A 68211-nucleotide genomic window follows, 5' to 3' on the forward strand; every position below is an offset into this window, starting at 1 on the left:
GGTAAAGAAAGTGTCATGGAGGGAGAAGCACAAAGCCAACACAGCAGGAAGTGCATCACTTTAAGAGACGCATGCTGAAAGTTCCGATATGGTTTTTCTTGTACTGATAAAAATTAGCTTCCTATTGAACACCTCATATCAGAAGACCCTTGAGTTCCTTTTATTCTTTCTCAGGTTACATTCCATTTGAAAAAAAAAAAAGTTAGCCTACAATCAACATTGTGATTCAAAGCATTGGCTGCCTTTCTTCCCATTTGAAACATTTCTTTTTCAACTCCTTTGTCCGCTTTACTTCACTTTCAATTTGAGTGCTTTGGAAGGCGCACCGACTCATGGGCTGCTGTCACCTCCGGTCAAGTAGTCTACTCATTTCAAAGAGGGCCGAGGTCAAAGGTTAAGTTGTCTCCAGTGTGTTGCCGCTTGACTGACACGCCGCCCTAAAGCTTCACTCGTGCACTTTTTTAGTCATTGTGTATTAAAAGTTGAGTACTTCTTAAGAGAGAAAAAAAATAGAACTGCGCTCAATGGAGCGCAATCGTAATTCGAATCAGCTATTATTTTCAAAACTCCATGAATAGCAAACTCTTGCGTATGTGCTGAGAAATGAAAGAATCACGGTTCATGCACGAGCCAATTTTTAAAGTTTGGTCGATATCGGTTTGGCAGCCAAAATACCAAAACAAATAAAAGATGGATGGATGGATGGATGGATGGATGGATGGATGGATGGGAAAATGAAAGGATATTCTGAAAACTCTGACAATAGTTAAAAATTAGATCAAACATAAAATCAACTGACAAATGAAATTTGTAATGTATATTTAAAAAAAAATAATGAAAAATAATTAAAAAAAATTATGACATCATTAAAAACAAGACTGTACAGCATATATGTTTGTGCATGTATTTCATAGAACGTTATACCGTACAGTTATTTACAAATGCTGATTGAAAATATACTATACTATACTATACTATACTGAAAGGAAATACAGTGGTCCCTCCTCGCTACTTCACTGCTCACTTATCGCAGATTCACTCGATCATGTATTTGTATTTTCGTCCAAAATTCATACATTACGGGGTTTATCTTTTCTTTTTCTTTTTTTTTTTTTTTACCTTGCTATTTCATGGGCTTTTCATAGATTATTTATAATTTTATTAAATAAATTACCACATATTTTTAAATGTATTTTCAATTTTCCCCATTGTTGAACTAATAAATTTTTATATTGTCTTGAAAAATAAATACAATATATAAAAAAAATAAAAATAAAAAAAAAAAAGCTAACACAACATAAAATCATAAAATAACATTCCCACACTAGCAGACTGAATCATTTGACACATGAATGACGCTAACAGCTGCACACCTGATCCCTCAATCCTCCACATGAGAAGAAAAAAATAGTGGGAGTGATAAAAACTCAGCAGTGATATTTGCAGCCTTTTGTGGAGGTGGCTAACGGTGTTTCTTCGTTCCTTTTTTTGGGGGGGTGTGGGGCAGTGGGGGTATAAATGCCTCTGAACCCCGCGCAGTCATGTCAGTGACTGATGTCCAACTTCCAAGTGTGTCTGTGGGCCGCAGGGCGTCCGGGTGATTTACAGCAGCTCTGCTTTAGTCATCACGGGGTGCGAAGGAGCCCCTCGAGAGCGGGAATTTGTCCAAAAGGAGTGGTTATGAAATGGGATATATTTATGATTTAGTGCTCCAGGAGGGGGCACCAGTTGTTCAGTTCACATTGTGATGGCTTCAGGAAAAATACTGAAGAAGATAAATCGTTAGACTAACAGCACAATAGCTTTAGTCATTTTTAAAAAATCTCAAGCATGAATGTTTTTTTTTTTAATTTGTTATTACTGCCTGTTTTTACATTTATTATTATTATTATTATATTTGTTCTAATTATACTATAACACATCATATATATATATATATATTTTATGTCAATGCCCAATCGATGAACTGCGATTAAAGGATAACAATGTACATATAAAATATCCACCCATAAAGTCACAACTTCTTTGACATTGTTTATTATAAATAGTAAATAGTGCTGTATTGTACACAAAAAGTCTTCAAACAAAATCATCTATAAGCCAAAGGAGAATGATACAAAATCATTTGAGGAAAAAACAAACAAAACAAAAAAACACATGAATAATGAACTTTTTTTTTTTCAAGACTTAAGCACTTGTGATTATGTGATGATAGAAGACACCGAACACGTGAGCAAAACTAAATAAATAAGAAGTGGAACAAAAATCCTGACGAAAATTAATTCAATACATGAAAAAAAAAACTGTCAAATGTGTTCACCTGTAGAGAATTATTTTCTTCCATTTTTGGCTTTGTGACTATTTCTGTCAATTTTAACAAGTTCCCCTGATTGGTCATGCATACAACCCAAAATGAATAACGCTTAAAAAAAAAAAAATCAAGGAGTATTTCTTGTCGGACACCGTCGTGAACATGTGGTCTGCGCCCGTTTATGAGGTATGAAGGTATTGCACTTTCTTTGGGTTGTCTACTCGTCTCGTTTCACACGTGACATGTTTAAATTGTCTTCAACGAGAAACCACATTGGGGTAGATTTATGTCTTTTCCATCGTTGTCAGCCTTCACAAGAACATCTGGCCTGTTTTTGACGCGGAGAAAAAAAAATCCATTCATCCTTGGTCAACTTGGTCCAAGAGTGCAAAAAAAAGAAGAAAAAAAAAGACTTCCATTTTAAAAACAAAACAAAACAAAACAGTTGTTTAGATGGGTTGTTGATTCTGTTGTGTCAGGCGCCGCCCTCTGTGCACCAAGTGTTATTTTACAAACTTTTAACAATGCACTGCTCGGAGGAAATGGGACTAAAGTCCGCCTCACGTTGCAAAAATCAAGTACAGAATCTTGAATGTATTAAGGAACCACCACCGGCCCCCCACTTCCCAATCCTGCTTTTCCTTATCCTCTCCAAGCATGAACGAGCGGGCTCGGTCCTCGGAGGTAACTGGAGAGGCTGCATGCAGCTTTGGTCCTAATTATTCCCGTCCAGACCGCCATCAAGTCCACGATGAAACCCCTCCACCAGCATCTCGTTCACACTGTGGAAGTCCTCTGGTCAGCCTTGGGGTGGTTGGCAAAAGCAGCGGTTGGGGGTCTGGTGGGGGGGTGATGATGGGGGTCAGGAAAGCCTTCATGTCGAGGAGAAGGTGGATTTAGATAATAAAAGGCACCTGAGGTTGAGAAGGGAAGAAAAAAATGAGGGTTAAATGATGAATGATGTTTTGGGGTGGGAGGTAATAAGAGTACAACAGTGGTGCATTATGGTGTCCTGCTGGACATGTAAATTTCCCGGAGGGAGCCATCCCAAAGGGATCAATAAAGTCAAGTCAAGTCAAGTCAAGTCAAGTCAAGTCACTTGGCCTCCAAATAGTCATGCAGGCAAACGGATAACTTTTACTTTTCAAGTGGACACGCAAATTTCGTGAAACAATTTCGTGTTTCGATCGGCTCAGTTTATGTGGACAACGCCGTATAAAAGATGTCTGAACTTACTTCTGTTTATTTTGTCAGAATAGGGTTGCTATTTTTATTTATTTTTTATCTACATTGCTTAATGACAAAATGTAATAAATAGTTAACTGCAGTTGAGATCTTGATTGAGATTTTTTAGGACCAGTAGCGCTAGCAGCAGCTAACTTATGCTATCATCACAGCGTTAGCAAAGCTACAGGAATATGTTTTCATAACATCAGTCAGGCTAGCTCAAAAAGAGAAATATAGTAAATGTAGCAGTTTTTTTTTCTTTTTCTTTCCATTCTATGAACTTTATGTCCGGTAATAAAAGGGGAGGGGAGTGTGGAGAAGTTATCCGGACTGAACAAAAATGTTTAGCTAATTTCGTTTTTTTTATTTTTTTTATTATTATTATCAGCTAACATTGTTAGCCTACTGCAATATCTTTTGATAACATCAAAGTTGGGCGAGCTCTTCAGCAGCATTATGTTACATCATGTAACATATGGTACATGTAGCTCACACGTAACTTTTTTTTTAATTTTTTTTTTTTATTCTACGTCTACGAACATTATGTAATAATACACGGGGGGGCGGTAGCCATTTGAGCAAAAATTATTAGCTAACATAATTTTTTGGTTATCAGTTAACATTGTTACCCAAACTACCGGAATGTTATTTTGATATCAGTCGGGCAAGCTCTTCAACAGCATAACGTTAAATGTAATATACCTTTTTTTTTTTTTTCCCCATTCTGTTAACATGATGTAATAATAAAAGGGTGGAAATTTGCGTGTTGAGAAGCTGGCCATATTAGCAAAAAAGATTAGCTAAGCTAACTAGATGGCATTTTTTTTTTTTTTTTTTTTTTTTAAATCAGATAACGTTGCCAGCAAAGCTGCAGGAACACGATTTAATAACAGCCGGGCAAGCTCTTAAACAGTAATATGTTACATATAATTGTTTGTATTATCTGAACATCACGTAAGCTAATAAAAAGGAAACATTTTGTGTCAAAAAAAAAAAAAAAAAGGGGTATTGGTCATGAAATGTCGGCAACCACTTCTAAGTACAGAGCATGAGTGCTTTTGCCACCTCTGTTCTGAGAGGTGTGAAGCTGAGCAAAAAAAAGCATTTAAGAGCAGGTGAGAATGGAAAGTGGGGTCGTGGGTTGAACAATAAACCTCCAAAAACAGGTGAAGAGCTTTGGGGATCTCTTGAGACCTCCTTTGAACCCAACATGGTTGGTAGAGGCAGCAAAGCCTCCGCCTGGATCTCTCTAGTTCTGCTCCGTTGATCAATAACTAAATCTGACCTCCTGTTGGACACATGGTTTCAATACGGGCCTGCCAAGGGTCATAATCGCCCCCTGTTAAAGAGCCCCTTCCTTAACTCATGTACGCGCACACACACATACATGCCTCTCCTGCCCCAAAAGCTACATGCGGTTCTCTCCCAGGACGGGCTAAATTAATGAGATCAAGATGTTGCCACTGATGGGCCAGTCAACATGTGCTCGCGTACCCCACGAGGAGCCACCCGCTCTCCTCCCTCCTGTCAAACACACTTTTGGCTAAGTGGCTCCTTGCTTTGAGTCAGGCCAACACGGGGGTCATTACATGGATAGGTGAGCCGCGCTCGAGTCCGATGGGCCGGCTCATCATCACGGGAGGTCATGAAAGGACAGCGAGGGAAAACCGAAATGCCTCGGCGTCAAGCTACGTGGCTGGTTTGATGAGCGTAATGTAAACGGAGGTAAGCAGGCCAACAATGTACGTCGTACATGTAATTGCAGCGCAGGGCCAGCCCATTTGAGACGGTCACTCATCAGAAGGGTCGGCGCAATTAACATGGTTTATGTTAGTCAGAAATCCAAAACCAAATGGCTCAATCGAGCCGGAGATAAACGAATAGACAAGTTTACGTATAGTATAATATGAGGATACATATTTGTAGAAATAGAATGCCGCTTGTTTTAACAGCGGATCCTTTCCTAAAGTATAAAATGTGTTTGAATTTGTTTGACTCTTCATCTACAAATGAGATACTTTTATAGTGGGTGCGAGAACTTGTACATTTTCTCAGGGAGTAGGCATTAAAAAAAAAAAAAAAAAAAAAAAAAAAAAAACAGTCAACGAAATACAGCAATGCCTTGAAATACAAGCGAGCGCTGTATGTGGACAGGTGACTCAACTCACCTCACAACAAGGAGCACATATATACGGTATAATAATATAGTCAACATCTCATTAGCTAGTAGTTAGCTAACTCGTTAGCTAGCTGGCTAGCTATTGAGTTAGCTATCTAACTGTGGGACTAGGTCGCTTAGGTAGCTAGTTAGCTAGCTTTTGAGTTAGCTATTATCTAGTTAGCTACTGGACTAGCTAGCTAGCTATGGCTCTACCTATCTATTGATACATATGGTTTTTTTTTTATGTTTATATTTTCTCAACATTTTATGAAACACAAGTGCTTGCTTCATTTTTATTTCTCATGTTTCATTTTGTTTATTTATCTAGCTTGCTCATTAGCTATAGTGAAATAGCTAGTTAGCTAACTCGTTAGCTAGCTAGCTAGCTATGGCTTTACTTACCTGTCAATTTTTGTACATAGGCCTATATTTTATTTGTAATACTGGATATGTTTATATTTTATATTTATATAGCTAGTTAGTATGGGTGTGAATTGCCTAGCGCCTGGTGATTCGATTCGTATAACGAGTCATAGTTCACGATTCGATACTGATTAATCCCGATACGAATTTGTAAATCGATTGTTGTGATTTTTTTTACTCAAATGTAGAAAATACTATTCAGTAAACTTGTGAATGCACACTGTAAGATTTGTATGAAAAGGTATTATTAATTTATCTGAAACTTCACTCTTATAACTGTGAGCCACTGTATTTAACAGGTTGTAATCTGTTTCATGATTGAACAGCATTGAAATAAAATATTTAGACTTCATGCTCCATTAATATAACATTCTTCCATGCTTAAGGTGTGAATCCTAACCCTAAGTAAGATGTTTTGTTGATTATTTTTCCATCAAAAATGGATGTTTAAAAATCGATTCGGCTGCCTATTGAATCGATTCGAGAATTGCGAGCTGTAATATCGCGATATATTGCCGAATCGATTTTTTTTAACACCCCTACTAGTTAGTGAGCTCTATCTATCTATCTATCTATCTATCTATCTATCTATCTATCTGTCTGTCTGTCTGTCTGACCGTCCGTCCGTCTGTCCGTCCGTCCATCCGTCCATCCATCCAATCATAAGTGTGTGTCAAATTGACTCATAATCCTGTAGTTCTAAGAAATGTAAAAAGTTCATTTATCCACTTCTTTAGTCAATTTATTTTTTTAATTAATTTCCGTATGTAGAATTATTTGCCATAAAACCTCTTTTTTTTGGTTAATATTTTTCTGTAACAGATTAATTTGACTTACATGATTTCCTATGGGAAATATTGCTTTGGTATTCACACAAATGTGTTTTACTCACGAAAACTGAGGTTCTCTTTCTATAATGTTAGATGGATTGCAAGCCTACCTTGCTCTGACTGTATTGTCCATATTGGTACGATGGATGGTGGTCGACGGCGTACGCTGGCGAGGTGTAAGAGGGCGGGCAGTACGACTGAGTGCTTGGCAGGGCGGGCATGCCGGTCAGACCCGGTAAAGCCTCCAGCCTTTGGGAGCCGTGACAGCTGGCGGCCATGCCGGCGTTCGGCTCCAAGGCTCCGGTCAGAGGGGAGAGAGCGAAGTCGCTCTGGGGCTGATGAGGCACCCCGCCTGGGTTCAAAAGGCCCATCACCTGTGGGGAGAGACAGAAGGAAGCTAAGGGGATTAGAATGGAGAAGGAAAGACATTCAATCAAGTCTTCTCAGGTGGGCTCGGAGAAGTGGAGGCGCCATCATTGTTCATTGTCAGACCACACTGGCGGACCTCATACATGTGGTTTCTTTTTATTCTGCTTCACTGACATACAAGAAGGATTTTATTGAGTTTCATTGTCAGACTTTTGGACAGAGCAAATATCATTTCTTTGTCGCTGCTCACAATTATACAAGATTTGATTAGATTCAACTTTATCCACATATCACAAAGAAAACGCCAACAGAATGTGGTTTGCTTCAAACAGTAATTAAATACTGTATATCAGTATGTAAAGCATGAGATGTTATATGAACACTGTACACAGAATGTCAACATGAGTGCCTGTTTCCACAATTTCAAAGATATTGTTGGTTTAGGGATGACGACTTGCTCCAGGGCAGAAATGGCAAGCAAGCAGATTCGAATCACTCCAACATCTATTTTTTTATTTATTTTTCCCCCTGGAAGCACAAGTCTTGCAGACTGAGCTAGGCGTCTTTTTATTAAGTTTACTTCAAAATAAATTAGAATTTAGGTCAAACAAGTGTAAAAATACATTCCCAAATGTTAATAATAATATGTAGAAAACAAACATTTTTTTAAACCCTTGTTTCTTCACTTTCCCGTTCATTTTAAATGACTAGTACAATTAAAGATTGTTTTGTTTGTTTTGGTTTTGGACCAATATATCAACGACAACAAGAATAGCTCATAAGAGTTGAATTTAAGAGCTAATTGAGATATTTTCTTGATTATAACCAAAATCACTTCACTTAAGTTCTTATATAAATAGCTAAAAATGGTGCTTTTAAGGCATTTCACGTGCCACTTCTTTAGTCACTTGAAACACTTTTAGTGGCACCAGACATGAAAAATAAACAAGAAAAACATGGCACTCTCTTCCTTTTTTTCCATGGCTATATACATATAATTAAAAAAAAAAAAAAAAACTTTAAACTTAACTTTAAAGACTAATTGTGATGGTGGAATGTGGAGTTCAGTTAGTAGTTCAGTTAAAATACTGGTAGGCCTATATAAGATATATAATTTAAAGGTATAAATATAGAGAGCGAAATAGAAATAGGGAGGAAGATGGAGATAGAGTATAGAATGAAAGCGAAAGAGAGAGAGAGAGAGAGAGAGAGAGAGAGAGAGAGAGAGAGAGAGAGAGAGAATTAGAGACAAAGATCAATAGAGAAAGATATGCAAAGTGAGATAGAGAAAGATGGCAAGTAAAATCTAGCGAGATCGGGAATGACAGAGCAAAAATAGAGATAGAGAGACTGAAGGAGAGTGACAGAGCGAAAGAAAGGTAGAGTGAGCGACAGGGACGTAGTGTGAAACAGAGAGAAAGAAAAAGCTAGAGAGAGTGAGACACAAAGACAAGAAAGAGATATGGAGCAAAATTGAGAAACAGAATGAAACGACAGAAACAGGACAGAGAGTTAAAGAGAGTAAAAGAGAGTGATAGAAAGATAAAGATGGAAAGAAAGAAGAGAGAGTGCTAGAGAGAGAGAGCGAGCGAGAGCAATAAAGAGAGAGAACATAGATAAAGCACGAGAGAGAGGGAAAGCTAGAGAGATTGAAAGAGTTAGAATGAAGTAGAGAGATAGTTTGAGTGAGAGAAAGCAATAGAGCTCAAAAACGAGAGCGATAACGACATAGCAAGAGAGAGCTAGCAAAATAGAGAGATTAAAAAAAAAAGCAAAATACTTTACTCATCCTCAAGTGAAATTCCCTAATTTTTAAAACTATTTAAAAAACAAAAAGCCACAGAATAAGGCAGAACATTAACTATAAACCTTGTTTTGTGTGGGAAACATTCAGTTATTAAGCAGTTCCCGTATAATCTCGTCAAATATATTCGTCAAACCATTTGAAAATACGCCACTTCTGCAACTTTGAAGTGTCCGAAATTTATGTTTATGTCTGCGCTCAGACTGGTGCGTCTGTTCAAAGACACGCCCTCTTTCACAATCTCTTGATGCCCGAAAATCACCGTGTCCTCGTGAGGCCGAGAGGCCAAAAGGGTACGTGGGAACGAGGGCCAGGGGTTTGTGCGTGCGTGCGTGCGTGCGTGCGCGTGCGTGTATGAGAGTGTGAGACGTCGCCAATGTGTAGAAACCGTAGCGCAACTGAAATGCGTATTTTCTTTGCAGTTTTTGCTCTGATGTCAGCCGGTGGTGATACATCACCAACAGCTGCGCGCAGGTTTGCGCGAGAAACAGTCATGAAATTGTCTTTAAAAAAAATAAATAAATAAAAAAATAAAAAAATAAAGGCGAGGGGGGCGGGGTGTTGTTGCTTACTAGGGAAAGAGTTACACTCTGTGTAATGAAAAGAAGAGGTGAGAGGCAACAGCAAGATTTCAGGCTGTAAGATGTTGAAATCATAAGGCTTCCCAAACTGGCGGCCAGCTGGCACGTGTGCTCTCATCATGCAAATATACGTTATCTGTCGATAATCAGCCCTCACATATTGTTGTCACCTCACGTTAACCCCTATTTAACGAATAAAGATCAGTGTGAGAAAAAGGGTAACATTACCAGCTCACGATAAATTATTATCACAATATTTCACCAACGCCAACACAGTCATCAATCATACTGAAACTGCTTTGTCCAATTTAAAGTTATTTACAATTCCAAATATTACATCGAAAAGCAATTTCACTGATTTTTATTATTGGTATTTTTTTTACTTGTAATATATATATATTTTTTGCTGGCATCGCATTTCATGTGAACAGTATAAAAGAAATAATAAATATGTCGTGTAACAAGTTTGGACTGTACACATCATATCAGCTGGTCCACATTCTAAAAGTATTTGGTATTATTATTTATTAAATGTATGTGTATAGATACGATTGATGTCGAGATAAATGTCTAGATAGATGTCTAGATAGATATATGTCTAGATAGATAGATAGATAGATAGATAGATAGATAGATAGATAGATAGATAGATAGATAGATAGATAGATAGATAACTCAAAAGCTAGCTAACTAGCTACCTAGTTAGCCAGAGAGATATGTCTACATAGAGCGAGAGAGAGATAACGCAAAAGCTAGCTAACTAGCTACCTAGTTAGCTATAGAGAGATATGTCTACATAGAGAGAGAGAGAGAGAGAGAGAGAGAGAGAGAGAGAGATTGAGATTTCTCTTGGCTTGTGAATTGCCACATTGACATATTTTATTACACATCCCTATTACTCTAATTTCAGCAACAAAATAAAAGTAAATGCCTATTAGACTCGACATTAGAAGTATAAACCTGATTCATTCCATTTAAATAAAAATGAAAATATATAATTTCACCATTAAAATAATTTTTTAAAAAACCTGTTGTTTAAATATGAAATAGTAATTTCAATTAATTACAAATCGCACTTCCTTTCCTCAAGTGGCCGTGTAGAGCAAATACCAACGCGTCCGACATTTCTCCGCCGGCAGTTGGTGATGGCGTGTCTGTTTTGAGGTTGTTCCGGGGATTAGGTCTCAGCGGGGTGCAAATCCCAGCCGCCCGCTTCCTCGGTGAGAACGGATCGCTTCGGTATGCGCCAGATCAGCACAGGGATGCCAGAGACCTCGCGCCCCAAGACGAGGCCGCGACCGCTCCGATCGCGGCGCTCTAATTTCTCCGACAACAATCTCCCTCATCTAAAGTCAACCTTATCCATATCAGTCACTTGGGTCCTGATATGACCATATCTGGAGTTAACTGAACATATGAATCTCTTCACGGATGGAGAGCAACGACAAGTCCGGCTCACTCGCAAAATTGGAGTTCAGATAAGCAAATAAGGGAGTTTGCCACTGAAAAAAAAAAAACATTTTGAATCATGTTTTGTCATATTTATAAAATGAGCTATGAAAAAAAAATACATTTATGACACTACATTTATGATATACTGCTGTCAAATCATGATGACCATTTGAACAATATGAATTTTTGTTTGTTGGCGTGAAAATTGCAAACAACTCCTTTCACAGAAAACGAGCCAAACTGTGAAGTTCTTCAAGTCTTCATTAACTCTCAATGTCATTGACCGTAATCTCTCCTGCTCTCTTATTTAGCCCAAATCGGAAAATTAATTATTTCCTAATCGGAAATGAAGCGAACTGCGTTGCGGTATGCATTCAAACAGCTGCAATGAATACACAAATTAAAAGATATTAGCCAACAAAGTGACTCATTTGCATAAATTACACAGCGCGTTACAAGAGGATAGATTACTTCATTCCCTTCAATTAAGACGCCGGGCAAATACGTGATTGCAATTCCAGACTGACATTCCTGCCGCGTCGTATCCACGCAAGAGCTCGTGTGCGGGGTTAATGCTGAAACCAGCCAGTAGGCCGCATGACCTTTGGCCTTTTTTTTACGGGCACGCCGGTCGCTAGGTGACACTGCGAGTGGATGAGTTCATCCTAAAGGACAGTTTCAAGTTTGAAGGTGTAATGCACTAAAACGTCTCACGCAGACCAACAAATTTGCAGCATAAAGGTTTATCAAACCTCCTCATCTTTCATCTTGCTATCACAAATGAATTAAGCAAAAACTCATTTTGCAGTCCCACCTGCTTCCTTCATGTTTCAATACATCCAAACTCTTAGTAGCGACAAACCAGCTTGAGGCACTTGTTTTTTTTTATCTGCGTCTGACAGGACGCTGAGATTCCCTCTCATGGGAATTAGTACCCAGCATGCATTGCATCTGGGCCGGACCACCCTTTGTGGAGGCTAAAAGCTCGTTTTCCGCCTGTTAGGCCATCTTCGGGCCTGGTAGGGAGCCGCTGATGGAGCCTGATGACTGTGTAATCGCTCATAATTGTCTTTTCACTTTTGATTTGTGTCATCACGCCGCCGCCGCCGTGCTCCTACCGCACTCTTACCCGCCGCCTTCTTGGAAAGACTGACATTTGCCGCATTGCAAATTCATCAAGCCGTCCGTATGAACACAAATGAGACGCTACCTTTCCGTCAATACCAACGAAGTTCTCATCAATGTCGAGACAACATGTAGGACCAACCTGAGGTGAGAGGCTGTTGCCGATGGCGGCGGGGTTGACGGCGTTGGCGTGTCCGGTCGGCGCCACGAAGCTGTCCGAGTATCCTGAGAAGCCGTGACGGCCGGAGGACAGGCAGTACGCCGAGCCCCCGTCCTGAGCGCTGGACGATGAGCTGAGGCCGCTCTGGTGCACGGATGTGGGCGGCAGAGGCTGCGGTCGGTGGACCGTGCTGGCTTGCTCGGAGGCTGTTCACAGTAAAAGAAATTACTCACAACCATATTCAAGTGGAGCTCAACATTTATTCTTTTTAACAAAACAGGCTTACTCAATTCAAATGTAACCTAATTTCATTCATTATTATGTAAAAATCCAGCTGGACGACACCCTGGAATGCTCTACCTAAAAAAAATATATATCCACTTTCAATCTTGAGGCAGCATAATTCCACGCAGCTCCCGCAGATAGATGGAAGAGGCGGAGTCATACAACATATTAGATTCACAAGAGTTAATATATTCATTCTTGAGTTATTTTTAACACTTTAAATTGGTTAATAATATGTAAAAATAATGGATGATGTGGGGACAGACAAATAGTAACAATATATCAAAAATATTTTACACGCACACATCATAATATTTAGTATACTTTTAATATTGTGTCATTTAACAATATGTTGATGTTGTGACTGTAGTTTGCAGCATGACATCATACTGAGAGGTGTCTTTGCTGAGTTTATTTTGCTCTGCAAGGGAACCAAAATATAATAATAATACAAATAATAATAATAATAATAATAAATAATTTACTTATGGAATATGAATTAAGCAGCAAAATCCACCCACTTTTTTATCCACCTCAGGGGGCGCAGCCATTTTGTCACATGTCGACTGACAACGACATCACACTTGCTCAGGGTTCAGGTAATGACCAATCACAGCTCAGCTTGCGAACATCAACAATGCCAAACTCAGAAAACAGGCGAGCCGTGATTGGTCATTACTTGAGCACTGAGCGACCGTGATGTCATTTTCAGTCGCCAGTAAGTGGCAAAATGGCCGCCCCGAGATGGCGAAAAGAGGGTTTATTTTTGCTCAGCTTGATTCTCAGCATGTTTTCGAAAATCTTGTTTTTGTTCTGTAAGCTGTGTATGAATGAACTTGTGCTTGTCATATTTGCAAAGAACTGTTTTTTAACTGATCGCATACTGAAACTGATGTGCAGGTTTACCGAATAAAATGATATTCTCAACAGGCGCTCACCTTGAGCTATAGAAGTTGCGGGATAGGGACTCTCAGGCAGCTGATACGGCTGCAGGCCCGACATGGCTGATGGCGGAAAGCCGCCTGGGATGAGGTGGTTGAATGCCATCAGCTGATTGGCTCCCGCTTGCTTCCTCCACCGGGCTCTTCTGTTGCTGAACCACACCTGAGAAGGAGGAAACACAATGTAATGAGTGGCCATGCCACAGTAGAGAGACTAATCAACTATTCCACTTAAATTTACTGCCAGACATTTTCAAGACGCACAGGATATTGTTTAAAAGGTTGAAATTTGAAGTGGAAATTTACTGCCAGACATTTTCAAGACGCACAGGATATTGTTTAAAAGGTTGAAATTTAAAGTGGAGCGTAATCAGACACTCCCCCACCCATCCTCGTTGAAAAAACGCAAATGACGAGTTTACTCGTCAATGGCAGTGAATGTATTAATTTGTATTTATCAACTCTTTGTTCAACTATTTACAGGAAGAACAACCTAAATGCTCTCCCATTAGAAGATAGAACTTGTGTATGAATGAATGAGCGGATCTTTATTGCCAATGCACATGTACACGTCCAAAACAACGAAACTGACTTGAAAGGAGCAACTAGTCGAAGAATCATGAAAAACAGTGACCGACAGAGAAAGACAGGACGGAAAGGCCTTTTCTGCACTCGCTTTTCAGCGCCCCGAGATCTTACATAAGGAAGACCGTGGGGATGGGAGAGGGAAAAAAGGGGAGTATAGTGTGAGCCTGGAAAAAAAAAAACTTGCCCATTTACAACAGATCTCAAGAGGGCGAGGATGGATTGGCGGGGGGTGACATACCAACCGGTTGCCATTCATATAACAAAATAAATCATGGCTTCCTGCGAGTGTATCCACTTTTTGATGAATTAAGCAGGCCCAGATTTCACACTAATTTGTGATTAAATTGCGACGACATCATCATTATTTCAATCATAATCTTTGTGACATTTTTCTTTGGTCGTGTGCCATGAGGTTTTTCTAAATGGGCGCCTTGTCTCAATAAAGGTTGAAAAAGACTGATTTATCTGATGACCTCACTAAAGAAAAGTTGATTTTTTTTTTTCAGCACTTCATAAAAAAAAGCCTCTGTGTCATTACAGGCAGCTGAACTGATAGAGATCTTAACATGTGGAGCGTGCAGTGAAACCACAGACATCCTTGTGTACTGCGGCCAGTCACCGGGTTCGAATAAAGCCGGAGGGCTGTTCCAGCTGTTAAAGCCTCTATCAGCACACCATCTGAACTAGCCGTGATGTATTTTAGGGATCTTTACATCGCCGCTGACAAAAATAGGAAGCTGTCCTTCACGTATAGTGGGTGCAGTGTGTCTGAGGTTTTTTTTTTGGGGGGGGGGGCTTGAGGATTTAACACATGTCTAGCGGCTGTATGGAATGCGTGGCAACATCCCAAGGCCGTTTAACACCCGCATGATCCATAACAGAGCCAGTCATCGCCTGACAGTAGTGGTGCAACGGATCATCATTGATATGTGGCGCATTCACTGTTGACACCATTCAGACATGTCAAGGAAGCCGAAACATACTCGACGCAACACGACGTAACGCTAATGCTAACTGCAAAATAAAATATACCAAATGACACATTCATGGCAATGCAATTAGCCTTGGTAGACTTTCACTTTACGTCGTAGCGTTATGGCTATAGCTTGACTTCCCTTTTAGACATTTAAGATTTCCTTGTCGCATTTGATTGACATTATAGTTGCCACTAACATCAACACAACGCTATCGCCAAATCATATTCAGTCGCTAATTAATTGCGCCGTTGTTGTATGATGCGGCAGAAGTCTTCGACGTAAGCGGCTAGCAGCTAGCTGTTAGCATTACCAACGCGTGCCTGGCTGGTAAATGAGTTTGACACACTGACCTGTATATATGACTGGATAGCCGATAGCCCACACACACCAGTGCAAGCCGATGAAGTCACAGGGCGGCCATCTTGTTACTCCTACCTCGCGAGCATACTACTGTATACAGCTCGTAGGCAGTGGGGGGTTGTGCCGGGGTGGTCAGTATTTTTTAACAAGTAAAAATAAATAAATAAATACATACATACATACATACAAGTTTCCTTCTGTACTAAACAGCATTAAGCATATAATTTATACATGTATTTAAGGCAAGTTGTAAAATGTCTGAAGTCCTCTTGTTTGTGTTAAATAAATTTAAAACACCATAAATCATGCTATTTCTACTAAGTGCTGTCTCAAATATTATCCAATTTCGATACTGTAAATGTATAGGATCGTATACTGAGAAACGTTTCTTAGGAGGAGCAATATGGCGGCCTCGTGACCTCAAAAGTCTTCGCCTATCGGCTATCCAGTCACATATATAGATCAGCGGTTTGACAGCCGGTACCTGGCTTACGTTAATTCTTTTTAAATATTCTCAACTAAGGCTACTTTGTAATTCACTCTCCGTGTTAGGGAATGTGACTTAATTGCACTTTGCGGGCTTTTCATTATTTAAAAAAAAGAAGAAGAAAAAAAAGAAAAGCTAAATATAACTTTGTTTTCATTTATTTATAAAACACTTTGCCCATTAAAAAAAAAAAAAAACATTAAACCAAAATGTCAAACAGTCATTTAGATTTTAGCAACACAACTTTAATGCATATAATAAAAATGTTTCTGCCTCATATTGCACTTAAAGTTGTGTTACTACATCCAAAACATAAACACAAATATTAGACATTTTTATTTTTTTTTAAAAATTTTTTATTTACTAAATAAATGAGATACTATTTATCTTTTTTTTTTTTTTTTTATGATCCAATTCGTGACTCAAATCCATTATTTGGTTTATATATTTTATTTTAAAAATAGTAAATTTGTATTGTAATAATAATGAAATAAGTTTAAATATATTTAGTAAAAGGGGTAGGAGTAGATAAGTTTCTAACTTCTTCCTACTCCCTTTTGAACATGTAAGTTATGATTGATTGATTGATTGATTGATTGATTGATTATTTTCTTGGGATTTTTTTTCTTTTTTTTTTTCGTTTTTTGTTTTTTATAAATCTCTGCTGTTTGCCTGTTTATATGTTCAATAAATCAAATCAAATCAAAATCAAATCAAAGCCGATCCGCACCGTGACTTTTTGTATTCAGTTTCACCACTACAGTCGAGATTGGATTTCCGGGGGGAGACGGACGGGCGAGCGCCAACCTGCACACGAGCCTCGGTGAGTTTGGCCCTCTGGGCCAGTTCCTCCCGCGTGTAGATGTCGGGATAGTGCGTGCGCTCGAAGGCCCGCTCCAGCTCCTCCAGCTGCTCGGCCGTGAAGGTGGTCCGACTCCGCCGCTGCTTCCTCTTGAGGGGCAGGCCCGGCTCGGAGTCCACGTCGGAGCCCTCGTCCGAGTGACTGGCTGGAAAACAAATAAAGTGTTACTTGAGGAGTCCCGCAGGGGTGCGCTAAGCCGTGATACAAAAGCCAGATCGGAGACAAAAAGGTTTGAGTGAATGCAGCGCATGGTACGGAGCCACTTTAAATTGTCTTGGCCTGCTCCTTTTAAACTCCTCGGTGGTTCCTGAAGGGATCAAAAGCCGGAGATTGCTTGAACACGGATTAAAGAGGGCTCGATCTCACCGGGGCTCCCTTTCCCCGGGACACTGTGTCTCTCCCGGTCTTAGCCATGCTGTGCGCGATCCCGACAGGGTCCCGGAGTCGAGGGTGCTCGGCCCTTTGCAGGTGCTTCTTAATCTGTTTGTTCAGTTGAAGGCGAGTGGGCGACGGAGGGACGGCTTTTGGGCTCTAATTCAGCAGAAGACGTGAATCAATGAAGGCCTTCAAGTAAAGGACGGGGACTATTACATTGTTTGCGGGAGGAGGTTACCCGTCTATTAAATAATGATTAGGCTTCGCAAACTAGCGTGACAGCCCGCCATTGTCCCCAATTACACGTATGCAGTCTCTTTCTCAGTCGCTAAAACATGCATCTGCTACGTCTCAGCCTTTCGCAGGCTTTCGCTCAAAGACTGTCTGGCACAATGTGTCCGACACAGATGGACTCCAGAGAGAAAGAATCCACTCCCAAATCCACTCCGGAGGGACCGCTTCGAGTTCATTGCACCTTTTTTTTTTGGACAATGCAAAACAAGAAATGAGAAGGTTAGCTGAACACCAAGACAGAGGCTTGTCTGTTTTCACTCCTCGCTTTCATCCCGCTCTCCAGATTTGCACTTTCGTTAAAAAGTGCAAAGTCAGACGTAGACCAAGGATAGGGGGCTCACAGGGATCTCCCCTTGCCGCTGGAGCCAAGCAGGAAATGTTTGCGCCGGTTGCTAGTGTGCGTCTGACCAGGCAGTCATTACACACGGATTTGGGCCCTGGGAAGTCGGCGGTGATGCGAACTGCCGGCGCAGAAAATCCTGATGTTGGGAAGAGGTCTTTGTTACCAGGGCTGTGATTCTGTTTTTAATTTTTAATTAGTTTTCAGAATTTTTTTTTTTTTAATTTTTATTAGTTTTAGGTTTTTAAAAAAAAAAAACTTTGTTTAGGTTATATTAGTTTTAGTATTAGTTTTATTTCTTTATTTTTATTTTGTGTCTTTCTGGTGTGCAAGGTTTTTAAAATACAAATTGTGAGGTAAAAATTCAAACAAAAAAAAGTATTTTAAAAACAACCATCCACAATTAAACACAGCAACTGTTAACAGTCGACAGACTATGAGGACTACAGATGGAAATTAGCATATTGCTAAATCTGGTGCAGCCATCTTTTTAATGTTACTGTACACTGTCCTTTTAATAAACCAAACTCAACTCAACTAAGAAGTACAATTAGTGCTTCTAAAATTAGATACATTTTCCATCCCTTAGTTGGCCAAGTTTGCAACATCTAAAGTGGATTTGTGTCTTGAATTCCTGTTGAGAAGGATTAAATCCAGTCATGCAGTGTACTATATATATGTGTGTGTATATATATATATATATATATATATATATATATATATATATATATATATATATATATATATATATATATGTGTGTATATATATATATATATATATATATATATATATATATATATATATATATATATATATATATATATATATATATATATATATATATATATATATATATATATATATATATATATATATATTTATTTATTTATAAATATTTGATAAATATGTTTCTACATATAAATAAAAAAAGGAGAACATTTGTTACCTCGCGTCACCTTAACTGACAAATTATGATTTAATAATTGTGCTGAAGCGCCAGAGTGCAGCCATCTTGCGCTGCTACTGTTCTTGACTAGTTTTTGTTTGTTTTACATTGAAAATATCGTGCATGTTTTACGCCAGGATCTCTGTATGGAGTCATGAGAACCTCTCAAAGAAATAATAATAATAATAATAATAATAATAATAATAATAACAATAATAATAACAATAATAATAATAATAATGCATCGGAATCGACCATTGTTGATGCGTCTGACAACATGATGCAGACGAATTTTTGAGTAGCACACCGAGATGCACTTTATAAGACATGTAACCCAATTTTGTCGCAGGCTACTTTTTAGTTACGGCTCATTTGGGCCATTATGATCGTCAAACCAAATAAATGTTTGATCGCCTCATCGTATTATTCCATACAGTATGCACAACAAATTGATGACTTAATAGTTTTCATATCAGAAGGCAAATATATCGAATTGTTGTCTAAGTGACTTTAAAAATGGTAACAAAATTAATTATTGCAAAATCTTAACGTTATTATTTACTACGCACGACGATTTAAAATTTTGGTACAGCTTTTATAAACGGTCATGGCAGTTGACAAATGATTTGCTTTTGCGGGCCTCAGAAAATAATGTGGTGGGCTGGATCTGGCCCCCGGACAGCTGTGTTATCAGAGAACATTTGTAAATAGATTCTTACTGATAAAATGTGCATTTAGTCCTTCTCCCAGACTCATTGATAAAACTGTACACCATACACAATGTAGCATTTTCACTGTGAAAGAAATCAGTGTATTTGATTTAGGCGCACGTAACGAGTGGCAACGCAAGATGGCCGCCGGTGGCTTTACATCCCGCTACAGCGAGTAGAGTCCATCTTTTCCATCCATTTAATAAACATTTAAGGTCGTCGTCTAGCAGTGCCGAAAACGAAGAACATTTTTGCACTAGTTCATTTAAAAAAAGTTTCATTAATTTTGTAAACGTAAAATTTTTCACTTATTATTTTTTAAGGATTTTTATTTTATTATGTTTTTTTTCTTTTTTTTTTCTTTTTTTTTTTCGAGAGAGAGCTCAGAATTGTTCATTCGGTAGTCTTAGCGATTCAACGTCTTATCATCATTGCTCTTTTTTTTTTTTTTTTTTTTACGTGTATGCGTGCGTGCGTGTGCGTGCGCGTATGTGCGTGTGTGCGCGTATGCGTGTGCGTGCACGTGCGTGCTTATACATGTAAATTTATACTCATTAATTCACCTAAAACCTAATAAAAATCCCATTACCCTTCACCTTAAACAGTTACTTCAGAGTCTCGCCAGAGTCGTGAGGTTCAAATGGTCAGGAGACCAGAGAAAAGGTCAGAAAAGATAAAAAGAAAAGAAAGATAAATCAAAGTGAAATCCAGCACCGACCAAACGCTTCCTGCCTTCCCCATGGTTACAAAATCAAAGTCTTACGCCAACCCCAGAAGCCTCTAAATTCCAACAAATTAAAGAGATCTCAAGAGACCAGAGGAAAAACTAAAGAGAGGAAGGAGGGAAGGATAGATGAGGCAGAGTGAGATCCACAGAAACCATTTTATATTTTATTATGTTAACGTTAATGTGTTTAAAATGTTAGTTTTATTTTATGTATTTTTTTTCTGTTAGGGTTTATTACATAAAAAATAGCACCACGCTAGCTAGCATGAGGGTTAGCACAGGCGATTGAGGCTGAATGCTGAAATACTCCCCGACTACGAAGTTGTGGTTTGTTGATGCGGCCTGCAGGAAAACATCACTCGATACTCTCCAAACATTAGCCTTGCTTTGGTGGGGATTTGCAACATTCCTTAATTAGCACCAAACAAAAAAGTCCCAAAAGTAAGGACGGCGCAGAATGGATTCCTGGAGGAGGGAATGGGGAGCTCATAAAGCGCTCCCCATTGGCACAGTAAGTCATGTTAACTGCAGGGTGGGGGTGGATCCTGCCTCCTTTGCCCCCCCTTTCATTTTTCTTTCCCCTCTTGTTCCTTGTTTTTATTATTAGAAACTAGAGAAAACACTCCATCACAGACGGAATCCTAATGGCGGATGACAGTGTTGCTTTTGTCATCCTCTGCTTTGCGCTCTCTTTTGCACTCTTCCTCTCACTCTTTTTTTTTTTTTTTTTTTTTTTGTGGAAGTGATGTGGCCAAGCCTTTGTATCTTCTCAGGGAAAAGCCCATGGCAGGCCTCCATTGGACCGATTACCACGCTCCATCTGTAGGAGCCATCAGGGACGCCCGGGCCCGCATTCAGGGGCCTGTCACCTGCCCAGCAGGGGAGTGAGTGGGAGGAGGTGGGGGGGGGGGGGGGGTCCTGCAGTGGGGGAATGAAGGGTGGAAGGGAGGGCTGGGCCACAAAGGGGTCCATGAAGGGCCACTGGGGGATGCAGAGGGGCACAGCAGGGGAGCAGCTCTTCATCCCCTCCCTCCACTGCCTGAGGGGCATTGGCTTTTTTTTCTTTTTTTTTTGTGGGGGGTGAACTCGGAGAGGAGGCTGGTGGCACCTGAAGATCTCACCGCTGCGTCGCCACCTTCCCAACGAGGACACTTTGGATTGCGCGCAGTGGCAAATTTGTTCCCACACATTCCCCCATAACAAGCGGCAGAAGAGGATCCTAAACACACAAAGGGAGGCCTCGCCCTCCTTACTTAAACACCCAAATCAAATTTTACGCTGCAGCTAAAGCTCTGGGGAGCTGGAAAATACTTCATGGCCGCTCACAGTTTGGCCGACAAGAATCTTAATAGAAAGATAGATTATTACTGCGGGGGCGGAAATTGGGGCTACTGCAGAATTAGCCGTAAAACAGACATTTATAAGATGCGGGTTAATCGGCTCATAACAAGCATGCAACAACTGGATTGATAGCGGAGACTTTGGCTCATGTTTCGCATTTGTGAATTCAACAGGTTAGCAAGTTGTTGGGGCCCGATATTATGCCTGAAAAATGGACGGATTATGTTACTGAGCTGCCACTGAAGCTTCGACGCTGATCAGACCGGGGGAGATTATCTCCTGAGGGTTCATTAGGATAATTAGAGGAACATCCACTTCCTTTAACTGCACCTGTAGCATTGATGCACCCCACAGAGAATAAACAACGGGAAATAAAGACATGCACGGAAATAAAATCTTGAATGCGACCGAGTATAGCTTTGAAGTATCACAAAATGTACAGATGTCTATTACATCCTCTGGCCCCGGCAAAAGTGAAATGAAAAAAACAAACAAACATTTTGCATCCACACCAAAACTCTGTACTTGTGTGTCAGGTCCTAAATGTTTTGTTTTTGTTACTTGTAATAATAAGGTGGCTGATACTACCGGAGACAAATTCCTTGTGTGTTTTGACATACTTAGCCAATAAAGATGATTCTGACTCTACAGACAAGGAGCGAGTTCAAATACAGCCCAGCGAGGTGGCTGTAAGAAATGTCCACCTATTTCTGCACACATCTGGCTCATATATATATATATATATATATATATATATATATATATATATATATATATATATATATATATATATATATATATATATATATATATATATATATATATATATATATATATATATATATTTATTTATTTATTTATTTATTTCCCCAGATTTGTTTTTTTGAAGTTTCTGTTTTCAGTGTTCTTTTTTTTTTCAGAATCTTTTTTTTTTTTCAGATTTTCTAAATTTCATATATCGTTTTCCTGTTACTGTGATTGGCTGGCAACCAGTTCAGCAGTGTGTACCCTGCCTACTGCATTAAGCCAGCTGTGATGGGCTCCAGCACCCCCGCGCCCCTGGTGAGGTGTAAGTGGTAAAGAAGATGGATGGATGGATGGATGGATGGATGGATGGATGGATGGATGGATGTTTTCCTGTGAAATGAAATAATTTTTAAAATGTTTTTCTGATTTTCTCACTTAATGGAACATATATATTCTATTTTGGCGTCATTTAAAAAAAAGTTTTTTTTGAAATAATATTCTTTATATATATATATATATATATATATATATATATATATATATATATTCTCTTTGTGTATATATATATATATATACAAGCCGCCAAAAACTTGGGAAAAACTGAAGTTTCATTTATTTTTTATTTTTATTTTTGTGAATGCAACACACGTCAATACAGCAGAGTATTATTATTATTATTATTATTATTATTATTATTATTATTATTATCCCCCATAAAGGGTTATAATGAGGATAAAAAAAAGTGAAATATTGATATTTAAATATTCCTGACTCAACTACTTGTACATGTAACATTATTCCATTGTGCCTTAGTGTTATTCACAACACAATATAGTCTCATTAGTACACGTTTTATATTCCTATTTCCATCTTCTGTTTTTACAAACATGGAGTTTTGCCCCAATTCCTTTTGACACTGCACCTGATACAATAACAATAGACGCTTTCTATTCGATCATATGCTCAGACTACTATGAAAGCAAGCATCCAAGTGAGACGGTGAACAGTGAGAGCGAAAATGAAAAGTGATAGTGACGGAAAGGAAAAGAGAAGTGCGGCATATGGGCCACTTTACAGCCTTTGCCTTGGTAGGGGCCGGCTTGCCCTTCCTCCAAGGGTTGTTAATAGAGAAGGTAATTGAGCCTGTGACATGTGTTGGCAATGCAAAACAAAGGGCAGAAGAGACAAATGAACTAGTTATTTGCCCAGGGAAGTAGATCGGGCCCTTTTCAGAGCGCGCCTCATAGTGCGAGTCGGCGCCCTGAATAAAATATTGGCAGGCCCACATAGAGGCCGAGCGAGCAGATGCATGGGAGGAAAAGAATAGTTAACTGACAGCTTATAGGCTCAGCTGGGGTTAACAGTTAAGGGGGGGGGGGGTAAAAATGGGAGTGAGCGGGCTGCTCACTTGACTTGCTAAAGAGCCCCCATGCAGGAACCTGCAGCTGCCTGCATGGGAAAGCGGTAGGGGGATGTTGCTGATGAGGATGATGGACGTAAAAAGATGGAGTGAAAAAGCTCAAAGGCGCTTGACAAAGAGCTAGCGGGTGACGCGACATTGAAAGATGCATCTCCGTCTAATACCGCTGACAAAACAAGTCCGCCAACGTCACCGCGTGGGCATTGTACGCGCCCGGTGTGCTGCGCTTATTATTTAGTTCCACTTGTGGTGCGGTTTGGTGACACTTTCACGGTGGCACGTCCACCCTCGGGGCAGGGACAAAAGCGAGCAGCGGAGGGCCCGCGCGGGATGCAGCAACAGGCGGCATGTTCCAGTCAAATGGCCGCTAACTAGCCTGCTTGTGTTAGCGTGAGACGGACGACTAGAAATAATCACAGCACAGCCTCCAAAGTCGTTACATAATGAAGTTTTGAGGGGATGTTTACATGACGAACGAGTTGGACTCTTTTGGAATAATTTTGGGAACAATTTTGTCAAAACAACAAAGCTGTATGCTAATTTAGCAAGCTAGCTGTATACGTCGCATTAGTTGCCACTTCTTCTTTTTCTTTCTTTTGGTGGTTGGCAAATACTTCTGGTGCATTACCACCACTTTCACCCTCAGGTAAGCCATTTTAATTTTAATTCAACCAGAAAGAAAACTTTTCCGTAGTTAGAAGCGGATCCAGTCAGAACTCATGGGAAAGGGGATTTTGCATGCCAGTCTCAGCTAAAATTTTCATATATATTCGGGATGTTCGATACCACTTTATTTTCAGACCGATACCGATACTCAGACCCTCACTACTCACCGATACCAAGTGCCGATACCAGTAGTACATTTTGATAAATAATTATTATTTTTTTTAAATCACGAAAAGAGATTTTTAAACAAAAATAATCCATCTTCTGCAGAGTTTGTTGTAAAGTTGGCTGTCAAGTATTTCGAAACCGGTGAAGTTTTGGTGAAAAACGCAGGCATGCTCCGATGCTCGTGGGTTCATTGTTGTCAAAACAGGTAGTGGTCCTCATGATTTGCCATGGTGTTAAACTGCTGGAGGCAAGGAGGACTCACTCAACGTGTCGTGTCAGCATCAGTTGCTTGTACTCGTCGGGGTCACGAGTACTCGACTACTTGAAAAAAGGCTGGTATCGGCCCGATACCGGGTACTCGCCCATCCCTAATATACATACACAAGTCGAATTTGAGGATAATTTCATCTAACAAAAGCCCATTAACTTAAAGCTAACATATCTTACGATACGCTATGGTGGGGCAATTAGCATTAAAACTAGTGTTGTTCCGATACCGATACTGGTATCGGCAGAGGTGCATTAAAACAGTGGTATCGGTATCGGTGACTACTCACAAGTAACATGCCGATACCATTAATTCCAACGCTAATATAGGATTTTAGATGCAGCATCTTGTGTCTTGCTGGTGCACGACATTCACTGGTATGTGATATGTTCACTGCATGCCGATCTAAGATATCCTATTGGCCCTTGAATGCTCTGAACCAATAGCAGGACAGCTTTTTCAACAAAAAAAAAACGTAAGTATCGGTATGGTATCGGTATCGGCCGATACTGTAAAGCTGGGTATCGGTATCGGTATCGGGGGCCAAAAAACGGTATCGGAACAACTCTAATTAAAACCCCATTAAAAAAACAACAACAATCACCATACACACACTCCTATATATTTGTCCATGTGTTTCTCTAATATAATACGCTAAGAAGCAACGTTTAGCCTTTCACAAATTCTGTCAATCATACTCAAGATTGTTGTAATGTAACTATGCTAATGCTAATTCAAACACAGGAAGTAGCAAAGCTCGTGAAAAGTAGCATTTGAGTCACTGTCAATATTTTTAGCTCACGTCTGTAGACTGCATTTGTGTATGTACTGTAGTCAGTGTAGCCATTTTCGTTTGTTTAGAGTCCCTAAAGCAAAAAAAAAAAAAGAAGTGAAGAAACAACCAAAGCGACAGTCATTGTACCTGGTTTGACTTGTACATGCCCGATGTAAACGGGCTCCGTCAAAGAGACATGCGTCCCGGCCAACAGTTCTTTCCTTTCCCTAAACATTATTTTAACCTCCTCCAATGGGGCCTGATAGTTTTAACAGTCAAGTGACCCTCGCTTAGCCCCTGACCTTTTCACAGCTCTTGCGCACTTTTGCCGCAAAGACAACCTCGCTGCTGACCCTCCAAGTCCACTTCACAAGAGGCAGAAGCAACCTTCACATTCCCGCACTTTCGCCTCTCGGTCTCTTTTATCTGCAGTTATAAAAGGTTCATACGTGTTTCATTGAACAATGACAGATTTTATGGATTTTACAGTACAGGACAGGAACTGAATGCATTTTCTTTTTATTTTGCCTTCAGGTGTTTATAAGACTTTTGTCAGTTTACATATTTGTAATTATAACCACATTTTTAGATATTAGTTAAGCTCTTTTTTGAGACAATGTAGTACTATTTTGAGTTTCTTTCTTTCTTTTTTTTTTTTTTTTTAACTGTGTACCACTTTATTTTTAAGTATGACTGAGGGGTTGTGTTCAGCATTACAAAATCCAACTACACGCTTAAGATGATGATCATTCTAAAACACAAGTGTAAATATTCATACTAGAGCTGTCAAACGATTACATTTTTTAATCAGATTGATCACATCGTAGAATTTTGATTAATCACGATTAATCACTGTCTTAAAAAAAGCTTCTTTTTTTTTCAAACATTTTTGCCCGCTGCACACGCTCATCCTACTTTTTCTAATCAATTAATTATTTGCATCATTTAAAATGGGAAAAATTGACCTACGGCATATGTAAACATTTATTAAATGCTTTACTTTAATGCATGTAGTTATGTTTATTGCTCAAACTCCAACAGCTACCTTTAATGTAACCATCCACTGTCGGCTAAAAAGGATCATCTGCGGTCAAAATTAATAGTGTGATTAATCTGTGGTAATACAATGATTAATGCGATTATCTTTTGTGATTAATTAATTAGTTAACGCTTTAACTTTGACAGCACTAATTTATACAAAAAAAAAAAAAAGGTAAAAACCATCCATAGTTAATAAAAAAAAAAAAAATGACAGGGTGGACAGCAATCTCAGGGACACATGCAAATTGTTCATTCAATAACATGATTAAAATGAAGTTATCAAAAAACTTACTTGGGTCAATTAAACCTCATAAAGCCTCTTGTAATTAGCAAAGCAGTGTATGGAACATGCCAAAAATCATATAAATTCAATTATTATTTGAAGATTTCAAGCTCATTTTGAGACTCATATCAATTGTATGATTGTATGTGTTGACTTTTGATAAAACAGCATTTTTGTGATGACTGAGTGAGTCTGCTTAGGACAGCAAAGGCACTTTAAAGGTGAACTAAAATGATGGTAATTGGTTATAGTTCCACTTATAGCAATAGAGGGACTATGCATGAAATCATTATAATCCCAATTTGGTAAATGCCATATTTTTGTCAAGCCTCTTAAATTCAAGCTGAAATTAATTTGTAAGCTTCAATTTCATATTGGTTTTATTTCAACTCCATTGTGGTGGTTTATAAAGGTAAATCACAATCTTAAAACTGGTGGGTCGAAACAGTAAAAAATTGGGTAAAAAATGGGCCGACCCGCTACTTTGTCATTCGTTTTTATTTTTTGTGCTAAAAAAAGAGGAAAGTTGCTGTCATATTAGCACAATTTGCTTTTCTTTGTCTTTTTGAACTAACAGTTTAAATACCAAAAATAACCCAATTTAGGTCAAAAAGTGACCGACCCACTTTTGTACAAAACAACCAATTTTTAAAACAACCTAGAAAGTTGAAGTGTGGCGGTGTGCAGCCAAAACCGATTCCATCTTTCTTTTACAAAAACGTGCTATTTGTGTCGTTTGCGGCTGTGGTTACAGAGAATATATATAGCACAAAGAATTGTAATGTTGAAAACATTTTGACCGCTTGCTGTCATTTACTTTGTGTTGATTATTTTTTGTTGTTGTTGTTGATTAGGGGCAGATGTTTTACTTCTTTCTCTCCCCTTTCATTTCTCTTTTTTTTTAAGAAATGAAATAAATTGAATTGAAAAAAGTTGAGTCTAAACGATATTGTCTTTTTTTGTTTTTGTTTTGTTTGACCCAACAGTTTTAAGTCCAAAAACAATTGGGTCAAAAATAACACAATTTGGGTCACAAAGGGACTGACCCACTACTTGAGTCTATTTGACCCAACTTTCTGTTTTTTTTGTTTTTGTTTTTTTTTTGGGGGGGGGGGGTTGTGCAAAACGCCCCAATTTATGGGGTTATTACCCATTTTGAGAGGGTTGTTTTGTACCAAAAAATTGGGTTGTTTTGTACAAAAACCCAATAGTTGTTTTTTTGTTTTTTGTTTTTTTTTCTCTTCTTTTTGACACAGCAGTTTTAAAACTAAACCAATCAGGTAAAAAAAATAAAATAAATAACCCGATTTGCGTCATAAGTGGATTGACCTGCTACTTGGGCCAATTTCTTCCAACTACCTGGGTCATTTTTGGGGTTTATTATGACCCATTTCTGGGGGGTTGATTTGTGCAAACCCAATTGTGGGTTGGTCAATTTTTTCCTTTATTTATTTATTTATTTATGTATTTAACTAGCAATTTTAATCCTAAAAAACAAATGGTGGTTGAGTGGTTAGCACGTCCGCCTCCCAGTTCTGAGGACTCGTGTTCGAGTCCAGGCTCCGGCCTTCCTGTGTGGAGTTTGCATGTTCTCCCCGTGCCCGCGTGGGTCTTCTCCGGGTACTCCGGTCTCCTCCCACATTCCAAAGACATGCATGGCAGCTTAATTGGGCGCTCCGAATTGTCCCTCGGTGTGCTTGTGAGTGTGGATTGTTGTTTGTCTCTGTTCGCCCTGCGATTGGCTGGCAACCAGTCTGGGGTGTCCCCCGCCTACTGCCCATAGCCAGCTGGGGTAGGCTCCAGCACCCCCCACAACCCTTGTGAGGAGCAAGCGGTTCAGAAAATGGATGGATGAAAAACAAATGGTGCAAAAACACCCTATTTGGGTCAACTTGAGCCAACTTCTTGGGTTGCTTTTTTTTTTTTTTTTTTTTTTTTTACCCCAAATTGGGTTATTTTGTAAAAACATGGCCCCTGTCCAAATACTTCTCATTGTACTAGACCGCAAACCTCCACCATATATTTATTTATACTCAAGTATTTTTGAAACGTTAAGGACTGAATCAAAAAGGCATAACTCAAAACATGGGACCAGCGGTGCTGGCATGTCCATAATGTGCAATGTGCCTGCTAATAAAAAGGGCAAAAAGGGATCGAAAAAAAAGAAGGGAGGCTAAACAAAGTTAAGTGATTGACAACGCTGTCTGGCTTTAGTCAATTAACTATCCCATTGTGCTCCTCTTTGCAGAGTCTCCTCGCCCCCGACCCCCTTTTTTTTCTCTCCCCACTCCTTTATCTCCCCATCACAGAGTTTTGCTTGGCTAATACTTGCAAGGAAATAGAGAGCTCCTTTTCTACTGGGCCTCCTCTCCTTGACCTTCCATTGCTCATGGCTTCTCTTTCAGCCACTTCACGGTGTCTCTGGGGTTAGCGGGGAGAATGCGGAGGAGAGTACATCAGTGCTTAGGGGGCCGGCACAGGGCAAGACCCCGGCCCATTACTTCAAAGTTGGCCTGAATTCATTAATTGTCCTTTGAATTAATATTGGGAGGATCACAATGCTGGTGCCAACAGAGAAAGAGGCTTTAATGAAGCATAGAGTCGCATTCAGTTGCAGATCAGCTCGAGTGGATTTGCGTTTCTTTTTCTTTTTTTTCTCTCTTTTTTTGGGGAGGGAGATTCTTGAGAATCATTCCAATGAAAGTGTTAAGTGTGTTTAGATAGGAGGAGAGGGAAAGTGGGACGGCATTCCATCACTCTGTTTACATACAGTGATGTGCAAAAGTCAGAGTTGTTGTTTTTGCAATGGTGTACAGTAATTAATTATTTCCTTTTATGTACCGTATTTTCCGCACTATAAGGCGCACCTAAAAGCCTTCAATTTTTTCAAAAGCTGACCATGCGCCTTATAATCCAGTGCGCCTTATATATGGATCGATATTGAGCCGCAACAGGTCTCGCTGTCAAGACGCTATCGGTGACCCTGCACGATCGGTGACGCGCATGCGCAGAAGATCCCGCCATCTTGGATCGCTAGCTAATACTAATACTTTACCTGAGAGAAAATAATAAAACAGCTGTTTATTCATTTTGGAGTTGTCAGAAAGCTGGTTTGTAAACTATTAATAAAGTTTGACTGACCTATCTGACTGTTTTGTTGACATTCCCTTTAGCGCAGCACCATCTAATGGATGCGTAACGTAACCCCAGCCTCTACTGTAGCGCTTTATATATGGAAAAAGTTTTAAAATGTGTCATACATTGAAGGTGCGCCTTATAATTCGGTGCGCCTTATAGTGCGGAAAATACGGTTATATAATAAGCATTCAATGTTGAGCACAAAAGCATTTACCGGTATACCCTGGCCAAATTTTGAGTTTGTTTGTTTTTACCAAAACAAGCTAGCAAGTGTTAGCAATATTGCAAAAAATATGTATTTGATTTATTATTATTATTATTATTATTTATTTTATTTTATTATTTTTTTTACATTTTTAAAATTACTCATCTCATCAATTGAACTCTACCCCAAAGGTCATGCCAATCTCTGGTAAAATTGAGTGAAGAGTTTCTCAAACTTTTTTTTTTTTTTTTTTTACATCAAGTACAATATCACATACAAAAAAATAAAACTTAGAATTCAGTGTTCATCATAAATGAAACTCAGGTTTTATTCGTAAAAAAGTATTTTACATTGTAAGCCACTGTAACATTACGTACAGTTTGAAGCTGAACATCTACAGTGTGATTAAATATAGGCACACATTTACAAACGTACTCAAATAGCGATTCAATTTAAACGCACTGTGCATGAGATAAATAAAAATTGTAAATAAAGAAATGTTTAACACAAACTGTTATTAAAAATTACATGCAAATATATTGAACATAAAAGTTAAATACAACAGTTAAATACAATGGAACTGTACACTACTGAGGTAGTGGAATATTGTATATTTCTGCATTGAGAGATATATTGGGTTTAATTTTTTTTTTTTTTTGGTTAAAATCATTTTCTAAATTAATAGAAAAAATGGAATTGGCTTGTGCTATATCCAGCCAGAAAATTCCCAGCCACCAAATAAAATGTGTTTTTAATCCCGATTTGGCCAGGATGTGACTAATTAGGGCCTAACTATAGAATATTTGCATAACATAGGGTATAAGAACCTCTCCTCAAACTGCATATAACGATAACTAAACATCAAATTGCTGGAATTTGCCTCTCCCGTTTTACTAGGTCAACATGAAAGCTGCTGTGAAAAATGACACACAAAAAAACAACAACAACAAAGCTAATAGCGGCCTAACTTTTGCACAATCTAGTTTCAACTCAGCTTCTTTTTTCCCATCAGCCCACTGCCATCATAAGCCCCAAAAAACGCAGAGAGTGAGGCCCACATATAAATTAGTCCATGATCCTTGCCCTGAGCGGAAAAACGGAAACTGCAGCCGTCGTGCAGACATTCCATCGGCTACATTGAGGCCGACTGTCTCGCTAAACATCCCATATTAAAACACTTTCGCCGTGGAAACGCCATCACCCCTGGACAAGGTTGCGGCCCTGCTAGAAAAACGCTGCTGTTTATATTCTCGGATGTTAAGAAAGCTTTCGAATTGGATTACGGTTTCGCCTCGCTTGCTCCAAGTTTACCCCACTCACGCCGAGGCGGCGGCGAGCCGGCGTGTTTACACAAACAAAAGTCCCGCTCGGCTCCTCAAGCGACAAAAAAGCGTTGCGATCTTTCATGTTTTTGTCAACGCTTGATTCCTCCTGGCCCTCGGGGCTGCTGGCCTGGCCCGCCGCACAATTGAGGCAGCAGAATGGCGGCAGATTGCTGGAATGCGCCTCAATGAGAGCAATTATTACATGTTGACTGCGTTCACCATGGCACGTTTGAAAGGAGCGGGCCCTCATTCAGCGCGGCGCGGCAGGACGCCCTTGAAAAGAAAAAGTTATCCCTTTTGACTGTTTGCATTTCGGAGCTTTTCTTTTTTGCTCCCCGCTCTCCCCCGCTGCCATAAATGGATATTTGCAAGAGTGGCGACTCCTTTTGCTCGGCTTGCCTGAATTGGTTCAATGAGGCTTAAATGCAAACAGAAGTAAACAGAAGCTCGGATGATATCACTTAAAGCGTCTATCACGTGAAAGTAAATGTCTTCTATTTTGGGGTGTCAGAGGATTAAAATGTTTAATCGCAATTAATCGCATGGTTTCAATAGTTAACTCATGATTAATCGCAAATTTTATATCTGTTCTAAATGTACAATAAAATATACAATTTTTTTTCTGAGTTTTCATACTCGTTAACATAAAAGTGGGGAAAAAATGTTAAACTAATAGAAATATCGCTGCATCTTTTAGTCATTGAAATGGAAATTTCACAATAATTGATAAAATTGAGTTAAAATTAAGAAGATGAGTTACTGTTCTGAAAAAAAAAAAAAAAAAAAAAAAACTAGTCTGATATTGTTTGGTGTTGAGGCCATTTTTCTGCCACTAGATGGCATAATTGCATTTGTAAGACGGTGTCCAATCTTTAACATAAAGTAGCTTGAGAACTTCTGCACATTTTTAAAATTGTAGAATACAATTTGACCCCAGACTCCACATATATATGCATTATTATTAAATTTATTACTGATCAATTTTGATGTGGACAACTGCAACATTGCGACTGGAATTCCCCCAGTACAAGCTTTCCAAGTAAGAGGTGGTCATTAATGGTACGTTAAAAAAACGAGTGGCATTAAAGGAAATTTATATTAACTCAAATTACTTCTAAATTTGACACACAACAGAGAAAAGTGTTAACAACACTTGTTCAAAAAAATGGTAAGTATGAATGTTACATCATCTAGCATGCTAGCACAACGTCGTAGACGCTAGCTAGCATGTAAGCTAACGTCATCATAACTAAAACTCAAAATTGTGCTGGATAACCACAAATGGTGCTCAAATTCTTACAAAGACGAGGACAGCCAAGTGAAGCCCAGAAAAATCAGGAACACTGAAATGGTGAAAAACATTTTAACACGATATCGCGATAATTTAGCGAAACGCAGTCTCAGTCTTTACACAGTTCCCGCAATTATCAAAAAAAAGTATTTAGAAACTAATTTCTAAATTCACCTTACAGGGTCTTTTGGACCGCCTCAATGTGAACTGAAAGGCTTTGCACCCACATGCGATAAACAGGCCCAAACAACTCACTCCAGCGCTGCTGTTGAAATTCTCCACACGCTTAACGTCCAAAAACACAAACAACAGCTTCCACAGCCCCGCTCGCTAATGCCATGCAGACCCCAGGGCAAATCGGACCGGCAGTTTGGATGCATCTCCCAAACCTTTTTGCCGTCCCTTTCCCAGACAAATAAATCTAAATGAGTCAGCTTTGATGTGAGCACTTAAGGAAAGGCAACAATGGCGCTGGAGGAGAAAAGGGGCAGAGAGCAACAGGCCTCTCTGCGCCGCAACAATGGCCTCTGCAAACACCTACTTAATCAATATTTGGCCAGAAGACACTCTCCTCGAGTCCCCCCCCTCCCTGACCGAAAGCTGCCTTTTCACATTCTAATGAGGAGCCATAAAAGGGAAAAACAACAACTACTTCCACAAAGAGACACAAGAAAGATATACTGCTGTTCTGTATATGAATGGGAGGAAAGCTTGTGAGCTGTTTGTAGGATGTCATCTATTTGATGTAAATACTTCATATGAGGAGTTCATCATCATTACATTACAGGCTCTAAAAAGTTTGAGGTTTTATCAGGATAGATTAACTTGATTGATGTATTTTTTTAAACCATTCACCTTTGAGTTGTTTTTTTTTAAGTTATTGTTTTTGTTTTGATTTTAGTCATTGCACATTATTTAGTATGTTTGTGTGTGTGTTTGGGCCTGTGAATTTATTTATGTATCTAGCTGGCTTCTTAGCTAGTTAGCTTGCTAGTTAGCTACTTGTTAGCTAACTATAATCATCTAGATAGCGACTGAATTAGCTAGCTAGCTATGGCTCTACCTATCTATTGATACATATATTTTACGTTTTTTTAAATGTTTATATTTCCTCAACATTTTTATTAAACACAAGTGCTTGCTTCATTTTTATTTGTCATGTTTCATTTTGCTTATAGCTTGCTCCTTAGCTAGTGAAATAGCTAGTTAGCTAAATTGTTAGATAACTATAATTATCTTGTTAGCTACTGAATAAGCTAGCTAGCTATGGCTCTACCTATCTCTATCTATTGATACATATATTTTATGTTTTTTTATGTTTATATTTTCTCAACATTTTTTAAAACACAAGTGCTTGCTTCATTCTTATTTGTCATTTTTCATTTTGTTTATATAGCTCGCTTGATCCTTAGCTAGTGAAATAGCTAGTTAGCTAACTCGTTAACTAACTATAATTATCTAGTTAGCTACTGAATTAGCTAGCTAGCTATGGCTCTACCTATCTCTATCTATTGATATATATATTTTAGGTTTTTTTTTTACTGTTTAGCTGTATAGCTCGCTTGATCCTTAGCTAGTGAAATCGCTAGTTAGCTAATTCGTTAGCTAGCTAGCTATGGCTTTACCTATCTATGAATTTTTGTACATATATTTTAGTTTTAATACTGGATATGTTTATATTTTATCTGTCTATCTATCTATCTATCTATCTATCTATCTATCTTTCTATTTCATGTAATTTAATGAGAATATTCTCATAATTGTGTTTTTATTTTTCTCATCATTTTATGAAACACAAATGCTGGCTTATCATTTTTCATTTTATTTTGCATATTTAAGATTTTACGCTTTAACATACACTTTTGTTTTTATCTAAAAAAAAAAAAAAAAAAAAAAAAAAAAATCTACTAAATAAGAACTAATGAGAAAAAATAGTCCGAGTCTTAAATTAATGTTAATATGAAACAAACATGACAATTTATTTAACAACATTTTTACTTATGAATTGTGCTTTAAAAATTAATTTGCAACGTTGTTATTTGGGATAAATAGGGTGCGTGCACGTATGTTATTTCAACTGTTTATTTGCAATGTTAGTCGAACTCATTTCTGAATAGGAGCTGTTAAGTGAAGTTGAGGGATGCGGCGTGCCCCCTGATAATGTGTGATTGTGGGCGCCCGAGGCAGGCAGGAAAAAGGGGTTGGGGGGGGGGGGGGCGATTGTGGGAAATGAAAGTGAAGAAAAGAAAAGGTAGGGATTTGAATCTAGTGGCGAGAAGCGCGCTCACAACCGTGACAAAAGCGCTAAATGCGCAATTTGAATGCGCAAAAGTTGAACGCAAATAATGGAAATTTCCGTCAACATTTCAAACGTTGAAAAGTGAAATTAAGTGAACGTCGACGAGTTTATGCAAAGGGAAATCCGCGCGTGATTTTACATGCAAGCGCAGGCAGTTATAGCCGTCATCAATCATTAACTCCATTCAGTCTGCATTTCCTCGAGCCAAAAGACAATCCAACAGGTCTTAAATCAACAGGTGCCAACTGGCTCCGCTCCATCTCCGCCAATCCAACCGCGCGTTTTGCATCTAAAACAAAATCATTCATCACTTCCATTTCAACCAACGTCAATTATTTTTATTTTTATTTTGATTTTTTTTTGCCCACCCTTATGCCGTGTTTATAATGATTTTTATTTTGTCGGCCTCAAACAGATCATGCTCATGATTTTAATTTTAGGAAAAAAGTGAATAAAAAAAAAATAAAAAAAACATAACGAAAGAGGCTTTAAAAATTGTGCAACATGATCCAAAACAAAAAAAAATATGAAATCGACTTACATCTATCACCCAGGATGCCATCGATGCTGTGTTTAGTCCTCGGTTCGTTGTCCTCCATCTCCCTCTTCACCACCTCATCACCGTCATCATCATCGTCACCTAAACCGCCGAATTTGGACCTCATGACGCGGCTGATGGCGCTCACTTGAATTTGGAATTTGGAGGAAGGGAAAAAAAAAAAAAAAAGAAATCATCGAAGGAAAAATGAAAGAAACTTTTTCAGTGACCAAAACAGTCACATTATTATTATTATTATTATTATTATTATTATTATTATTATTATTATTATTATTATTATTATTATTATTATTATTATTATTGCAGGCCATACCTGAAGGAACGCTGTTTCTGTCACAAATGCCATCTTTCAATAACTTGTCCCTGATTTCCCAGCTGAACATTCCCGGGTTTTCCCTCTTGTATTCTTCAATCTTCTTGTCCAATTCCGGAGACGCGCTTTGCTTTATGAGGAAAGAATGCAGGTAAAAACAAAACATGATCACTTTTTGATAACAATTCTGCTTGTGCGCACATTTCTGCAAAAAAAAAAATGTACAGATATATATATTTTTTGTTTTTTTAAGCTTATCGAAAGTATGAGCACTTCAGAAAAACATAATCACTTTTTCCTTTTTCTATGCAGCATTTGTTTTAAGTTGGAGCTCACATTTCTGAAAAAAAAATCGTATTTATGCAACTTTGATACTGCAAAGTAAATAATAAACTATAATGAAAAAAATAATGATCACTTTAACACAGCATTTTTAGCTCATATTTCTGGGGGGTGGAAGCTTATTTTTAACGAATAAATAAAAACAGAGGAAAGACAATAAAAACGATCTTTTTTTTTAGATTCTTTCATGTTTAAAAAAAATGCTGTTTGTGCTCATATTTCAAGGGGGAAAGTGCAGTTATGCATGCTCCAAATGAATAATAAAAATTGTAACTTTTTTTCGTTTTTTTTAATCCAACTTTTTTTTTTTAAATGCTGCAAAATGCCCCCAAAATACAATCATATAATTTTTGAGCATGCATGAAATAATGCTTCAAATTAATATTAAAAATTGTAACTTGTTTTCGTTTTTTTTAATCCAATTTTTTTTTTAAATGCTGCAAAATGCCCCCAAAATACAATCATATAATTTTTGAGCATGCATGCAATAATGCTTCAAATTAATATTAAAAATTGTAACTTTTTTTCGTTTTTTTTAATCCAATTTTTTTTTAAATGCTGCAAAATGCCCCAAAAATACAATCATATAATTTTTGAGCATGCATGCAATAATGCTTCAAATTAATATTAAAAATTGTAACTTTTTTTCGTTTTTTTTAATCCAAATTTTTTTTTAAATGCTGCAAAATGCCCCAAAAATACAATCATATAATTTTTTAGCATGCATGCAATAATGCTTCAAATTAATATTAAAAATTGTAACTTTTTTTCGTTTTTTTTAATCCAATTTTTTTTTTTTAAATGCTGCAAAATGCCCCAAAAATACAATCATATAATTTTTGAGCATGCATGCAATAATGTTTCAAAGGGAAGGAATAAAAAAATGACATGCAACATTTTTTAAGGTCACATTTCTGCAGAAAAATACACTTTTCCATATGCACTTAAAAATAATACATTTTATTATCGAGCATATTGCTCACATTTTTAGTAAACAACCATTTAAATCTAAAGTTTCTCAATTTTTACAGGATGCAAAAACGTCTGGTTGGAAAAGCAACTCCATTTCCTTGCTTACTTTCGGCTTGCTCCCCCCGATGGCTCCGGGCCGAATGGATCCGGTCTCCTGGTAGCGGCACAAGATCTTGGACACGCAGCCGTGGGAGACCCTGAGCTGGCGGGAGATGACGCAGGGCCGGACCCCGTGGTGGGCCATCTCCACGATCTTGTGGCGGATGTGGTTGGGCAGAGGCCGGCCGTTGATGAACACGCCGCCCAGCTGGTTGACGCGACCCTGGCCCAGGGGAGTGGACACTGGGGGGGGGGGGACACAGATGGCTCAAGAGTGGGCTAGAGTTGTTTTTGTTATGTTGTTATTATTTTTTTCCAAATGGTCTTACCTTCGAGAGAGTATCCTCCCCGTGCGTAATTCTGGTGTGGACCGGGTCTCATCATTCTCGTTAAACCTCCTGCCAGTGCTGTCATGCCTGTCGAGAATGTGTCAGGCAAAAAAAAAAAAAAAAAAAAAAAAAAAGTTCGCCCCAAACTGTTTGTCCTCTCGTTTTTAATCCCACCAAAAAACAACAGCGCTCAACAGGTTGCTCGCAAAGTTCTGTTCGGGGTTCGAGTCCAACTTCGCAAGCCGTCCTGTGAGGATTTGAGAGGATGTTTTGGGGAGGATGGAGGATAGTCAAACATTTTTATCAGTGGTGGCTGTCCCCTCCGAGGTGGCAGGCGAGCTCGCTGATTGGCTCCGGCTCCGGACGTCCACATGGCTGCGAGGGCGTTCTGATTGGACGCCGGAGTTTGCTCCTCTGGAAGGGTGCATTGACCTCACGGGGGTCATCTGGCTGCGATGTCACAAGCGTGCAACTTTTTCACAGGTTTAAAAAAAAAAAAAAAAAAAAAAAAAAAAAAAAAACGATTGACCGGATGATTTTACCTGATTGTTGGCTTGTAGGCTCAGAAAATGACGACTCATTGTTTTGTCATTATCGTAATTCCCCTCCAGGGATTCATGGTCTCTCAATCGATAATGGATGATGTAAATTAGTGCTTAATGAGCATTTCTACACCAAAAGTACCATCTCCAAGTAGCACCATCATGACTAGCATTGAATACAGTAAGTAGTGTAGTAGGTCTAAGTGTTCTTTCAAAAACAAGGAGTGAAAAAACATTATCGGCAGTTTGAACATTGAACATATTGCGGGTTAAAAAAAATTGAATAACTGTGAAATTATTACACATCAAGTGCATCTAACTAAATTAAAACATCCTAAATTAAATACAAATGTATTACAGACTACTAAGAAGGTTGTGTGCCACTAGAGGGAGCCTGGAACAATTAGAATGTAATTAAAAAAAAATAAAATAAAAATAAAAATAACAGTTGCAAACATGTTTTCTGTAAGCACACTAAAATACAAACTCAATCTTTTTATTATTATTATTATTTTTATTAGTGACGTTCGATAGTGACGTTTTTTCAGACCGATACCGATACTCAGACCCTCAGTACTCACCGATACCGATACCAACTGCCGATGCCAGTAGTACATTTTGACAAATAAAAAAAAAAAAATCATATCTAAAAGATATTTTTAAACAAATATATTTCCTTTAATTTAGACAAAAAAACAAACAGCACAGTCACTCTTCAATAGTCTTAACGCTCAAAATAAAACACAAAAATGCTCTTTTAGTTTAAGATTCACAATTTTGAAGTATTTCCAAACCGGTGAAGTTTTGGTGAAAAACTGCTGCACGCTAGCGCCACTTACAGGCAAGGAGGACTCACTTAACGTCTTCCCCCTCTGCCATCGCTCGCTTGTACTCGTCTGCGTCACGAGTACTCGAGTACTTGAAAAAAGGCTGGTATCGGCCCCATACCGATACCTGGTATCGGTACTCGCCCATCCCTAATTATTATTATTTAAAACTACTATTGTTCAAACATTTTGGGTCATGCTGACTAATTTATGACTAAAAGTGTGGGGTCACGTAGTGGCCTTATTTATTTATATTTTTAAAGAGTTTTTTTTTTTTTTTTGGGGGGGGGGGGGGGTGCATGTTCTATCAATGTTGAGACAGCATATTTAATTTCATGCTTTTCTTTATTAATGCAAATTAAAAACGGTGAAAAAACATGAATTAGGCCAATAGGTAATAACTCTATTCATTATATTTAAAAAAAAAAAATGTTTAACATTATGTCACTGTTCCAATAGATCATTATGTGATTTACGTATTTTACTTCATCCTTTTTCCTTTTTTTTTTTTTTTTTTTACTTCATTCAACATAAAAGCAAAGCTCCCTTCATATGAGTACAGACCATATGAAAATGAAAAAAAATGTAGCAATTTTACACAAAAGAAAATAAATTGACAAATGTTGTACTTTTACAGTCAGCATAAATGTACAAAATCGTAAATATATTCCCAAAACGTTAAATATGAACTAAACAACAAATCATACAAAAAGTATGTTATAGAGAGTTATTGGTCTAACCAATAAAAACACATTTTATAGAGACAAGTTAATAACTCACATTTCTGTTGACCGAGAGAAGCGGCCTTGAAATCAACACGTCTGCATTAGGCCACACCTCCTCCAATTACAAGCAACATTGGATTATGAATGGAATGTTTTGATCAGAGAATAAAAACAAGTACTTGCACTCCAGCCGTGTGTGACGGATGAATGTATGAAGTTAAAAAAAAAGAAAGAAAAAGAAATAATGGTGGTTGCATAAGTGTGCACACCCTCGTGTAAATCATGAATGAATGATGAATGAACCAATCCCATTCAATCTCAACTCACCTGCTGCCATTTTAAGTTCCTTTCAGATGTTCTAGTAGGCTTTTCCTGACTTTTTTTGTTTTGTTTTTAGCAGAAGGCTGAAGGTTTTTGCGCTAAAACTGACTTTTTTTTTTTTTTTTTTTTTTTAAAGAACTGTTGTGATGTGGCTGTGTCCAGATTCAGAATAAACCAGTCACATTCAAACACATGTTAAATGGAAGTCAGGAGTACAGCTGCCACCATTTAACCTGCCTCTTATGAACCCTAAATACATTTCAGATGTTCTAGGAGGCTTTTTCTGATGTTTTCTTTTTTTGTTTTATTTTGTTTTGTTTTCTAGCAGGAGCCCTTAAGGCTGTGCTTGACTGCCATTTCAAATTGTCCATAATTCCCTCCACCTTGTCTTAGGCCCCCTGTTCCAGCAGAAGAAAAACAATATTGTGCAATGATTCATATTAATTATTCTTATTATTATTATTATTATTATTATTATTATTATGTATCACCATAAAAAAAATGTCATTTGAATAGGGGTGTGTAGACTTTTTTATTTATTTTTATTTTTAATGTTGTTTTGATGACATGATGAGCTCTGTGGAAACATCATGTTTTCCTTTTTTTCTAAGCTGAGAAGAACTACAAGGGCTAAAAAAAAAAAAAAAAAAAAAAAAAAAAAAATCACCACTTTATCAGAGCCATTACGGTACTACCTTTTTTTGTAAAAGCATAATTGTTCAAATCATTTTTGAACGTTTTCCATAAACAAGAAAAATCGTAGTCAGCCTAGCTCCTTTAGTTTAACCATACAGATTAACCTGAACCTGGGTGGGGAAAAAACAAAAAACCAAAACACACACACACAAAATTTTTAGCAAGCATATTGTACGATAACATTATCAATGAAAACAATTCCACTCAACATATATGTTCTTATTGTTTGTGGTAACTATGCTATAAAACAATTTAGTGCTCCTGGGTGGATGAACGTGACACGGTCTGCAAATATCAATCATATCCTCTTAATCATATCTCTGCAACATGATCTGAAAAAACAAAAACACTCTACAGGCTAAAGTCGGGATCAAAACAACCAGCCTCTCAAAGCCATTTTTCCTTCTAAAGACCATAACATTATTATCTTAAACTCCTAAAAATCAAGGATCTATTTACCCACGCAGAGATATTAGATGGCATATTTTGTTCCATTTTTTATTTTTTATTTTATTTTTTTATTTTAGCAGATTAGTTAGTTCAGGGGTGTCCAAACTTTTTCATTTGAGGGCCACATACAGAAAATCAGAAGGATGCAAGGGCCACATAATGTTATGAAGAGAAATTGTGTTTAGTCCTAAAAATTGTACAAATAATTTATTTGTGCTTTTGCATATTTAGAAAAATGCTACAGTATATAAACCAATTTGTTTGTAATATGGCAGTAGGGTTATTGTAGTTTTGAAAATTTTCATTTGAGTTTTTATTTATTTTTTTATTTTTTTATTTAGTTAGTTTTAATTAGTTTTCAGGGTGGTTCTGTTAGTTTTTTTTTAATTAGTTTTAGTTCTTTAATAAATGCTTAGTTTTATCTTATTTAGTTTCAGTATTAGTTTTATTTTTTTGTTTTGTTTTTAACATGTATTACTTGTGCGCAGTATTTTATTTTATTTTTGTTTGTTTTATTTTAGTTAGTTTTGTAAACAGAAAATGTAGTTTCAGTTAGTTTTCTTTTTTTAAAAGCATCTTTATTTTTTTTTATTTTAGTTTTTTCGTTAGTTTTAGTTAACTAATAAACTTTAATAGCACCTGTGTTTTTCGACACCCTCCCTTCTTACTTTGACCATCTCCAAACATTTTTGTTTTTATTTTATTTGAGCTTGAGTCAAATGCTATTTTTAGCATATGTCGCGGGCCACTAAAAAATGGACGGTGGGCCGCAAATGGCCCCCGGGCTGTAGATTGGACACCCCTGAGTTAGGTGCTTTTCTCCTTAATTCCGAATGAATATGTTGCAGGCTGCGTGTTACGACAAGGTAATAAACACCTCACAAAAATGCTTCCATGTTGTTCACATTAAATGCCCCAAAAGAGACACATACAACAACTGCATTAAAATCTGGTGAGCGTCTTTTTTTTTTTTTTTCTTCTAAACCACAACCCTCCTCCACCCCATCCTCTGAATAAAATAAAATAAATAGTTTGAGCAACAATGGGAGCTGCGTGGCCATGTGGTGGAGACACACGGCAGTGTAACACAGCCGTGCAAATGCTCGATTAGGGACACATAGAAGCACATGAGGGATCATTTGACTTACTGAAGACTTGTCAAGTCAAGTGATAATTATCATAATTAGGCGTGTTTAACAGACCGATACATTTTTTAGCCCCTTCTCCCCCAGGAATAAGACAATAGGCCCACATCCCGAACGTAGAACTGGTCATGACCACTGCAGGACAAAACACAGCATTGTTATAACTAGGGATGTTCGATACCACTTTTTTTTCAGACCGATACCGATACTCGGACCCTCACGACTCACCGATACCGATACCAACTGTTGATACCAGTAGTACATTTTGACAAATAAAAAAAAATCACTAAAATATATTTTTAAACAAATATATTTCCTTTAATTTTGACAAAAAAAAAAAACCCAGCACAGTCACTCTTCAATAGTCTTAACGCTCAAAATAAAACACAAAAATGCTCTTTTAGTGTAAGATTCACAATTTTGAAGTATTTCCAAACCGGTGAAGTTTTGGTGAAAAACTGCTGCGAGCTAGCTAGCGCCAGTTACAGGCAAGGAGGACTCACTTAACGTCTTCCCCCTCTGCCATCGCTCGCTTGTACTCGTCTGCGTCACGAGTACTCGAGTACTTGAAAAAAGGCTGGCATCGGCCCGATACCGATACCTGGTATCAGTACTCGCCCAGCCCTATGTAATAACTAACATTCTCGATTGTAACTAGTAATAGAGATTAGTGTTGTTCCGACACCGTTTTTTGTCCCGATACCGATACCGATACCGATACTCAGGTTTGCAGTATCGGCCGATACCGATACCATACCGATACATAGGTTGTTTTTTTTCCTCAACATGAAAAAGCTGTCCCGCCATTGGTTCAGAGCATTCAAGAGCCAATAGGATATCTTAGATCGGCATGCAGTGAACATGTCACATACCAGTGAATGTCGTGCACAAGCAAGACAAAAGATGCTGCATCCAAAGTCCTATATTAGAGTTGGAATTAATGGTATCGGCATGTTACTTGTGAGTAGTCACCGATACCGATTCCACTGTTTTAATGCAGTATCGGCACCTCTGCCGATACCAGTATCGGTATCGGAACAACACTAATAGAGATCAAATCACTTTGAAGGGAATAGATGCATAACCTTTTTTTTTTTCATTCTTTTTTTCCATGTTACATTCAATATTAATATTGCATTTTGCTTTGGGCAGGCCAAAAAAGAAAAAGAAGAAAAAAAAAACACTGTGTGGACAGAGAACATGTGGAAACATTATATGTCCATAAAAGTCATAGTAAAGTTTGACTATCATGAAAAGGACATTGGATCCAGCGTGTCAAATCAATTAGCAGAGCAAGCTGAGTCAGAAATGTACTGTGGCGACGGACAAAACGCATTAAAAATCAAGTACAAAATGTCCCTGAAAAGAAACAGTGTGTTGCCTTCACGAAACACAAAAAGAAGAAGAAGAAGAAGCTTCAAAGCGCACACTTTACAAGAAGTAGTCATTTAAAGTTAAAGTTAGTTGATGGCTCTCGGACAGATGCTGTGGATTTTGGCGTGGAACGTGATAAGCACGACGAGGCTCGCTTCCACCGCGAGGATAAATCCCTCATTTATTCGATCGCTCGGCATGGACAAATTTAGATTGTCATTGCGGTCGTCTGCCTCACACCAAAGGAATTCACATCAAAAACTAAAATGGACGTTGCGCACATGAGGGAAAGCTAAAAAGTTATTATTTTCAAATATAGATAAACAACCCCCTCATCAAAACAATGTGAACATTTTTCGTTTCTTACTAAGCCCCCTGTATAATACCCCCCCCTCTCGATTTGGGATTACCGGTATGAAAACAAAACAAAACAAAACAAAACAAAACAAAACAAAACAAACAAACAAAAACTCCTCACCACACACTAATACATTATTTTTTATACATTCATTTTTTCATTTTTATACATTCATTTTTTTATTTTTTTATTTTTTTCAGACAGGCATTAACATTTTCTCACTTTTGGCACTTGTTTAAACATTCTTAATGTTCAAACCTTCATAGATTTATTAAAAAATAAAAAAATAAAATAAAAAAATTAAAAAAAATAAAATAAAAGCTAAATCACCACCACTGAAAAAAACTGCAACTAAAAAAAAAAAAGACTTTTACCACTAAAAAAAATATCTGCGAAACAGTGCGTGAACCGCGTTATAAACACTGTTTATATATATTGTTACTTTAACATTCTTCATAAGTGAAGAGAAGTAGTAGTTAGAATTCATTGCTCGGTGTTAATTGGTGTTTTTACGATTCACATAACCGATAAACATCTTGATTCTTTTGAATAATATTACTGCTTCGAGGAAATTGGAAAGAGCAACTAAATAATTACAAATATTTAGTAAGCAGCCAAACAGCGCAGTTATTATTGGCATGTAAGTAATCACAAAATGTTAGGCTAATTGCATTTTTGAATTTTTTTATTTTTTTTATTTTTTTTAAAAAGAGCACAAAACAGTCAACAAATGAGTCTAGTTACCTCGATTCAACCTTTATGTGTTACTATGACCTGGATGACTGACAATCTACACAGACATAATGCAAAAAAATAACATTTAGCAAGCATATCATCACCCTCTTGAAATAATTGCCTCTCTTTTTTTTTTTTTTTTTTTTTTTTTTTTTTTGCAAATAAATATTTTTTTTTTACCTATTGATAAAAATGTGATAATGCTATTAGGCTAACGTACAGAAGCGTAGAGCTGCCAATGTGGAGTAAACATTTTTGGCTGGAGAGTATTTACGAACATACTCGAAAATATGTTCAAACATACTTGCAAATATGTTCGAATGTATTGAAATATGTTCGAACATACTCGCAGATATGTTCAAACATACTCTCAAATACGTTCGAACATACTCGTGAATATGTTCGAACATACTCTCAAATACGTTCGAACATACTTACAAATATGTTTGAACATACTCGCAAATATGTTCGAACATACTCGCAAATACGTTCGAACATACTCGCAAATACGATCGAACATACTCTCAAATATGTTCGAACATACTTGCAAATATGTTCGAACATACTCGCTAATATGCTTGAACATACTCGCAAATATGTTCGAACATACTCGCAAATACGATCGAACATACTCGCGAATATGCTTGAACATACTCGCAAATATGTTCGAACATACTTGCAAATATGCTTGAACATACTCGCAAATATGTTCGAACATACTCGCAAATATGTTCGAACATACTCGCTAATATGCTTGAACATACTCGCAAATATGTTCGAACATACTCGCAAATACGTTCGAACATACTCGCAAATACGATCGAACATACTCGCGAATATGTTCGAACATACTCTCAAATATGTTCGAACATACTCGCTAATATGCTTGAACATACTCGCAAATATGTTCGAACATACTTGCAAATATGCTTGAACATACTCGCAAATATGTTCGAACATACTTGCAAATATGCTTGAACATACTCGCAAATATGTTCGAACATACTCGCAAATACGATCGAACATACTCGCGAATATGCTTGAACATACTCGCAAATATGTTCGAACATACTTGCAAATATGCTTGAACATACTCGCAAATATGTTCGAACATACTCGCTAATATGCTTGAACATACTCGCAAATATGTTCGAACATACTCGCAAATACGTTCGAACATACTCGCAAATACGATCGAACATACTCGCGAATATGTTCGAACATACTCTCAAATATGTTCGAACATACTCGCTAATATGCTTGAACATACTCGCAAATATGTTCGAACATACTTGCAAATATGCTTGAACATACTCGCAAATATGTTCGAACATACTTGCAAATATGCTTGAACATACTCGCAAATATGTTCGAACATACTCGCAAATATGTTCGAATATACTCGCTAATATGCTTGAACATACTCGCAAATATGTTCGAACATACTCGCTAATATGCTTGAACATACTCGCAAATATGTTCGAACATACTTGCAAATATGCTTGAACATACTCGCAAATATGCTTGAACATACTCGCAAATATGCTTGAACATACTCGCAAATATGTTCGAACATACTCGCAAATATGTTCGAATATACTCGCAAATATGTTTGAACATACTCGCAAATATGTTTGAACATACTCGCAAATATGCTTGAACATACTCGCTATTATGTTCGAACATACTCGCAAATATGTTTGAACATACTCGCAAATATGTTTGAACATACTCGCAAATATGCTTGAACATACACGCAAATATGCTTGAACATACACGCAAATATGTTTGAACATACTCGCTAATATGCTTGAACATACTCGCAAATATGTTTGAACATACTCGCAAATATGCTTGAACATACTCGCTATTATGTTCGAACATACTCGCAAATATGTTCGAACATACTCGCAAATATGTTTGAACATACTCGCAAATATGTTTGAACATACTCGCAAATATGCTTGAACATACACGCAAATATGTTCGAACATACTCGCGAATATGTTCGAACATACTTGCAAATACGTTCGAACATACTCGCAAATATGTTCGAACATACTCGCAAATATGTTTGAACATACTCGCAAATATGCTTGAACATACTCGCTAATATGTTCAAACATACTCGCAAATATGTTCGAACATACTCGCAAATATGTTTGAACATACTCGCAAATATGTTTGAACATACTCGCAAATATGCTTGAACATACACGCAAATATGTTTGAACATACTCGCAAATATGCTTGAACATACTCGCAAATATGTTCGAACATACTCGCGAATATGTTTGAACATACTTGCAAATATGTTCGAACATACTCGCGAATATGTTCGAACATACTTGCAAATATGCTTGAACATACTCGCAAATATGTTCGAATATACTCGCAAATATGTTCGAACATACTCGCAAATATGTTCGAACATACTTGCAAATATGCTTGAACATACTCGCAAATATTTTTGAACATACTCGCTAATATGCTTGAACATACTCGCAAATACGTTCGAACATACTCGCAAATACGTTCGAACATACTCGCAAATATGTTCGAACATACTCGCAAATATGTTTGAACATACATGTAGGCTACATGCTACAAAGTTAGCAAACCTTCCCATAATGCCACGGGGTATTATTTGGGCATGCGCGAGTGAAAACAAAACCCCATTTTCCAGGCATTTGGGCCACATTACCAATTCATTAGAAAATTCAGTAGACAAAAAAGTGTTTATTCGTAACTTTTACGATTTATAATGTCTGCCGTGCATAATTTAGGTTTGTCATTTTTTGCCCCATAATGCAATGGGGATGGCATTATGGGAAGGGATGCTAACTTTGTAGCATGTAGCCTACATGTACGTTTGAACATATTTGCGAGTATGTTGAAACGTATTTGCGAGTAGGTTCCAACATACTCGCCAGCCAAAAATGTTTACTCCACATTGGCAGCTCCACTCCTACTCTAATAATAAAAATATGGCTTTCTACTGAATCTGTGTTGACAGTCTATCTTCAACAGCAAGAAAGATTCAATTCAATTCTATACAAGTATATTTCATGTCAACAGGTTGACTGATAAAAATAAATGATAGATATATTTTTTTTTTTCATGTTCTTTCAGCAACCAAAAAACATGATTGTTGAATATTTGAATGTTTTGCTTACCATCCAATTTGAATCTACAGGATGCTTTGGGGCTGTTTGTCTTCATCTGAAACGGAATTATGATGATAATTACAACAGTTCAAAAATAGCAGTTAGCGTTGGCACAAAACTTTCGGAAAACAAAAGCGAAGAATACAGAGAAAAATCCTACTAGAACATCTTGAATTCTGGGGTTAATCAGAGGCACTTTGAATGGTGACAGGTGTATGCTATCTCCCAGTTAACACGCAACATGAACGTGATTGGTTAACTCTAAACGCAGCCACATCCCATTATGAGGGTGTGCTCACTTTTGCAACCACATCATTTAATTTAATTTTCTCTATCAAATATATTTAGTTTTTAATTCAATCGAGTTGCACATGTCACATGAAAAAGTTTAGAAGTAATTTATCACAGTTATTATTATTATTATTTTTTATCTAGCATTTGAACAAGGGTGTGTAGACTTTCAGGAGATGACACGACATTACTGTACGTTGTTGAATGATCTCACTCAACATCTCCATTGGGGTTTTTCCACCATAAAGTGGACATTGTTGGAAAGGGGCCGACATTCGGGAGGAAATTCACTCTGGCCTCGGGCGTGTTATCGTTACGACGGCCGGCCGGTAAAAAAGAAGGGCCTGTTTTTCGGATGCGTTTGATGTGATCAAATACGCACCCACCCACAACAGCCGCGGGCTTGAGCTCCAACCGAGCGGCGTTACCATGACAAAAGGCGTCCACGAGGTGAAGCCAGGTGAGCTGGGTGAAAAAAAAAAAAAAAAAAAAGAGAGAAGAAGAGCAGAATTTGTTAACGGTTGAGCCTGTGGTCATGCGCGGACGTGTTAATAGTTGAGTAAATGACGAGTGGAAACAGTTAGCTAATAGTTTACGGTCCCATGATGAGAACAGGTGAGGGTAGATTCTTATCTCTTTCAGGTGACATACAGAACATGTGGTGTGTGTGTGTGTGACACCTTCAATTGTGTGTTCAACACTCCCACGAGCACTTGACGCAAATCAGTACCATTCATTGCAAAGCAACATACTGTATTACGCAGTCACAAATTAATACAGGCCATTCCACTGAATCTTTGCCATTTGCGTCCCAACAAATCTAATTTATACAGGAAGCCATCACCATCCCTGTTTTGAGTTTATATTCCTGCCATAGCGCAGATAATTTTTTTTAAATAGTTACTCTAGTTTGTTCTGCCTCACGTTTATTTTTTGGTGCAATTCCACAGTTGACCACTAGATGGCGGCACCCTATTTTGTTTGACAATCATTTTGCCGAAAGAAGAATGAAAATAGGAAGTATTTCAGGACACAGATTTTTCACTGACCTGTATATATGACTGGATAGCCGATAGCCCATACGCGCCAGTGCAAGCGATTGAAGTCACGGGGCGGCCATCTTGCTCCTCCCACCTCGTGAGCAGACTACTGTGTAAACTATACGGTATGTACAGATGAGACATATACAGCTCGTACGCATTTAGTATAATGTTGCATTCGAGGATGGTCGGAAGTCGGAAATATCCGAGTTCAAACCAGGAAGTGCGTCCGGGAACGCCCCCATGAACTCGGAAATTCCACTCGCGAAATCGGAAAAAAAATAAGCACCCCGACTTCACCGGCGGACTACAATGTGACGTCAGTGAATGTGAATGGAAAAAACACAATTTGCTCGAGTATAAAACTAGATCGCTTTCTTCATTCATAAATATTCACCATAACTTCATGAAACGCAAACGTACGTGACAGTATTGCCGCTATATCCCTGCATGAAATTATACGGTCAACTACTTAACTGTATGGAATTCTTATGAAATAAGATTAAAACAACAAATGAAGCAAAATTGCAAAAAGGTAAGTTTTCTGGAGGTCAAATTGAGTTTTGAGGACCAAAATAAAAAAAAAACAATTTATCACTATCCGCCATTTTGGTTGTTTACTTTCACCTCGAACGCTTTGAGGTCGGAACTGAGAAGGTTCAACTCGCATATTTCTGACTTCCGACCATCCTCGAATGCAGCATTAGGCCGGAGCCGGGGTGGGAGGTTTGTGCCAGGGTGGTCGCTAGTTTTTAACAAGTAAAAAGTAAATTAATTAATTAATTAATTAAAAAAAAAAAAAAAACAAGTTGACGGTAAGTGCCGCTTTGAAGACAACCTTTTTTTTTTTTACTCATTCTTTTACAATTGTTCTCCAATTTTGATACCGTACATCAAATGTATAGGATCAGTCTGCGTTCATTTTATAATGTGCACCTTTTTACATGATTATTGACAAATGTTATGTAATAAATTAAGATCGGTAATTTGCGGGGAATATATTATACGCTATTATAAATATAAGCTCGGCCAGTGTGTCTTGAACTTTACTACATTGTGTAGTTTTCTTACTACATTTCAGTGGGTCTCATCTAGACGTGGATTTTAGGGGTCCACCATATATGCAATTTTATTGTCCCTAGAACATTAAACACAAATAAACTGAACTTGAAAGTTCAAACTACTTTATTATATGATGCACAGTTTGAAGATTGAACTCCGTGATACCTCCACGTACCACTAGAGGGAGCCCTTGTACAACTAGTGTTACTTGTACCACACTGACAACCACTGAATAAGACCCCGTTGATGTTACGCTAGCCATTTATTAGATGTTTATGTTCATGTTTAGATTTTATATTCTCGTATTGTGTTCGTTTTACGATATTTTTAGGTTCTCTGCCGTTTCACTCTGGTGGTTGTTGAAGATATTTCAATAAGTCATGAAATGTCCTTGCTCTTTTTGGCTTGCTGTTCATCTATTGATATACTTTTGGGACGTAAACACATCGAGGGATCGGTACACTGTTTGTAGATTATTTTTGCATTATCCATTAAAATGGCTCCCTCTCGTTATATTATGAGTGTTAAAATGTTAGGTGTATTTTTTAAGCGTGTTTAGAGATCTTTAAGAATAAATAAGTGCCATAAATCCTATAAAAACATGCCTAAGGTGTATTTAATAAAATATTTCTACATTGGAGTTTTCGCTTATTGTGGGGGGTGGTCTGGAATGTAACCCTCCACAATGGAGGGATTACTGCAAATGCATGATAAAATTATACTGTAAAATGTACATTTTATTATCAAGGAAAGTGTCATGCACATTGATCTGATTGCATTTATCAGAATTGTTTTTTTCCCCCAACCAAGTACAGAGTTTGAGTACTTTTGCCACATCGAATGAAAAAAATATTATGAAATACAATGCCCAAAAATAATGACTACTTCCAATACAATACAAGAACTGCATCAAACATTTGCCTTTTCCAAACGGTAATAATGCTCAGTTTTGATTGAGAGAGGTATTTAACAATACATTTATTATTGTGGCTGTTGGCTAGAACTGTTTTGCATCATAACAGTGCGGTGTCACTTTGCATGAGAGTTAACTGCTCTCAATATGACAGAGAGCAGTTTGACAACAAGAATAATTACAACTACAATAATATGACAAAAATATCTCCGATGTCAACCATTAATAATATTTTTTAATATATTCCACATTGTCATACTGCAGTTGGTCATAATGTTGTGACTGCTTATCAAAATGTGCCCACCAAAACTCTGACAATATTTAGTATCTCTCAATAGCTGTGACTCCTTGCAGTTTCCACACTTTATTTCATGGAATTAAGTGCCATCACGATTTGTGCACTTGTGCAAGACAGCTGCAGTGATTAAGTCAGCCACAAGAGGGCACAAGTTCATTCAATGTATCAAATATCATTCAGTGCTTTCCAATCTTTTAGTGAGACAAAGCAGAGAAAAATCTTACAGCATAATGATCATGTTAACTCAATTTACTCACTCTGAGGCCTGGTTAGTTAAACATAATCGCTAACATGATTGTGATGTATCATCTCATAAATCTTTCACAATTAATGTAGCATTCATTTCGTTGTATGAACGTTAACAGGTACATTCTACCATCTAGTGTAGGGGTGTCCAAACTTTTTCATTTGAGGGCCACATACAGATGATCAGAAGGACGCAAGGGCCACATAATGTTATAAAGAGAAATTGTGTTTGGTCCTAAAAATTGTACAAATAATCTATTTGTGCTTTTGCATATTTAGAAAAAAATGCTACAGTATATAAACCATTTTATTTGTAATATGGCAGTAGGGTTATTATAGTTTTGGAATTTTTCATTTTAGTTTTTATTTTGTTTTTTGAGTTTTGTTTTTTAAAATTTAGTTAGTTTTAATTCGTTTTCCGGGTGGTTCTGTTAGGTTTTTTTTTAATTAGTTTTAGTTCTTTAATAAATGCTTAATTTAGTTTAGTTAATTTCAGTATTATTTTTAGTTTTTTTATGTGTATTACTTGTGCGCAATATTTAAAAAACACCAAGGGTGTGATGTCATTATTCCGGTTTATATCAAAATAAATCTACTAAAAACGACATTTAAAATCATCCCCAAAGGCTCATGCATTAACATTAAATTAATTACCAAAGACTAAAACGAAGGACATTTTTGCTATAATTATAGTTTTATTTTAGTTAGTTTTGTAAACATAAAATGTAGTTTCAGTTAGTTTTCTTTTTTTAAAAACCATCTTCATTTTATTTTATTTCGTTAACGAAATTGTTTTTTGAATTTTTGTTTTTTCGTGAGTTCTAGCTAACTAAAATAACCTTTAATTTTCGACACCTTCCCTTCTTATTTCAACCATCTCCAAACATTTTTGTTTTTATTTTATTTGAACTGGAGTCACATTGCCATCTTTAGCATATGTCGCGGGCCACTAAAAAATGGACGGCGGGCGCAAATGGCCCCCGGGCCGTAGTTTGGACACCACTGATCTAGTGGAAGAATATTTAATTATTGTGCTGGTTATTCTATGTTACTAGCATCGACAGTCAAAGAAATAAACTACTAAAAACCACTACAGGACAGTGGTTGCTGGTTTATTTTGAAGATGTATGAGCAGGCTACTGACAAATGAGGTAACATAATCAAAATAATCAGATAGTAAATTTTGATGTAGTGTGATTAAGATGAGCCATTAAACTAAGTCGTAGTTCTCAAACTAGCGTTGACAGACCCTTCGGAGGTTTGCATGTTGTACCTTTGGCATCCTATACTGTGCATTAATTTATTGTATCATTTAATAAAGAGCATAGCTACACGTGGGCATTGACATGCCAATAAAACATGCATGATAAATCAACTTTGAATATCATTATGTATCATCACACAAATATTTAGCAAATTAACCTAAATGACTCAGTAAATTGCAATAACATTAGTCGATTTCCGCAGAGGATAAAGAATATATGCGTGTGAGTATTGTTTTGTTGTGTGTCTACATGTGTGATGCTAGTTGGCTACCCTGTCGATGACTTTTGCTTTGTGTGTACCTGTATGTTAGCATCGAGCTAGCAGAAGTCGTCGTGGCAATTCACTCTGTTTTGTCTTTCGTTTGACAGTAAACTTCAACTGGAGCAAACAATTTGAAGCCTCATTTTTGAAATATTGTTCAATTTCCACAAAATTGCTGCTTGTCAGTTTTTTTTTCAAAATTTTCAAAGCAAAAAATAAATAAATCCCCTTGCATTAAAAAAAACAACAAAAAACTAAGTCAGATCATTTGTACCTCAAGGTATGACTTTCCTTCAATTGCATTACAATTTTTATTGCAAAATAATTAAATACATTTCTTATCTTGAGTTTCTTCTCAAAATTAGGAACCTTTTTTTTTATTCCTATGGCATTTTGGGGTACACATACTACTTATGTTTAATAAGTATTAGCGAACTAATTAGCGTTAGAAACATGAGGTATAAAAATTTCCCTGGATTCATAAAGTTTGAGAACCCTGTGTTGGTGTCATTAATGGGAACACTTGATGGCGCTGTCCATTGTTGAGGTGCTGAATTGCAGAAGAGGAAAAAATGGCCGCGGGCAATTCTGACACGTCTTCCATTGATTCCATCTACTGTAAGCACATGACGCCAACTTGTGACAAATTGGGGAAGAGATTTGGAAATCAATTTCACGGCATCCACCAACAGGATTAGGACGGTGGTTAGTTCTGGTGTGAATTCCGAGTCCACAGTTTGCGCCTTGAGCTGCTTCAGCGAGTGGGTCGCGGTCGTAAATGTTGGCATCCAAAAAAACAGAAGCCTCTTTTGTATTTTGAGGTGTAAACGATACAGTGACTGGGACAGGTTTGCAACAGACTCGCATATATGTGACCATTTTGTTGTCATTTTTAAAAAGGGGGACCCAAGATTTTTTTCTTTACAATATTTTCTATGCAGCTATGCAGTCTAATCATGGTATGCTGATTCATACTTGGTTTGTGGAACATGCGATAAGAAGCAAAATCCACCCATTTTTATCAATTTCAGGCGGCGGCCATTTTTCACTTGACTGTCAACTGAAGATGACATCACAGTTGCTCAGAGAAAGAGAGAGAGAGCGAGAGAGAGAGAGAGAGAGAGAGAGAGAGAGAGAGAGAGAGAGAGAGAGAGAGAGAGAGAGAAAGAAAGAGAAAGAAAGAAAGAAAGAAAGAAAGAAAGAAAGAAAGAAAGAAAGAAAGGGAGTGAGGGTGAGAGAGAAGAGGCAGAGAGAGGGAGAGAGGGAATGGAAGAGAAAGAGACGGGAGAGAAAGGAGAAGAGAAAGAAGAGGTGGAGAGAGAGGCAGATAGAGAGAGATAGAGAGAGAGAGAGAGAGAGAGAGAGAGACCGAAAAGAGAGGGGGAGAGGGGAATGACAGAGAGAGGAGACGAGAAAGAAAGAAAGAAAGAAAGAAAGAAAGAAAGAAAGAAAGAAAGAAAGAAAGAAAGAAAGAAAGAAAGAAAGAAAGAAAGAGAATGGAAGAGAAAGGGACAGGGAGAAAGGAGAAGAGAAAGAAGAGATGGAGAGAGGCAGAGTGAAAGAGAGAGAGAGAGAGAGAGAGAGAGAGAAACCAAAAAGAGAGGGGGAGAGGGGAATGACAGTGAGAGAGAGAGGGAGGAGAAGAGAAATGGAGAGAGGTTGAGAGAGAGAGAGAGAGAGAGAGAGAGAGAGAGAGAGAGAGAGAGAGAGAGAGAGAGAGAGAGAAGAGGTGGAGAGAGAGAGAGAGAGAGAGGGGGGGGAATGACTGAGAGAAAGAGAGGGAGGAGAAGAGAAATGGAGAGAGGGTGAGAGAGAGAGAGAGAGAGAGAGAGAGAGAGGGAGAGAGAGAGAAGAGGTGGAGAGAGAGAGAGAGAGAGAGAGGGGGGGGAATGACTGAGAGAAAGAGAGGGAGGAGAAGAGAAATGGAGAGAGGGTGAGAGAGAGAGAGAGAGAGAGAGAGAGAGAGGGAGAGAGAGAGAAGAGGTGGAGAGAGAGAGAGAGAGAAACCAAAAAGAGAGGGGTAGAGGGGAATGACAGTGAGAGAGAAAGAGAGAGAGTGTAAAGAGTGAAAATACCATATTTGCTCAAAGTTTTGAGTTTTGTGTTTGCAACAATATTAAGGACCCTTTCGTCACAATTGCAAGAAATAATGACATCATCATGTATCTGTATTTGGTTTTGGTGAGTACTCAAATGTAAGCGCTTGTCTTGTACAGTTGCGTTTGAGCATCCAAACTGTGATCCAATTATTGATCAAAAAGTGACCAGCTCGTGTCGAAGTATGATTGATGTCGGTGCCACCACTTTTCCCTCCAACAAGATCTATTGTACAGATGGCTGGCTCCCCGCGGTGGACTGACCCGGCCGGGGGGGGTTCCGAGCCAATGACCCCGAGGGGACGTGCGCCTTCACAAGATGAGAGAAATAACTTTGGGGCAGGGGGCCAAAATAAGTCGTGTTGTAAAGTAAGCAGGACAAAGGACGTGCAGATGACCTCCCGGGGCTTGGAACTCATCTCACGGCCTTAAGTTGGTTTTCCAAGTCATATAACCTGCAAGAATATAACAACTCCACTAACGACCTGGTTCATGCTCACATGGCATGATCAGCTCAGGTTGTCTTCACTGATTAAATGTAAAAAAAAAAAAAAAATCAATAAAAATAAATCATTGTGAGACATTGTTGTGCGGCAGGTGAGATGTGACTGATGAGCTCAACAAGGATTGGGAGGAATTTACGAATGGACATGAAAATACAGAGCAAAGAAATTCACCCAACATTTACACCCCATTCACAGACCAAAAATAACAATGACCAGCAGAGGGAGACAGACAGGAAGCCTGACAGCTCACCAGATAGCGTCACCAATCGTCTTAGATCAGGGGTGTCCAAACTACGGCAAATACTAAAAATAATTTTTCAATGCTGTTTAAAAAAAGGCGGCACGGTAGTCGAGTGGTTAGCACGTCCGCTTCCCAGTTCTGAGGTCTCCGGTTCGAGTCCAGGCTCGGACTTTCCTGGGTGGAGTTTGCATGTTCTCCCCGTGCCCGCGTGGGTCTTCTCCGGGTACTCCGGTCTCCTCCCACATTCCAAAGACATGCATGGCAGGTTAATTGGGCGCTCCGAATTGTCCCTAGGTGTGCTTGTGTGTGTGTGGATGGTTGTTCGTCTCTGTGTGCCCTGCGATTGGTTGGCAACCAGTCCAGGGTGTCCCCCGCCTACTGCCCAGAGACAGCTGAGATAGGCGCCAGCAGCCCCCGCGACCCTTGTGAGGAATAAGCGGTCAAGAAAATGGATGGATGTTTAAAAAAACAAAAAAAAACGAGGGTGGATTAAACATTTCTAGCTATGCAAAGACACAAATTTGCAGCTAATAATTCAGTCTCAGAAATAAAAATAGTTTCATCCACTTGTTGCTTAGTGTCAAGGTCCAATTTGTGAAAACATCACATTAGATTAATGGTTCTTAAGTGTGGTCAGTTGACGACCGATTGTTCTTGTGGTTCAGAATGTCAAGTTGGGATTCAGCTGCTGCTCAGTGGAGAGGCGTATCTATTATAGTGGCACATAGGGGTCACTATTTGCCTTGTGACTGTTAGCAGTTTTCAATAAGTAAATGTACATTATATCATCCATTTATAATTGCTTCAATGATTTTTACCATGTTAAACTCATTCACTGCCATTGACGGAAAAAGTCGTCAAATTATGCTTTTTTTTTTCTTTTTTGCTGGTCTGGCAATGAATGTGTTTTTTTTTTTGTTTTTTTTAATCAAAGTGGCCCTTACAGCTTTCTATTTTTCCGTTTATAAATGAATAGAGGTGAATATAATAGCCAAAAATTGTACACAAGCAAGAGACTGTTACTTGAGAAAAAAAAATTAATGAACAGCTCCACATAAATACTTGAGTAAATGTCCATTCAAAAATTGGAGTACAAACTGGTGAGTAACTTGATCCTCCCATGTGTTAAAATATCGATAGCTTAAAGCAGAGGTGTCCAAACTTTTTCATTTGAGGACCACATACAGAAAATCAGAAGGACGCAAGGGCCACATAATGTTATGAAGAGAAATTGTGTTTAGTCCTAAAAATTGTACAAATAATTTATTTGTAATATGGCAGTAGGGTTATTATAGTTTTGGAAATTTTAATTTGAGTTTTTATTTTGTTTTGAGTTTTGTATTTTTAAATTTAGTTAGTTTTAATTAGTTTTCAGGGTGGTTCTGTTAGTTTTTGATTAGTTTTAGTTCTTTAATAAATGCTTAGTTTTATTTTAGTTAGTTTCAGTATTAGTTTTAGTTTTTGCTTCTTCTTTTTTTTTAAAATGTGTATTACTTGTGCGCAATATTTAAAAAACACCATGGGCGCAACGTCATTATTCCCTTTTATATCAAAATTAATCCACTAAAAATCACATTTAAAATCATCCCCAAAGGCTCATGCATTAAATTAATTACCGAAGACTAAAACGAAGGACATTTTTGCTATAATTATAGTTAGTTTTATTTTAGTTAGTTTTGTAAACATAAAATGTAATTTCAGTTTAGTTTATTAGTTAGTTTATTTTATTTTGTTAACGAAATTGTTGTTTTGAATTTGAGTTTTTTCGTTAGTTTTAGTTAACTAAAATAACCTTTAATGGCACCTGTGTTTTTCGACACCCTCCCTTCTTAATTTGACCATCTCCAAACATTTTTGTTTTTATTTTATTTGAACTGAGTCAAATGCCATTTTTAGCATATGTCGCGGGCCACTAAAAAAATGGACGGCGGGCCGCAAATGGCCCCCGGGCCATCGTTTGGACACCCCTGGCTTAAAGCATTGTGATTCTGCAACATTAATGCTATTCATTAGCATTTTGCGCCATGAGCTAGCATTAAGCTAAATGGACTTTCTTTAGGTAAAGTTATATGGTTGTTCTCAATACACAAAGTATGATTCTGTTTTTCATATAGTTGGACAGTAAACATCAACTGGGACTGTTCCTTTTTTTGTAAAAAGTAACTTCACTATCTGTCAAATAGCTACTTGTTAAGCATTTGTGTCTCAAAGTTTTGCTTGCATGTCAAAACAAACAATTGACCGAATGATGGTTCATGTCTGGATGAAGAACACTAAAACAATCTGTCACTCATTATTGCTGATGCGTATGAAACAGCAAAGCAACACGTTTCGTGCTATTTGATCACAAGTCACAAAGATGTCTCCTTTTGGATTAAGAGACGGGGGGAATCCAACTAACACAGTGGGCATTTATCTAGGCTTAGCGTTGTTTTAAGAGGCGACATTGGTCTCGGGAACAAAAAACAAAAAAAAATCCACCTCTTTCAGGTTTTCACAGACACCCCTTCATTTGGTCATCCAGTCAGTGAGTAATACCACTTAAATGCCACCGTGACTAAAGCTGCAGAGAAAAGGAGGGGTGGCAGCCTACCACTGGGAGCCACAGGCAACGCAGTGTCTGGGCCCGCCAGCTTCATTTCATAGGGGGACCGCAGGGCTTAAAGTTAAAGATTACTTTGAAATCTGCATCCCCGCCATCAAACTCCTCCGCTGCAGCCCTCCCTCCCGCCTTCCCTCCAGCCGTCACTGCCCTCTCCCGAAAAAGAAAAAGCTGTCGCCACGGAGCAGGGGATGAGTTGGGAGCCGATCCTCTTTGATGACAGAGAAGGATCCTTTTGTTCCCTAATCCCCACACAAGCCTTTCCCTCCTCCCCTTCGCTCTCTTTCTGGAAGTCCAACTGGACGTCAAGGGGCTTCATTATTAGGCGCCAAGTTATGAGTTTACCTGTTGGGCTTTGATTGGAGTCTATGTAACAAGGTTGCCTTGTTGCCAAGGTTGTCAAGTCTTCTTTCCTCTTTCTAACAATCTGCTCCTTTCACGCCATTGAGAGAAAGCCCAACAAGTCACAAGGCACAGGTCAGTTCAGTCAAAGGTGTTTCCCCAAGGAACAGCTATTAGCCCTTCAGGAAGAAGAGGTCATCCAGAAACAGACACTGACGGGGAAACATTTCCTGTCTACCCGTGTCGATCTGAAGATGCGGCCAGAGCGTGCGCATCTTAGTGTCATTATCAGATTGGACACACATTTCACAGCGGGGATGAAAGTGCTCTTCTTGATATGAACATCTGCGTCCGTCAGAGACCATCTCAGAGGCATAGCCCCGAGGAGCGCCATTATTTATTACGCACTCGCTTTGATTCGTCATGTGATCGCAAGCTTTATGGCTGTGTGTTTGAGGTCTTGTCCGCATGCATCTGAGGGAAAACGGACCCACAAGCAGACACATGGCCGAGCAAGCGTGCAAACGCTCCAAGGAGCAGCGAGGAAGGGATCAATGTCCACGGTCAAAGGGTCAAACAGGGATTACCTGACATTTTCACTTTCAATGTGCCCGATGACAGATGTGGAAGACATCCTACGCACATCAACCGTCTACATCGCTGAAGGTGTTGTTGTTCACTTGGTACGTGGGTTCAGACAGTTTGTTTGTTTGTAGCTTGCCTTTCACCTGACGTCAGCTCCATGCGACCAGGAAACAGAATAAGCAGTTTCAGAAAATAGACGGATTGGCATTGATTGTCTAACACAAACATTTTTGCAAGGCCACCCAAGTCAAACAGGTCCAAGATGAGGGACCAGACAAACCACGGTTCAAAAGATGAAGGTGAGGCTCAAAGGTGAGTGTCCGGTGTCTGGGCCTGCACCCATGGGGCCCGACCGGGATCAACCTGAAAGAACAATATCGGTCCCCGTTGCCATGGGCTCACCCCCTGTGAGAGGGCCCAAAGGGGTCAGGTGAAATGTGGGTAATGGCCAAAGGCCTTGGCGGTCCGATCCTGGCGACAGAAAGTGGCTTTAGGGATGTGGAATGTCACCTCTCTGGAAGGAAAGGAACACAAACTGTTGTGCAAGGTTGAGAAGTCCCAACTAGACATATTCGGGCTCGCCTCAACACACAGTTTGGGCTCTAGTACCAGTCCTCTTGAGAGGGGTTGGACTCTCTTCCACTCTGGAGTTGGCCACGTAGAGAGGTGCCAAACAGGTGTGGGCATACAGTACTTAATGTTCCCTGGCTTGGTGACTGTACATTGGGGGTTCACCACGGTGGACGAGAGGGTAGTCTACTTCCTGTTCAGGGTGTGGGGATGGGTCCTGACTCTTGTTTGTGCTTATGTACCAAACAATAGTTCAGAGTACCCATCCTTTTTGGAGTCCTAGGAAGGGCAGGTGGGCTCATGCTTCATCGTTTTTCTGGGGAACTTCAACTCTCATGTGGGCAATGACAGTGACAGCTGGAGGGGCGTGATTGGGAGGAACGGCACCCAGATCAGAACCCAACTGGGGTTCTGCTGTTGAACTTCTGTGCTCATCACTGTGCTCATCACTAATGAACATAACAGGCCGAAGTTCGATGACTGACTTTGATGTCGCGGCGACATGCCTTGGACACTCGGGTGGAAAGTAGGGAGTGGGGCAGTCAACTGACACCTGTGTATGTTGGTTCAGATGGTGGGGGTCCCTCCAACCTGGCAAACCCAAACGCATTGTGATCGTCTGCTGGGAACGCTTAGCAGAGTCCCCGGTCAGAAGGGGTTTCAACTCCCCCATCCGGCAGAACTTCACTCACATGTGCCAACTGAGTACAATGTCCTACACCACATCCTGTGAGGTGGTGGACATTGAGTTTTGAGTGGACCATCATCCCCAATCCGTTGGTGGACAAGGAATAAGCGATACTGTCAAGTTAAAGGAGTGTTATCAGGGCTTTTAGACCTGCAGGATTCTAAAAGCAGCTGATAGGTATCAATTGGCCAAGCAGAAACGCAGCTTCACGGTCCTCATTTGGAAAAGGGTGAAGTGCCCTCTCCAGGTCGGGGATGAGATAGTGAACCAAGAGGAGGAGTTCAAATATCTTGGGGACTTCACAAGTGAGGTGAGGATGGAGTGGGATATCCACAGGCAGATTAGTGCAGCATCTGCAGTTATAGTGGACTCAGTGCCAGTCCGCCGTGGTGAAGAAGCGGCTGAGCTGAAAGGTGATGTGATCTATGTTCCTACGTTCACTTTTGCTCACGAGCTTTGCGTTATGACCGAAAGAACAAGATCCCAGATAGTAGGGCCAAAAATGAGTTTCCTCAGCAAGGTGTCCGGGCTCTCCTTTAGAGAGAGTGTGAGAGAATCTCAGTCACCTGGGAAGGACTCAGAGTCACGCTGCTGTTCCTCCGCATCGAGAGGAAAAAGATGAGATAGCACAGGCATCTGGTTTGGATGCCTCCTCATGGACGCTTCTGGTCAGGTGTTCCGGGCACATCCTACCGGGAGGAGGTCTTTAGGGAGAACGGACCCAGAAGACACCGGAGAGACTATGTCACCCACCCAGCTGGCCCAAGAGCTGGTCAAAGTGGCTAGGGATAGGGAAGTCTGGGCTACCTTGCTAAAGCTGCTACCCTCGTGACCCAATCCCGGATAAGCGGAAGAAGATGGATAGACACCTGATGAATTTTCACGGCATATAGCTTGTCTAATGACATCCATGCAAGTTGTATAAAATATTCTACCTTCATGAAATGAATCTTTCAACATTAGACTAAATCATACTATATTAATTGTGTTTTGCATTCCCAATAAACAGATGTGTACTGTTTTAGTATATATTTATGTACTCGTACTAACTGTTGTCTTTTCACTTTAAATGTTATTCTTGATAGATAGAAGTGGAAGAAATCTTACACGTTTCCACTAGTGATGGTGTAGTGGTTCACTAGCCTGGCTTCTGTGCAGATAAGTTCAGTCACTTTGTTTAGAGTCGGCTTTTCACACAAAGTCATCTGGAATAGGTTCCATGAACGACCCTGTAGGATGAGTGGTAACATTGACTGCAAAACAAAAACAATTGGTTCACTGCCCCCTAGTGTGAAAACGAGAGAATGCAGCAGCATCAGCAGCAACGGCACAAGAAACATTCACTGGCCATTTCATTAGGTACACCGTACACAAACAGTTCAGTCTCAAGTCAACTCAACTCAGCTCAAGTTTATTTATAAAGGTTGTGTGGAAATTTTGATAAGTATGAATGAATTATTTGATTATAGCTTTGTCACTCAACATTGGGCTTAATTTAACATATTATCTTCCGTGCCCAATAATTGGGGCCATCGTGTAATGTATGTATTTATGAGTGAGATGTTTTCATAACACATTTTATTCCGTCATACTCACATAGTTCCCCTTTTAATTATCTATTTTTCAGATTTCATTTTTTATTTTATTTTTACTTCAGCTTCATCTTATTACGTCTTGAATATTCTGCATTTGTATAACTGACCGGCTGCTCCAATAAGGCAATTACCTGAAACAGAATATATATATATATATATATATATATATATATATATATATATATATATCCATCCATCCATCCATTTTCTTGACCGCTTATTCCTTACAAGGGTCGCAGGGGCTGCTGGCGCCTATCTCAGCTGGCTCTGGGCAGTAGGCGGGGGACACCCTGGACTGGTTGCCAACCAATCGCAGTATATGTATATATATATATATATATATATATATATATATATATATATATATATATATATATATATATATATATATATATATATATATATATATATATATATATATATATATATTAATAAAACAAACAAACAAACCGTTATTCTCTGTGTGGTTTCCCTCTCCCCAATTATTAAAAATAAAAAAGATAACACATCAGATAGCATTATATTATCTGACATTAGACTATTGAAAAGTTGTTGTTGATGTTTTTAATTTATTTAAGTCGAGCCATTATGCCCAAACGGCAGGAGGTAGCCTTAAACTTACTTCGCACTGGGTTAAAAATAAAGCATGATCCTATTTGCTCATATCGAGAAATAAAGAGCACAACACAAGTTTCGATTTAATGCATATTAATGAATGAGAAACGAAACAAACAAGGTTAATAAATAGCGATTAATTTCTGCTTTTGTCTCTGACAAATTGACCGATAGTAACCCGACTGACGTCCCCACTCCCCCGACCACGCGCCACCTACAGTCCTCCAATCACAGGGCGCCAAAGGCTACGACGTCACCCGGTCGCTTCCGGGCTGAGATGCAACCTGGCTGACGCAAAAATGTACCGTTTTTGTACACAATTTTATACGGCTTTTATAAAATAACTTGAAATATTGTCCTGAGGCCTGATACACAGTGCTTTTCAACAGCCTCAACATAATGTCGGAACTTCGCACTGAAGGATAACAGTCCCTGAATCAATCCGGCAGAAGCTCAGACGTAGCGGATGAGGTGAGAATGTATTGAACGCTCTGTAATTATTGCTGATTCTTAGCAACCGGGATGCTAAAAGGCGCGCGGCATTCCGCGAATAAACTACTTGCTATCCCAAAATACAACACACGCCCACATTGATTTACTTGTACACATTTCACGGTTTTTAATAACATAAACAGCAGCCGTGAGTGTGAATGAAAATCAATCAAAAAAATTGCTTCCTCTTTTGCTAGCGCATGTCCAAGCTAGTTGCGTGCTTCCAAGCTGTCGGCTTTTTTTTTTTTTTTTTTTTTAAATAATGTGAACCTCATGTAGCTTTAGACGCCATGTGTTGAAGTTTGACTGAAAAACACTGTTCCTTACCTAGGTTTTATCTGGGAACAAAATTGCAATCAATGCTATCAGTCTGAAGACGTGTGCCTTGATCTCGTCAACTGCTATCAATGGGTGTTAAGGCCAAAGTAATCGATACTTGATCATAATTTCTCCACTTGAAGTCAAGTGTGTTTACGTAAAAAGGGCTTCACGGTCCAACAGTTCACAGAGATGGATCATGGATGGCATACTCTTGTTTAAACTTCAAAACCAGGCAAGCAGAAAAAAATGAGAGAGGGAAAAAAAAAAAACTTTGAGAAAAGACCACAAATGGAGAAATTCCCTTTCCCGCCCGATAAGTCGATGCAGAATCAAGGACAACGCCAACGGAGATGTGGTCAACCTCAGATTTTGTCCTGGTCGTTTTTTTGCAGATTCATTACAGCGAAAACCTCTTACATCTATCGTCGTCATTTCATCACCGCTCAGAAGAGAAAAGGAGAGCAAAGGGGAGGCAAGAGGAGAAGTGGCAGTGAAACAGGCCAAAATCCAGGTGTCAGGGGTTAAAGGGGCTATTTGCATACAAGCTGTGGTTTAACTAATGTGAGAATGTTAAAGTAAGTCTTAAGTCTAGATTTCTAAAAACGTAGCAGCTTCTCTATTTTCACTGGTGAGTACTGGAGCCAGAATAGAGAATGCTCTAGAATCTTTTGAGCTCTTGTCTTCACGAAAAAGACCAGCACGTGGCGAGCATAGATATCAGGATGGGACTTGCGGTAGTTGTTTTCATTAACAGATCACACCATTATAGAGATATAGTTCGCATTGTATCATGTTGTTGCGCAATCATCCTCATTGTACAGTGATATAATCTGGTCGACATTGTTACATTAACTCGCTGAAGATTGTATTTACCAATCAAAAATAGGGTCAAACTTCTCTTTTGAGATTATTCATTCATTTCTTTCTTTCTTTCTATTTTTTTATTTCTGCTTATTAGTATGGCCCGACCGATATGGAATTTATGAGTCTGATCCAGATTCTGTATTTGGGAGGGGGGGAAAAAAACGATCAGCCGTTTATGAATTTCTCTTTAACTTTATAACAGAGAGGAAATTTCAAGTATAAAAACATGCAAAGAGCATGAACTGATTCATTATTTTAACAAAGAATCACATTTCTTCTACTCCATTATTTTGCCATGAAGTGATGACTTCAAAATAAAAGCGATGTCATCTTTGTCCTTTGAAATATATAACGTAAAGAGCGTTCAACTGAAACGGGAGCCAATTGTAACATGATACACACTAAGCGTGAATATAAACCATCTAAACGTATACGATGATTGCATCTAAATGACCATACGAGAGGATGGAGAAAGATGTCATTCCCACAGAATAACATTCTATCAACCACACGCGACCTTTTTACTTCCTGCCCATACCTACTGAACAGCATTTACTGTTTTCTTGAGAAAATATGATGATAATTGGGTTTTAATCTGCAAATCTCCAGACAATTATTATTATTTTAAAAAGGCCTCATATTGGCCGATAAATCGGCAACGTTGAGTTGTGCTATGATAAATGTTGCTGACTGAGAGAAGGTGCTAAAAATAGACCGAGGTGGGCTTCAGGCACGAAAGGATTCATTTCCCGTTGTCTGCAGGATTGTATAGATTTTCAGCTTTTCCGTTTTGCTGACGCAGGCTGCGTTTTCTCAGGTTCATGTTCCCTGTGTTGCAGGTCGGGTTGACTCGCTCACAGAAATCAAGCGCACCCACCACCCGTCTTCAGCCGTTTCAGCAAGACCAGTTTTTGTACGCGTCTCCTGGTCTGCTTCTTCTCCTCAAGTGACTTTTTCAAGATGAAGTTGAAGGAGGACATCAACCCCCTCCTCCTGCAGGTCTTCCGATCTGTCGTCTGGGTCTACTCTGTCATCACCTTCATACCCTGGTACTTCCTCTCCGGGGCCGGCACCAACTTGGAGCGGGCCCGCCGCGTCAAAGCGCGCTCAATTAGCGGACACCCAGCCGGCCCGTACAGGGCCATCAACAGCCAACGGGAGCTGGTGGCGTGGCTGCACCCCGGGGTGGACACGCTGGATAAAGTCTTTGAATACGCGGCCAAGAGGTTCCCCCGGAGGGACTGTCTGGGCACCAGGGAAGTGCTGAGCGAGGAGGATGAGCTCCAACCCAACGGGAAAGTCTTTAAAAAGGTGAGAGGATGTTCATACAGTTGCTTTGATTTGCTTGCTGAACGGAGATATGATATGAAGGTTGGACATATGGTGTCTGAAAACCAAGGGTGCCGAAATGAGTGAGTTAATTTAAAATTCCTTAACCTTTAATGCCGCTAATCTTTTTAACAAACGATTAATGTCCGCCCCTTACTTGGAAAGCCTGTATTGGGGGAATTCTAGTTGCAACGCAGCAGACACGTCCATGTCAACATTTAGTCAGTAATACATTTAATAACTGCGATTGGTTGGCAACCAGTCCAGGGTGTCCCCCGCCTGATGCCCAGAGCCAGCTGAGATAGGCGCCAGCACCCCCCGCGACCCTTGTGAGGAATAAGCGGTCAAGAAAATGGATGGATGGATAAATTTAATAATAATACATATATTTGTGGAGACTGGATTCAAGTTATATTTTACAATTTAAAAAAAAATGTGCAGAATTTCACAAGTTAGTTCATGTTAATGATTAGATGGCTCTCAATATGAAAAGAAAAATGAATTGAGCTGTTACCAACGTATTACAAATGCAATTATGCCATCTAGTGGCAGAAAAAAAACCTGACCTAAAAAAAACTCAATATCACTCTTTTTTTTTACAGTACAGTAGTCATTAGTCACAGTAGAAGTCATACGATTAATTACATTTCAAAATACTTCATGCATCACACTTTTAACCGTCATTGCAAAGTAAAATGTTTTCTGCCATTTTCATGGCCGTGCAATCAATTAGCAGGATTATGCAAACAAAAAGAACACTGGATTCCTTTTCAACAAGTGAAAACAAAAGATGTTTTGTGCACTGAGTGAGTCAGTGCCATAGCAGCGAGAACTTTGCATGTGGCACTATTTGACTAGATATGAATGAAGTCAGACCATCTTAGTAGCCTTAAATCTTTCACCGCCAAAAACGTTTAATAACGATCAGTAAAATCACGACGTATATTGCCATAAATGTTAAATAACGTCAACAATGTTTTTTATTTTTCTCAGTGCACCGTCTTAAGTGCAGCGCTGCCTGGTCAATTGATTGTGGAATCTAAAACACTCTAAACTATGGCCGGCAGATGGAAGCATTGCATCTCTTTTCATCAATGATCAAAGCCTCTGTCATATCATTTCTTTGATAACGTCTGGCAGTAAAAGAGTTAAAGAGGAAGTCCCCCCCCCCAACCCCCCACAAAAAAAAATGTATATTGACAATAATAATAATAATATGTTCTAGGGGTGTTAAAAAAAAAAATCGATTCGGCGATATATCGCGATACTACATCGCGCGATTCTCGAATCGATTCAATAATCGGCAGAATCGATTTTTTATTTTATTTTTTTTTTTTTTTATTTTTTTTTTTTAGGATTCACACCTTGAGCATGGAAGAAAAGAATGTTATATGAACGGCACATTAAGCCTTAATATTTTTATTTTAATGCTGTTCAAATGTGAAACAGATTGCAAACTGTTTGTGTACAGTGGCTCACGGTTATAAGCCTCAAGTTTTAGATAAATATATTCATACAAATCTTACAGTGTACATGTACAAATTTACTGATAGTATTTTCTAAATTTGAATGGAAAAAAATCGCAACAATCGACTTATAAATTCGTATCGGGATTAATCGGTATCGAATCGTGACCATTCGTATCGGGATTAATCGGTATCGAATCGAATCGTGGCCTGTGAATCGTGATACGAATCGAATCGTCAGGTACTAGGCAATTCACACCCCTAA

At 38.5% G+C, this 68211-nt stretch overlaps 2 protein-coding genes across 4 annotated transcripts in view; one reads left to right on the top strand and one right to left on the bottom strand.

Annotated features, from left to right (window-relative positions):
* Positions 1–2063: 2063 nt before the first annotated feature.
* On the bottom strand, positions 2064–48324 carry pax3a (paired box 3a). Its single transcript, XM_077515359.1, has 10 exons — positions 48267–48324; positions 37918–38389; positions 37596–37831; positions 36176–36305; positions 35845–35988; positions 16889–17088; positions 13667–13832; positions 12426–12649; positions 7063–7326; positions 2064–3225 (listed from the first exon to the last, which is right to left on the bottom strand). The coding sequence occupies exons 2-10, from the start codon at positions 38000–38002 to the stop codon at positions 3208–3210; spliced, it is 1467 nt and encodes a 488-aa protein (XP_077371485.1). The 5' UTR covers positions 38003–38389; positions 48267–48324; the 3' UTR covers positions 2064–3207.
* Positions 48325–63658: 15334 nt separating this feature from the next.
* The window catches only part of acsl3b (acyl-CoA synthetase long chain family member 3b), a 22136-nt gene continuing 17583 nt past the window's right edge, over positions 63659–68211 (top strand). For 2 of the 3 annotated variants that reach the window (XM_077515368.1, XM_077515381.1), the window contains exons 1-2: positions 63724–63945; positions 65991–66462. In XM_077515368.1, the coding sequence (XP_077371494.1) occupies positions 66112–66462 (351 nt within the window). In that variant the 5' untranslated portion in view covers positions 63724–63945; positions 65991–66111. Of the gene's footprint in view, positions 63946–65990; positions 66463–68211 lie in introns of all 3 variants that reach the window. The other variant, XM_077515376.1, reaches the window with a different exon arrangement.

Source organism: Festucalex cinctus, chromosome 1 (genome assembly GCF_051991245.1).
Source record: "Festucalex cinctus isolate MCC-2025b chromosome 1, RoL_Fcin_1.0, whole genome shotgun sequence".
Classification (NCBI taxonomy): Eukaryota; Metazoa; Chordata; class Actinopteri; order Syngnathiformes; family Syngnathidae; genus Festucalex; species Festucalex cinctus.

Bases quoted from the DNA above. Each gene is read 5' to 3' on its own strand.
- pax3a (XM_077515359.1), bottom strand. From the start codon at position 38,002: ATGACAGCACTGGCAGGAGGTTTAACGAGAATGATGAGACCCGGTCCA. The intron at 12,650-13,666 runs GTGAGCGCCTGT...TACTGTGAACAG, and splicing joins CGCAACTTCTATAGCTCAAG to CCTCCGAGCAAGCCAGCACG. The intron at 7,327-12,425 runs GTTGGTCCTACA...CTCTCCCCACAG, and splicing joins GCAACAGCCTCTCACCTCAG to GTGATGGGCCTTTTGAACCC.